The sequence below is a fragment of the Cebidichthys violaceus genome, unplaced genomic scaffold (assembly GCF_023349555.1).
Source record: "Cebidichthys violaceus isolate CVI_PGR_0920_01 unplaced genomic scaffold, fCebVio1.0.p SCAF_10, whole genome shotgun sequence".
Lineage (NCBI taxonomy): Eukaryota > Metazoa > Chordata > Actinopteri > Perciformes > Stichaeidae > Cebidichthys > Cebidichthys violaceus.
Genome location: NW_027176263.1, coordinates 14,787,265 through 14,859,353, shown reverse-complemented (window position 1 = coordinate 14,859,353; position 72,089 = coordinate 14,787,265). Strand labels below are relative to the sequence as shown.

At 40.4% G+C, this 72,089-nt stretch overlaps 3 protein-coding genes and 1 pseudogene across 7 annotated transcripts in view; 3 read left to right on the top strand and 1 right to left on the bottom strand.

Annotated features, from left to right (window-relative positions):
- Nucleotides 1–15,751: 15,751 nt before the first annotated feature.
- On the bottom strand, nt 15,752–25,660 carry LOC137884963 (zinc finger protein 271-like; annotated as a pseudogene).
- Nucleotides 25,661–32,414: 6,754 nt separating this feature from the next.
- On the top strand, nt 32,415–39,883 carry LOC137884927 (ferroptosis suppressor protein 1-like). The gene is made up of 9 exons (XM_068727026.1): nt 32,415–32,508; nt 33,398–33,574; nt 35,059–35,174; nt 35,354–35,473; nt 35,632–35,724; nt 36,526–36,634; nt 36,718–36,870; nt 37,675–37,875; nt 38,262–39,883. Exons 2-9 carry the CDS (start codon nt 33,400–33,402, stop codon nt 38,411–38,413), a joined length of 1,119 nt encoding a protein of 372 aa, XP_068583127.1. The 5' UTR covers nt 32,415–32,508; nt 33,398–33,399; the 3' UTR covers nt 38,414–39,883.
- Nucleotides 39,884–42,048: 2,165 nt separating this feature from the next.
- On the top strand, nt 42,049–52,387 carry LOC137884892 (NLR family CARD domain-containing protein 3-like). Its single transcript, XM_068726982.1, has 10 exons — nt 42,049–42,094; nt 43,360–43,860; nt 43,936–44,088; nt 45,388–45,466; nt 45,622–45,850; nt 46,953–48,756; nt 48,851–49,024; nt 49,417–49,590; nt 51,286–51,332; nt 51,472–52,387. The coding sequence occupies exons 2-10, from the start codon at nt 43,757–43,759 to the stop codon at nt 52,005–52,007; spliced, it is 3,300 nt and encodes a 1,099-aa protein (XP_068583083.1). The 5' UTR covers nt 42,049–42,094; nt 43,360–43,756; the 3' UTR covers nt 52,008–52,387.
- Nucleotides 52,388–58,636: 6,249 nt separating this feature from the next.
- The window catches only part of LOC137884857 (protein NLRC3-like), a 19,656-nt gene continuing 6,203 nt past the window's right edge, over nt 58,637–72,089 (top strand). For 3 of the 5 annotated variants that reach the window (XM_068726913.1, XM_068726940.1, XM_068726922.1), the window contains exons 1-10: nt 58,637–58,711; nt 59,973–60,054; nt 60,128–60,262; nt 60,782–60,862; nt 62,261–62,374; nt 62,872–62,950; nt 63,106–63,322; nt 63,486–65,289; nt 65,387–65,560; nt 65,928–66,101. In XM_068726913.1, coding sequence (XP_068583014.1) covers nt 59,987–60,054; nt 60,128–60,262; nt 60,782–60,862; nt 62,261–62,374; nt 62,872–62,950; nt 63,106–63,322; nt 63,486–65,289; nt 65,387–65,560; nt 65,928–66,101 — 2,846 coding nt within the window. In that variant the 5' untranslated portion in view covers nt 58,637–58,711; nt 59,973–59,986. Of the gene's footprint in view, nt 58,712–59,972; nt 60,055–60,127; nt 60,263–60,781; nt 60,863–62,260; nt 62,375–62,871; nt 62,951–63,105; nt 63,323–63,485; nt 65,290–65,386; nt 65,561–65,927; nt 66,102–66,628; nt 66,788–72,089 lie in introns of those variants that run through there. The other 2 variants (XM_068726948.1, XM_068726931.1) reach the window with 2 other exon arrangements.

Sequence of the window (72,089 nt, the reverse complement as noted above, 5' to 3'; positions counted from 1 at the left end):
ACAGTGTTGCTGAGCATCAACCTTTATTTTAGTCCAGTGCAGAGAACAGAATCTGCCTTAAAGTTATTTAAAGCTTTTATTTTGAAGAGTACTTTGGTAGAAAGTGTTCAGAAATCACAGCTCAAATGAACAGTAACTTTCTACACATCAGACAGTCTTGATGTTTCACAGATTCTAGGTGTAAAAATATATATCATTGGAACGAAGCAGCTGTCCTCAAGAGTCCAGCTCCATCAGAGACATTTTTATTATTGCTAAAATAAATCCAAACTCCATTTCTTCTGAATCTGTCTACTGGTCCAGATGTGGATGTGACTGTTAGCAGTACAGGAGAAGTCCAGTCTAGTGACTGTGTGATGTGAAGTAATCCAACATTCAGCCCTGAACTTGCTTCACTACTGAAAACTGAACACAAGAGGAAAACATGTCTCACATTATCTTGACACTAAAGCTGAACTTTTTTTTTTTTTTTTTTTTTTAACAGTTGTAGCTTTAACTTTCACAAGTTTTTCTACATTACACTTCCAAGTCACTGTTGTTATAAAACTTTAGGAAATTAAGGAACATAAAGGACTATTTGGAGAAGGTGAAAAGTTGCTTTATGTTAACAGAATTGTTAGAATCTCTTTCAGTGTAAATATCAAATGATGTTATATTTACTCTTTCTGAATTCCCTGACAAGACATGTTGGAATATTATTAATTGCAGCTTAAAACAGAAGTTATAAAATAGTTTAAATAATGGGGATATGAAACATATGACGTTTAAAAACTCCACCCCAACCATCCATTTCCCCAATATATAAATCCGACGGTAATTCTGCACTGTAGGGTAATGTGCATCTACAATTTATCATTTACAACCCGATCAGCCGATCAGGTTCAGACAGCTGGACCTTCCGAGTTAGAGAGAAACCAGCCTATAGTCTGCAGTTTGTTACCCGGGAGGAAGGAGGAGAGCACAAGAGGAGGGAGTAAGGAAGGAGGAAAGAGAGAACTAAGAGGAAGGACGGAGGAAGTAGGATGAGAGAACGGAGAACAGGAGCGCTCCGTCCTCTCTGTAAAACCTGGAGCCAGATCGTGTTAGTCCAGAAATCCTGGATCCAGATGGTGTTAGTCCAGAAGTCCTGGTTAGTTTCTGGGTTTGAGGGCAACTAATGAAGCTATGTATCACTATACACTACACTTCTGTACTTGATGGGAATTCATTTTTATTGTATTAATGACATTTCAATCAGTCAACAAAGTTCACCTTCCCTTGTTTCCCTCATTATGAACCCTATTTGGAGAAGATGCGCTCCTTCAGGTTGTCGTAGCAGACCTCCACCACCTGAGGGCGCAGCAGAACAAGACTTGTCAGGGAAGACAACCGTAGTCCTGACTGTCCCCTTTCTGATGTCTCATGCTTCTATTCTACATGGATCACAATGTGGACATATTTTCTTTATTTGAATGATAAAAGACAGAAAAAACAGACTACTTTTCTCTCCAACATTTCTGTGACACTTAACTTGAGGTGTTGATGAGGTTTAAAAAGCCCTTTAACCTTTTTTTCTGGATTCTGAACTTATTAGAATGGTAATATGTTGATAATATCTGAGCCTTTGGTTTCTTTAGTGAAGCCTGGTTCACCCACACAGCTGCTTCCACTTGTGGCCTAATTAGAGCTCTCTAATTAGAGCTCTCAAACAAAATACAATATATGTATTTTGTATTTAAAATATAGGAAATACTTTTTTCTGGATTTTCCATTTTCTCACAATTTGGTGTAGCAGAGCATTCAGGTTTGGGCTATATATATATATATATATATATATATATATATATATATATATATATATATATATATATATATACACAAAGCTCTGGTGAACCCCCCAAAAAGGCAAAAAGGAAGAACAGTCACAGAGTGTCAGTGTAACTAAGCAAAGCTATTAAAAGACAACAACTTGATTGATTATGTATATATATATATATATATATATATATATATATATATATATATATATATATATATTTATTTATTAATGGAACTTAACAGCCCATAAACTTTGGCTTTGTATCAACAAGAAAATATTCATCACATATGAATAGCATCACACATTAGGCCTATGTATATTATAAAAGCTTAATATAGAATTAAAACCAGTTGTACCCAGGTAAAGAGCCTGTATTACTGTACTGAGACATGTTGCCAACTGTAGAATGTATGAAATAATACAACTAAGAATACTTTCATAATATGCTTTTTAAATAAAATAAATTGAATATTTAATATTTGTTTTAACAAATGGACAACTACTGTCATAGCCTGGCTAACTGCATAGGTTATCAATTGAAGACACCAAAGATATTACTGTTATCCATGAGACGCTCAGTTACAATATAGCTTCCCACCACTTGGTGGCGGTAATGGGTCAGTCAGTTGTTTAACAAGCTCCAATAAGCAGAAGAAGACACTCAGTTAGCCGCTAGCCTGTAGCGAAAGTTATGGAGAAGTAATTAAAATAGGGCTGGGCAAGTTAACGCGTTATTATCGCATTAATTAAGTAACGCTTAATTAATACAATTATTTTATCGCGCATTAACGCAGTTTTTGTATTATTATTAAGCGGACATTTTTAACACAAGAGCAAGCGGTGAACAGCTGCTCGTGTGTGTTTGTGTGGCGTCTGTTGTGTGTGTTGTGTTGCAGTTTTCAAGGTGTACATTTCAAATTACATCTATTACACACATGAAAATAAAGTTGTGAACACCGGCTGAATATTATCAGAATCATTATAACTGTATTTTAACTGCTACTGTGTAAAGGAATACTGCTGTTAAAAAGAACCTGATTTGTTTTAAGTGTTTGCAAACCAAATGTTATTGCACTTTTGTTCATATAGCAGTACCTTTAAAATAAAAGTGCACAATACACTACTTTTGAATTCATTATGTTGAGAGATCGTAGAAAAAGTATGAAAGCATAAAAGTATAACCATTATAACTTGTAACCTTTTTTTATTCAAAGTGTAATCAGTATAACCTATAAATCTTTTTTAATTTTGTTTGAAGTAATTAAACCTATAACTTGTTTTACTCTTTGATAGATGTGATGAACCTTATAAACTGTATATGTGTCTTTATTAGAATAGTCACTCTAAACTGTATGCTTCCTCTTGTGAACAGGATCAAACCAGTTACATTCTGTGTTAGCTCTAAAAGAGGGGAGGACTCCTGTGTGAGTTACTCATTAGCTTGAAGGAGGTTCCAGCCTGAGAACAGCATAAAAACAGCAGGGAAGCGCAGAAAAGAGAGAGGAGGGAGAGGAAGTACAGAGAGAGGGTCTGTATTATTCCTCTTAGCAAAATCAGTGAGAACTGATAAAGAGGAGAACTCCGTATAGAAGGAGTGTTAGATTTATTACAGAAACTGTTTTATTGACTTGAAATTGTTGTATGTGATTGTTGTGCGAAAAACCTAAATAAAAATCCGGCCTTACATTTTGTAAGAGACTGAAACCAAACAAAGTATTTTGGTTCTTTAAAACAATTTAAACCTCTTTCTCTGTCCGTTAACCGTGCGATCCAGACGTGACGACAGAAGCTACCATACGGTGCTTAAGGTAAGTACCATGGGTGAAAACTGTGCAGTGTTAGTCATAAAATAGTGAGAATGTTCACAATAGGCAATAGTAAAGTACAGACGAAGTACATAACTATTACATACAGGGTGCTAGGGTTGCATCCCATTGAGAACGCCTAGGGCATTTGCCGTAAAAGAATTTCAAGAAGACAATTAATCCGAAATCCTAACGATTTAGCTACGGGGTGAGATAAAAGGCCGAAGGTATTGTTCCAACACCTCATAAAGGAACGTATATCCTTGCAGGTGGGACAGCCGACGGAGTGACCACCGTGTTAGGTGCGAACGACTTCCCCGCCTAGAAACGGGGCAGGCGCCGCTCACGCTTCATGGCGCCCAACGTGGGGCTCGAGTACACATCACGAACCTTGAGTTAAACACCAAGGACCCATTTAAAAAGTAATCACAACCTATAAAAGTCTCGTTAAAAAGGTAAGGAGTAGAAGCTTTACTTAACCGGTCCATCAAGTGAGAGTGTTAGACACGGGGTGAAACCTGACTAACTTTAGGATCAAGGTAGGAGTAAGTGAAACTATAACGCGCTAACTGTTCTATACTGTAGGCAATCATTATACGAGAAGGAAACGGAAGAGCTCCCGTTATCTGAGGAACCATTGCCGCGAGGGTTAAACATTAGCAGGGACTAAAAAGAACGACCCAGAGATTTCAAAGTGGAGACAAAACAAAACAATCCCAAAATGTTTTCCGCAACCTTCTGAGGTGAGCCGGAGTCACAAAGTGAATGCTTTACTGATAGCGAGTCAGAGGGACCTGACACTACTCCCTTTAATCTAGCTTGAATAAAACAGGCATTAGTCAATGTAACAAGCCAAAACCAAAATACCCCAGGCCACCCTTTAGAGTGGTTGCATTAAGTGCGAATCATTTACTCTTACAAGGAGATGTGAAATGTTTGACACTTGGAGCGCAGAAAGTAGTGTTCCTCAATGCAGCTAACCGGGCTATGAGACATGAGGAGGGGGTAGCAAAAGCCTTATCTGAAAGAGTAGGATCAGGCTTTCAAATACATCCAGATACGCAAGCCACAGAGCAAAACACAGCCGCAGATGGAGCTACCTTTTATTATCCGGTGAAGAGGGAAAGAGAAATAATCGGTATACTCAGTGTGTGTTACTCAGATACAGGACAACTATCTGATGTGGATTAACTCACAGATATGATGGAAAATGGCATCAGAGCAGCGCTCAGACAAGAACCCACAGCAACGCTAGGAATGACTCTTTTCGGTGATGGGGAATACGGCTATGATTCGGGGGAAGCTGATTCACGCGTACTGAATAAATACGTAAACCAAAAAACAGTGATAGTCACTAAAGGAAGCGACAAATATGAAGCTTTAGTGACCGCTATGAAAAGACCCCCGCCTACAGCTCCAGAGCCAGTGATACCGAATGCTCCTCTTAATCCCTACAGTACCAGTACAGTACAGCACCAACAGTACGCCGGCATAAATCAAACCAGAGAAGATCTGTTTAATGACTATCATGGACACAGAAAACCCGTGCAATCAGAATACCCCATGCTACCGGTACTTGAACCGGCGATCCCCTACCCACAGACCCAAAACTTAAATAGACCAAAAACCCTACCACCGCCACCTCCCAGAAGGCGATATTCTCCGCAAATGCCGCACTTATCGCAACTAAATTCTCCCCCTGACACAGACAGTTTCCCCCCTCCCCTGCCACAACAGGAGACAGACCCTGGGGGCAAATATTTCAACTTAGGAGGAATTAATTTTCACCTCTGTGCAGCAGCCCCAGATAAAATATTAGACCCAATCCCGGGTCCACTAGTGGTGTTCCGAACAGGTTCACTGACGGGAATAAATAGGGATGAGGCTGAAATGAGGAGAACGGTAGGGGCAGGAAAATACAATCAAATGTTAGGAAAGTTGAGTGACCTTAGGACATAAAGAACCAAAAGGGGGGGACATTCACCTACTCTCTGGTGTAGGGAAATTAAGTCAGAGATACACCTCCATACTGGCCGGCATCCTCGGAGAAGAGGAGACCACTCAAACCAGACAAATGGTAGGAATTGTAGAACAAGCTATTTCCCAAATGATAGATGAAGAACAAAACATAATAACCTTTAGACTACGAACTCAAAATCAGAAATTGGGGAAAACCACAAGTGATGAACTGTGCAAGAAATTGGCCACAGTTATGCCTTGGGAAAGTTGTCCTTTAGCACCCAGCATTGTGAGGGTTCTGTTAGATAAAATACAACAGGAAAACGGGTTAAAAGACCTATTAACTCAGTCATACAGAGAGTATAGAAACTCCATTACCACTCAATCTATACATCAAACGGGCTATCAAACTGACCTCTCTGAATCTGATGAGGAAGAACGATACAACCCCCTCAAAACCCCCAGAAATAGAAGACCTCAAACTCCTCACACTTCCCCCCCGTGTAAGAAATAGATCACAATCTCCTAGAAGAGGGAGGCGAGAATCCCAGCCACCAATTCAAAACCCCTTAGACCAGGCGTGGAATTCAGAGGACCCTGGTACAGATAGCACACAGTATTTGCAACTCCCCCAATCCCCGTCCTTATCTTTGGCCCCAGAGAACAGGCCCCACAGAGCCGTAACCTGGGAAGGACAGCTACCAGAATAAAATAGGATAGGCAGGCCAAAAAAACACTGAAGTATCGGCTATAATGCAGGCTTTGCCTTGGATGGACAAGAAAAAAATAAAAGAGGCCACAATAATTACACATAGTTTTTATTGCTGCAACAGTTTTAATGAAGACCTAGAAATGTGGGAACTCCGAGGCTTTGAGAACTACAAAGGCCATCAATTAGCACACTCAGATTATTGGACAATTATAGCTGAGCTCAGAAAAAAGAAACAAATTGTTATGAGACATGTAAAGAGTCACACAAATGACAAAACAGATGATGCACGTTTCAACGAAGACGTAGACAGTATGACGCAAAATCGAATCGATTATCCACACTCTGTTGATACAAATAAGACAGCAGCTGTGCAAAGCGCGTTGTATAAATCAATCTGCATTTTCCCAAAAGAATGGGAGCATAATGAAAGGATTGTAATACCTCCACATGAAACACAAAGAGTTTTGTTGAACCTCCACCAATCACTGGGTCACATAGGTTTAGAGAGAATAAGAAAATTCCTCAAAAACTGTAAGTTAACCTTTCGTAAATTAAAAGAGAACTTTAATATTATGAAAAGACAATGCGAAGATTGCGCTTAAAAAGCGGCATGCCACGCATGAAGTGTGTTATGAGACACATTAAAAATCATAAAACTGGAGAACACTACGGCTGACGTAGCGGGACCTTTAATCAAAATCATCCCTGAGTAACAAGTATTTCCTAGTTATCACAGATAATGGTGGTGGAGATACAAAAGTGTATCCTTCTCGTGCTGCCCCCGCAAGAACTGTAAAGACACATTTAAAAATAAAATAGTCACCGACCTATTAGAACAAGTAGGATGTGAAATAATTTGCTCAATACCATATAAACCTGAAATTAAAATAGAATTTATCTATGCCTAAACTAGTTGCTTATATCCTTGACAAATCTAACCATAACCCCCTCTTTTGAGACAAGAGAAAGTAAGGGTAGACAGAGGGATAAAGAAACCAGGATAGCCAATACAAACAACTTGCAAAGGCACAGACGAAGTGATTATCCAAAAAGGTAATATTGTTAATCTAAAACAAATCGGTCCTACACATCCGTATCAAGTTCGGAAGAAATAATGGCTGAGGGATTAGATTATTCAATTTACCACCCTCTCACCAGACGCACTTCCAAATGTCTTGTCACACGGAGGACAGGGGGAGAACTAAGATGAGGAGGGTGTTAGACCCTGAAAACCCCAATCACTGCCTCACCTGGACTGGATGAATACCAGACCAATATGAACAAAGAGAAAAAGAAACCCCACAAAAATGTACTCTAACCCAGGACGGTATAAAAAGAGGACAGAATATGTATCTTTTCACAAACCTCTGAACCGTCATGCAGCCCCTGCATGCTCAAAAGGGTAGATTAGAGAAGAAAAAAGGAGGGGGGATTCACCCAAATTACACTCGCAGTCTGAAGCGGACAAAGAACAAAAGAAGATTTATAGCCCTTGACCACCTAACAGAGGTAGAGTGGAGAAGGAGAAAAAAGAAAAAAACTAAACCCTGCATACAGACACGTATTGATAAAAGTGGATGTGATCAGAAAGAAATAGATTGCCTAAGAAAACTACCACTTATGGGGCTACAGAGGGCCCTGGGCATTGCAGAGTCACGATGTGTGATTTGGCTAAAATAGGATTATGGCTAATTTAGTCAGAAAGGACCATACCTACCCACCAGGGAATTGCTGCAAGGGAGGATACATGGGACTCACCACATGTGACAGACAGATCTATACCTGTCACAAAACAGATGTCTTAACTAGGACAACTTCAAACCTTACCATGATGGAACTAACTGAAATGATACGCCATCAGTGCACGAAAAAGGATGACAAGGGCAGAATCATTCTGACCTCTGTGAAACAAGATAAAGGGATAATAAAACCCTACAAAAAGAGACAATTAGGTGATTTTATTGCTGACGCCTGGCAGACTTGGAGGAATGTAGATAAGCCGTTAAAATACTATGCATGCCCTGCAACGTCACATGATTGGGCCACTGATCTTTCATGCGCAGGGGATCCCCCAGTGACTTCTCGACAATGTGAGAGAAATTTAGAAATAAAATGGCGGGGTGAAAAAAAAATATATTACAAGTTATTATAAACATGACGCTGACAGAGGCCGGCGCTTGTTGTGCTGCTAGCGTTCTAATACTCCAACTGCAACCAGGACAAGATTAAAATTCTAACAAAAGAGTGCTCTTGTGTCTCCTAAGGATCAGAGGAGGATGGGGGTCATAAAACCTATAAATGATCCTGAGAATCCACAAACCACTCCAAAAGAACCAGACCAACCAGAATTCACAGCGAATAAGAAAAAATCAAAATGGAAATGCAAATTACTTAGGATTTTAATAACACTAATGGTGCTATTAAGTATATTGGTCATAACCTCTGTCACTTGGGCCTCTTTGGGTCAAAGGACTGTGTGGAAATATGCCACCCAAACTACCACGTATAGAAAAGCACGGATGATAACATGGGAAAAATGTTACGTTGACCTACCCACTACCGGATGCTTACAAACCACAAACCCATCAGATGCTTGCCACACTAACAGAACATTATGGTTAAGAAACTTCCGAGTACTGTTTCTGCATCAACTAGATACTTCTGATTTAAATTTAATCAAACCTAATTGTACCATGCCCAACTGGATTGGTTTTCAGCCTCAGTGTAAAGTCCTGCAAAATCCCCCTCAATTGACCTCTTCTAATTGGCAATGGGTAACCTTGCTACAGAGATGGGGCCACAGTAACTCCAGAGAACATAATGGGTCATGTGTGACTCATACCTTCGGCTATGACAAAGGAAAGTTAGATCTATTGCTAAAATGCACAGACTCTGACCATGAGGAACAAACTCTTACTGGGACATAAAAGGGGAGACATAAATGTGACAGAGATAAAGAATGTGGACTATGGAATAATAGTTCAATTATGGATAACATACAGGAAATGATAATGTATTACATCCCCGTCAACGGATACTTATATCCTGTTGGACCAGGGGGAGATGATCCATGGCTAAAAAACTTGACTAGCTGTATAAAAAAGAATCAAAACAAATTAGGCACTCCATTTGAACAAAACATGGAGAAATACTGGAGCAATCAAATATTAGGACTTATTGGGGAATGGAACACGAGCAGGGAAGGAAGCATAACCCTCCCTTAATCACTGTTAGAAACAATACCAAAGAACTAATTTACCGACTACTCGTTTCAGAAACAACTTGGTGGCCCTCCACATTATGGGATAACCCAGGACAAATACCAGAACTAAAATATGGGTATTATAAAGAGGTTGATAGCCACAAACGGCCCGGTGATTTCTGGTACTCATACAACTACCTGACCAATGCAAGAAAACAGAACGTGTATTCATCTGACTGGGTAAAGGACATCATTTTAAAACGGACTCTAAATAAAACCCATATAAAAGAGAATAAAGTGCTTTTCGATCCACAGCTAGCGTATCCCCGCTATAACAATGGGACAATATGTATAAATTGTATCAGCTCATATATAAAATGTACCACTGGAATATATGCTACCCAGTGTGGTAGGAATACTATAAAACTGGAAACCAGTGCTAAAAACATAGTGAGAGACTCCACTAATTGGCCTAGCTTAGTGCCATGGGATTTAGAATGGAAAAGGGGATATACTCTATGGACAGAAGTATGTGGAGAAAATGAACTACTATGGATACAACCAAAAACAAATAATCCAAACAAGGAAGTTATCTTTAGAGAAGATACCCTAACTCTCAACAAAAGATGGGAAATTAAAATAGGTTTTGGAAATTGTATCCCTAGTCGCTTAAGTAAGAAAACATATGAAATAACCAATTGGAAGAGAATCAAGGGCATATTCTATGCTGCAGGACAAGGCCTAAAGATTGCAGGCACGGCCATTGTAGAAACAGCCCAAAACACAATTAACGGAGCACTGAATGTGGTAACCAATATAGTATTATCAATTGCAAAATATGCCGCCATCTGCCTAGGAGGTATTATAGGAATAATCTTGCTCACTAAACTTTTAATATACATAGTAAAGAAATGTTTTAAGGGGATACAACATGGGAAATACAGAAAGACACCTCCCAATGAAAAATAACCTCTGACCATAAATCAGAAACATACCCACTTAGACTGAAGGGGGAGGAGCTTTTAAATGTATATATTCAATGAGCAGAGGGAACAAAATAAACAGATGCCCTATGCCAAGCTGCTAAGATGGAAATAATTCAAGGAGAAAACTATTTTGACCTTTTACATAAAGAATTGACACATCTTCAGGACACACCAAACATGGTAGGAAAAAATCCTTTTATGTCTAGGATGAATATGATTTTTTAGGTCAAAATAGGGAACCATGTTTTAAACTTTGTAAATAACATATGTCTGTTCTAGCATCTTTTTAACTAGACTTGTGAAGATTCAGTATCTCAATTACAGTGATGTATATATGGTTGCTGTATCAAGAGAACATTATGTTTCTATAATGCTTAGAAGATAAAAACCATTATATCATTATCATCATATTATCACATTATAGATATGACCTGGTGAACCACAGCTGTCTTTAGGGTCAAATAAAGAGATGAAAAATGGAAAATATAATGTATAAATAATTATCTCTCTTAAAAAGGACGGACCGGGCACTGATTCCAGAGGAGGACAAAATGCCAGGAAAAAGAAAAAAGGCACAAAACATCCTAAACCTGTAATCACAGGCGGCGTGCACCTAATGAACACTAGATCAAAAAAGGCCCTCACTAAAACCAAGATAAGAGGTAATGAGTAAAAACCAAAGCCCCTTAAAACCCCAGTAGAATTCCCTGAAGATTGGGAGGAAGAGCTCAGAAAGGTGCTCGATTTAAATACATCTGACTTTGAATTTCACCGCGAAGCAGAGATTGTCAGAATGGTGAAAGACTTGGAAATAGCAACCGAAGAGTCTAAATTAGATCCCCAGAAAAACTCCTATTCCGAGGATGCAGTAATTAAACCCCCAGAACCTGCCCCAGTGCCTGAAGCAGTTGAACCCACAGGACCTGAACCAAAGGCCGAACCCATGGAGCAGGCCCCAGAGAGACCAACTTCCGCTGGGACCACAAACATCATGCCGGGACAGCATCAGCAGGTCGGGAACACAAGACCAGTTTCTGCAGGACCATTGCCCAGCCTCATGTCAACGAACAACAGGATGCCACCCAGAGGGCATCAGCGTCAGTTCTATACGTTGTGCAAAGGTCGTATAAACTGGCTCTACATGTCACAACCTCTTTTCTGGCCTGAAGTGAGATACATGCAACCTGGAAGGGACAACAGAGCCTATGTGGAGAGGGGATGGAGTGTGGCGACATACAGAGAGATGAAAAGGTATTCCACCTTGAGCCGAGAAAACCTGTCCGAAAGGTTTCTGCGACCTTTGACACCTCCGAGATAGGGAAAACTTTCCCTGAGACTCCGGATGTGGGATCACCGCTGTGGGCTGAAATGGTGTGAAATGTTTGTAATCAGCAGAGAAGGTAAACACCTGGAAACCATGTTCCTGGTTCAACCCAAAGACTTGATGGGCCGCAGACAGTTTTGGGGACAAAATAAAAGTGGCTATTAAAGATGTGACTCTGTGAAAACTAATACTTTGATACTTTCAGAGGAGGATGTTGAGAGATCGTAGAAAAAGTATGAAAGCATAAAAGTATAACCATTATAACTTGTAACCTTTTTTATTCAAAGTGTAATCAGTATAACCTATAAATCTTTTTTAATTTTGTTTGAAGTAATTAAACCTATAACTTGTTTTACTTTTTGATAGATGTGATGAACTTTATAAACTGTATATGTGTCTTTATTAGAATAGTCACTCTAAACTGTATGCTTCCTCTTGTGAACAGGATCAAACCAGTTACATTCTGTGTTAGCTCTAAAAGAGGGGAGGACTCGTGTGTGAGTTACTCATTAGCTTGAAGGAGGTTCCAGCCTGAGACTGAAACCAAACAAAGTATTCTGGTCCTTTAAAACAAGTTAACCCTCTTCCCCTGTCCGTTGATGGTGTGATCAGAAGTGACAACTGAAGCATGCAGAGGAGCTTAAGGTAAGTTCCCTGAGTGACTCTTGGCAGTGTTAGTCATAAAATGGTGAGAATGTTCACAATAGGCAATAGTAAAGTACAGACGAAGTACATAACTATTATATACAGGGTGCTAGGGCTGCATCCCATTGAGAACGTTTAGGGCATTTGCCGTAAAAGAATTTCAAGAAGACAATTAATCCGAAATCCTAACGATTTAGCTACGGGGTGAGATAAAAGGCCGAAGGTATTGTTCCAACACCTCATAAAGGAACGTATAACCTTGCAGGTGGGACAGCCGATGGAGTGACCACCGTGTTAGGTGCGAACGACTTCCCCGCCTAGAAACGGGGCAGGCGCCGCTCACGCTTCAATTATTGAATATTGCGCATAACAATGCAATTAATCGCATAAAATCATGCAATTAATTGCGATTAAAAATGTTAATCGTTGCCCAGCACTAATTTAACAGATGCACCCGAGGGTCCCCCATTTGGACGCAGAGTACATCAAAACTTAGAGAGTTTTGTGTTAAAAGTAACTGGCAGAGAACCCACGAAGAACGAATATAATGATGTTATAGTTCTGCAGAAACCTCAGCGTCCTGGGAACAACATGAACTAGGTCACTTCTACATGAGACAAACACATCTCCCATCAGCCAAGCAAACAAATAACAAAATATCATAAATCATACTCGATATGACTGGGACAGACCGGAGAAAACAGCTGCTACACTCCGTTAGCAACGTGCTACCTACGAACATGCAGCATGAAAAAGCATGTCCGCCTGACGGAGATTACGGACATAGTTTCCATTTCTCTCCCCGGTAAACCATCGCAGAGATATTCAGCTTCGAACACAAAAAGTCACACAGCTTTCATCGAATATTGTACTTACTTTTGGTCGAATCTCAGCGAAAAAATGGAATATCTCCGTACTTCCACTGCATGTTTGTCCAGCTGCTGGTGCTCCGTGTGAATCCGTTCGATTCGTGTCTCTCCGACACTCCTCGGATTCTTGAGAGGGTTGGAAGCTCAGCAAATCAGATTTCAGAGATGGGACGTTTTTGAGCTTTATTGTCCCTCCTTTTTTTCTGTAGTAAGATCTAATTATTAGTTGTTGTTGTGTTAAGCACAGAAAAATATAACAGAAATGTAACAAAATATAAATAAACTGTCCATGTAGAAAAGCTGTTCATGAGAGGAGCTGCTGTCAAGCTGAAGAGTTCAGCCCAAATGTGTTCATTACAGTAAACATCACTGCTTACGCTGTAAGAATGATTTATTTAGCTGGTGATGAACACAAACTGTTGTGTTGTTTAGACCGATGGAGAGTAATTGAAATTTAGGTTACCAGGTTAGTGTGTGCATGAATTCATTGTTGGGACATTTGGGGATGGTTATCGACAACACTCCAATATTATGAAGTTCACATGGTGTATTGATAATAACAGCAGCTGTAAGAGAGACACGAGCGAATGGAGAGAGGAACAACTGTGTTGTTTTTGATTGAATGACAGCTTTTAATGCAGTTGAAATGAATCACACCAGATTTTTTTCAAAGTAATAGTCACATACTGCAGGTGATGTTAATGGAAGCTTCAAAGATTCCAATCACAGCAGCTGAATGAATACGAATATGAATATAAAGCATCTCACATTTATCATACAGCATCCCAAATATGCTTTCCAGACCAGGTGAGAGTTTCTGTTTCAGGAGACGGCGAGATTCCTGTTAGTGTGAACGTTTTGTGTGAACGTTTTGTAGTGGACATTTATATCTGCAGGCTACAAGTTCTATTACAGGCAAAATTAGAGATGCATTGCACATACAATATATAGATACAATAATACAATATGATGACTGAGGTGTTTATTCAATAAAAGAAAGGACTTTAAACGTTCTACAAATATATTCACGAGGATCAGCCTTTAATTTCGCCCAGTAGAGCACAGAGTCTGCCTTAAAGGTATTTAAAGTTTTATTTTGAAGGGCACTTTGATTAAGAGGGAAAAGACAGGGAAAAGAAGCATAACAACATTTTAGATTGTTTTTGTTGATTATAACACAAGCACTTGACTGTTGATGAGTGTCTGATGGACTGTAAAAGAATGGAGTTTCTGCCACCTAGTGTCACATTTGGCTTTTGCAGCGAAGGACAAGAGAGTCAGATCCCTTAAAGAACATGGTCCAGCAGACTCAGAAGAACTCTGTAAAAAGCTCAGTTCTTAGTGAAACTCCTGAACGCTTTTGCTCATTAAACTGTCTGCTGTTTATGAGAGGAGCTGCTGGGATTGGAATCATTGAAGCTTACGTTAGCTCAACCGCAACATCAACAAAATATACCTTAAAGGTATTCAAAGTTTTATTTTGAAGGGAAATTGGTGGAATGTGCTCAGATGACAAGAAAAAGAAGCATAGAGGAAGTGGAAAATATAATGAACATTTAACAAAATATAAATAAAATGCTTTCCAATTTTATTCAAAGTATAATGCTTTGCTTTTCTGCTATTGATGTCTAGTGTTTTCCATTCACACCATCCTTTTGTTTGTGCATCAGTTCACAACATAGTAATTCTGCCTCCAGTTTTTTTCTGTTCAGATATTATTTTCTTCTTTCTGCTACAAATGAAATAATTAGCCCTCTCAAATATACTTCAGTACTTTCCCAGAGTATAGAAGGATTTACAGAACCGTTGTCATAAAATTCCAAGAACACAGAAAGCTCTTTTTTGATGTAGTTGCAGAATTCTGGGTCGGATAAAATGGCTTTATTGCTTTGCCATCTATAGGCGTCTACCGGGCTTTGCTATGTAAAATTAGACTAATTGGGGCGTGGTCTGATATGTGAATTGAGCCAATCCTACAATAGAATAAAGAGGGTTTGGTGATTAGGAAGTATAAAGGCTACATGGTTATTATTTGTCATTGTACAAAGGGTTTCACAGCAAAATTTAGATTGTAGTCCCAAACAGCACAATATCAATTTTACAGGCAGAGGGAAGAAGCTGTCTTGAAATCTGGTGGTTTGGCAGCTCATACTTTTGTATCTCTTTCCAGACAGCAGCAAAGTAAACAGTGTGATGATTAAATTATTGATATTCATAAAATTATTAACATCACTAGTATTATTAACATACATTAAGTATAACAGAGCACCACCCTGGGATCATGGATGTGTGGATAAAGTCCCACAATTGGTGTTGACTAAAAATGCCAATAGTCAAAGTACTATTCCAAATTTAGAGTGAACAGTGAAGGTTTGAATCCAAGCACTGACAATAACATCCAGCTATCATCACAACACATATGGACAAAATAATTACAGAAACTGCTTCTCAAAAGTATAACAGAGTTTATTTATCTTAACAATACTGATCAAATTCAATAATGTTGTAAACAAACAAAACATCTATCATACAGTTACAATCATACTACCTAAAAGCAACAAGCAATCATGTTGTAAGAGGAGTGTATGTGTGTGGGTTAGTTTGAAAAAAAGAAGAAAGCACTAAAACAAGGCAGATACTCACCGCAGCAGTAAAGTACAGAAGCCCGACTGGAGAACTCAGGTTTGGCAGCCATGGCACTGGACCTTTAACTAATAAAGTACAGTTTACTGACTTTACTTGTGGTGGCGGATTTAAACATTACAAAGCTCAGCGGTGTAGAAATACACTATTACAGCAGCAACAAGGACAACAGTTACGTTACACAGCACTGACCGGGACTTGGTGGGCCGTAAAATACACAATAACACGGTAAATAGTACAGTTAAACTTAAAACAAAACAAACAAGAATACAAACACACTATGACCTATCTCTGCCCAGACAAAAGCCTCTGACTTAAGATCACTTCGTAGCGGTTGGTGTGTTTCTTTGGACTTGTTCAGGAGAACTTCTCCTGCTTGGGACTGGGGACCGTGACCACGCTTTGTCAGCCCAGTGGGAAGCGGTCAGGATGAGTCAGTACCTCCGAGTCTATGGTCATGTTTCTCTGACAGATATCGGTAGATAGAGCCCTTCAAGTTGGAAGTGAGTCACTGCCCCAAGCGAGGGAGTTCAAGTATCTCAGCGTCTTGTTTGCACCTTCAGTTCTGCATTGCACACAAATTGTTTATCACAAACTGAGCAGCTGAAAGGTTTCTCTCCCGTGTGCGTTAGCATGTGTCTCTGTGAACGTCCACTCTGTGAAAAAGATTTATTACAGACTAAGCAGGTGTCTCTCCTGTGTGACATCGCATGTGTTTCTTCAGATTTCCACTTTCAGTGAAACTTTTACCACACTCTGAGCAGCTGAACGGTTTCTCTCCTGTGTGGATTCTCATGTGTTTCTGTAAACCTCCACTGCATGAAAAAAAATTATTACAGACTGAGCAGCTGAAAGGTTTCTCTCCTGTGTGAGTTAGCATGTGTCTCTGTAAACGTCCACTCTGTGAAAAACATTCATTACAGACCGAGCAACTGAACGGTTTCTCTCCTGTGTGGATTCTCATGTGTTTCTTCAGACTTCCACTTTCAGTGAAACTTTTACCACACTCTGAGCAGTTGAAAGGTTTCTCTCCTGTGTGAATTCTCATGTGTTTCTGTAAACCTCCACTGCGCGAAAAGGAGTTCTTACAGACTGAGCAGCTGAAAGGTTTTTCTCCTGTGTGACATCTCATGTGTCTCTGTAAATGTCCACTCTGTGAAAAAGATGTATTACAGACGGAGCAGTTGAAAGGTTTCTCTCCTGTGTGAAACCTCATGTGTACCTGTAAATGTCCCCTCTGTGAAAAAGATTTATTACAGACTGAGCAGCTGAAAGGTTTCTCCCCTGTGTGAAATGTCATGTGTACCTGTAGATGTCCACTCTGTGAAAAACATTCATTACAGACTGGGCAGCTGAAAGGTTTCTCTCCTTTATGGACTCTCATATGTTTCTTCAAATCTTTCTTGAGGCAAAATCTTTTCCCACATTCAGAGCAGCTTGATGGTTTCTCACCAGCCCCACATCTTGAATCACTGACAGACAATTCATCATTATTCAGAGAGTTTAAACCTGACTGAGGTTCTCTAGTCTCCTTCCAATCACCACTGTGTTCAGTCTCAGAAGAGTCTCCAATCTTCTCATCAGTATCTGGTTCTGGATGTCTATCTGGATCTGAGTTCCTGCCTAGTTCTGGTCCTCCACAATCCTCTTCAATAGCATTTGTTTCCATCTGTTCAGTTTGTCTTTGATGAAGCTGTGAGTACTGAGCTTCCTCTTCACTCTTCACAGGAGTGAATGAGAACTTGATACCGGCCTCCTCCAGCCCTTGAAGCTGTTCTCCTTCCTGACTGGTCCAGAGTTCTTCCTGTTCCTCTTTAATGTGTGGGGGCTCTGGGTCCTCCTGGTCCAGACTGGAGCTCCACTCCTGCTGCTCAGGGGGAAGCTCTTCTTTAACCACCAACAGCTGCTGGACATCTGTGGAAAGAAATTAAATACATACACACCTTTAAAAAAAAAACTATAATTTCATGTTAACTAATCCACTGATATCACTACTTTCCTATAATGTTGGGAGACATGTTGCACATTTTGTAGGACATATTTGGACCTCATTGAATGTAAAATAAACAAAAAACTGTTGTGTGTTTCACCTGGCTGTGAGACTAGGTTTCCCTTTGGGGGAATTGTTCTTGTTAAAATGTGCTTGTTGCTGCTGAAACGTAATGAAGCATAACCTAAAGGTGCGTTCACACCAAACGTGACGCAAATTATTCACGCCGCGTTAATCACGTCACTTGTGCCGCCGATCTCGCCGGGGACCATTTGTGTTCATTCGCGTGAATCGCGCCAGACGCGCCGGAGAGGGAGTGAGGCTTATCGCCCTGGAAGCCGTTCAACTGTCCGCCATCAACCATGGCAAAAAATAACCTCTATTTCTGCTTAGTAGTACGTGTTGTGGAAGTCCCAGATATCCCTGGAAACTAAACGCCGTCGTGTCTGGGTTCATAACATAGTCCGGAGGAGCTCCGTGGATTTTATCGAGCTGTATTCACTGTGTCTAGCAAGCCACACGTCGGCTGGTTTACTACAGCTGTATGAACACAAAATAAACAGATTTGGTTCTAATCTGGTTGTAATTTCATCGCGCAAACAATTTGCACCGCGTTTGGTGTGAACACGGCATAAGGGTGACCGTTGACTGAAAATAATGATGGTCATGAAAAGATAAAAAACCTGCTTCTCTGTGTCCCTGAGAGTTGGACATTGTGCAAAAATATTAAATTTGCATATCAACTGCATGGAAAATGAGAGACAGCAATTGTGATTACTGACAGTGGCAATCATGTGGCAAGCGAGCAATAATAACAAAATGAAAAAGAAATTGACTATTTGTGTGTGTTTGTCATCCTTACTGACCGCCAGAGGCAGTGCACAACACTGGATATCTTCTGTATCGCGCATGCGCAGGTCGAGTCTTTATATCTACAAAGTCACGTGTGACCTCGGATGACCCCAGCCGGGTATAAGTTCCGGTGTCATCCCTGAGATCAGTCCTGTTTCATCTTCTCGCTTACGCAAGCTAGCTACCATGGTAGCATTAGCTTAAGCAAAATGTGTCTATGAACCCTGTAGCGCCATTTGTATCATATTTGATACGTGAGTTTCAGAGACCTCTACGTAATTAACATGAGCAATACTTTCCTGAAAAAACTGTTGTATACAATCCTATACATGTCTGGTACCATCTGGTGAAGTTTCCATGCACTGCAGGCAGTAGCAGGCATTTAAATTCCATTTCCAAAATGGCAGCCGTCACAAAGTGACTTTTTCGTTTTCGGCAGGGAAATCGTTGCTAATTTTGAAACAGTTACGGTAAGAATAACATTTATAGTGTTACTAATATTTCAATATGACTATTTACTGTATTGAAGCAAACTATAATTACTTCATATTTCGTTCCTTATTTTATAGTAAAATCGTGTTGAAAACATAGGTATCAAATATGATACAGCAGGTTTATAAGGTAATAATTCACCTGTACATTTTTGTATTGTATTTCATTTTGCACTCTGGATTATGCCATATCAGAATGTCAAATACACTGTTTTGGTCATTTAATTAAAGTAATTAAAGGTAGTAAGCTAAATTGAGTGAAAATGTATGTTTTTTATGTATAAAAAAGAAAATCCTTGGCTATCATAACCTTTTTTTTATATTGTTGATTCATTAATTCATTCATTTAAAAAAAGAAATTCAGAGTTAACAATCAGATGCAAGCAATGCACAGGCAATCACTTCTCCCATGTCTACTGTGGGAAATGTAAAGTCCATCTTTGCCTGAAAAAGGACAGAAACTGTGCTTTTCCTGCCACGAGGCGAAACAAACAAGGTTGCTGTTTGGGAAAAAATAAGAACCAAACCAACTGAAATGTTCCAAATGTTCCAAAAGCAATGAAAATCATTAGTTATTGTTTCTAAAATAAACATTGTTGTGATCAATAAATTGACAAATATGCCTGATGTATCAAATGTGATACAAAAAAAATATCATATATGTAAATACAAAACAAATATTTTTTTTTTTTTTTTTTGACTAAAGGTCCAATAAACACTTCAATATCAAAAGATCTGAATTTTCTGAATATTATATGATGTGAGCTTGTCGCTTGTAGCCTTGTGACCACCGGTCAGAGTTGCGGATCTCTAGCCCTCCAAACGCCACGACAAGCTGTCCTTAGGAGGGAACGGTGTGTTTCTCCGTTCGGACCATTGAGTGCCGGACCAGCAGACGCTCCTTTCTTCGGTCGTCACAAGTGTGAACATCAATCGGTGAGATCGATTAACATTGTTTCTATAACATTAGAGTTACTGTTTGTTCATTTTCCACTGCTGGCAGATCACTCTCATACGAGCTAATTGAGTGGCATGCTAACGAGAGTGTGTGCCCTCGGTGTTGGCTGGATTGACAACGTACCATGTCAGTAAGACTGTTCTCGCTCCCCTCTCACAATACGGACTGTTTTTTTTACCTGTTTCCACAGTAGCAGAGTGCTCTCGCTCAGGCTAACTGGTGGAACGCCAATATTTACAGTGACTGTGCTAGTGAAGAGAGTGTCCTCACTCCCCTCCCACTGACTGTTCCCTGCCTGTTTTATTAGCAGTCAGCGGAGCACTCCCGCCTGGAGAAACCCTGCCCTACTAGTTGATGCGGGCTGCTGAAACTAGTAGGGCAGGGTTTCTCCAGAGCCACGGTTAAGTTTAACTCTCCCGGTTGTAAGACATGTATGGCCCCTCTTCAGCCTGAAGACGGCCATGACCGTTGCCCCTCTTGTCTTGGCCTCGAGCATCTGAGGGAGGGCCTCTTGGAGAACTCATGCATTAACTGCGGCATCATGCCTCCCGCGGTAAGGTCTACTAGGCTAGCCAAAGTGGAATACCTGATGGGTGAGTTTGACCTCCAGCTCAATCTACCCATTTCAAAGCAGCGGGAAAAAATTAACAAAGAGTCATAGCACTAGTTAAAGGTAGGCAGCTGTGTGTGTTAGTAAATCTGAAACATAACAGCAGACATGAGTAAAATAAAATGATTTTCTTGATTTTCATTAGCCAGGCTACATGAAGTATATTCATGCATAATGATCTAGTAAATGATGCAAATAATGTTGGTTTGTCTGTGTGTGTTTGAGAGTGAGAGAGACTGGCTGTACATTTGTTGAAAGCCAGCTGTGGCTCTTATGATTAGAAATATAATATAATAAAATATGATTATTATTTTAGAGCCTTCAACATCAGCAGTGCGATGTGGCCTCCATGGGTTCCAAACTCTTTCCCTCCCTCCCACCGTAAATGCTTTATATAATCTGAAAAAAAAACAAGCAATATTATAACATGATGGTGACATTAGTCATGATGGAGAGTAAACAAAAGATGGTCATGCTTTTCCTGTTATTTATACAGCCTCCCAACCTGCAGAGACCAGACCACCATCCTCGTCTGCTGGACCCACGGCATCCACCGGTAGTGTACTTAATGTTTACTTTCGTTGTATGCCAACCCATGAAAATCTGATAGTTTTATTTCATTAAAAGTATATAAATAAATATCTGTTAATAGTTCTCACTCCTGAAGAGATGGAGCCGACAGTTTGGGGTGTGGCCAGTGCAGGGAACCTGACCCTCCCGAGAGCATGGAGGGTTTGGTTTTGTGGGTCCAGTGTGACAGCTGCCACACATGGTATCACACCACGTGTGTGGGCTGGGACGAGGAGATGGATGATTAAGAAGATTATTTTAAATGTAATTTACGGTCCAGGATGTATTGACAGCATTGATGGTAATTTTGGCAACACTGGAATAAGTTAATACCCCCGAAAAACCAAACGCACCCAGTGTTTACCACGAGTATTGAAGTTGGTACGAATATATGTTATGTTATGTGGATTTTTATTGGAATGTTCGCTAAAAAAAAGCCTGTCCTGACCAGGAAACAATTCCGTTAACTCTCTTATGTGACATGAACATATTTTAGATTTCAACACGCTGCACGTTCTAATCTCATCTACTTTCTGCCATAAAGATGCTGAGTGTTTAATGAACCAACCTGCTCTGTGTAACCGAAGCTGAGGGATGAAAACAGCGTCCAGTAGTTTCTGTTGTCGCTCGTTCTCCTCCTCGTACTCGGCTATCGTTCTTTCAAACAGACCAAATATCTCTTCAGCAGCCGCAGTTAGTCGCTGGTTGACCAAAGATCTCAGCATTTGGACTTTAGACATTTTCACACAACGACAGAAACGTTTTCTCCACACAAACTCTTACTCTACATTAAACTCTGACTAGCGCTGTGATGCTAACTTCCGTCCCCGTCAGTCTGTTTCCAGCTAGCATGTTAAGCTAACGTCAATAGCTTGTATGCTACCGGGAGATGAGTCAGAGGAAAACATCCAGAAAAAAAGGCGAAGAGCTACAAGTCCATTCAGACAGGTTTATCCGGACATAGAGACTCTGATGGATCAGTACTGGTGGAGCTAACTGATACTTTATCAACACAACAAATAGACTCTGCTGTTTCTACTAACGTTAGGCGCCATATTGCTAGTGGAAGAACATCCGGTTCCGCTGATCCGTGGCATGTTACCTACAAAATAAAAGCCCTCAAACTAATAAAAAAATCGTAAATTATTCCAATCTTAAATTACCCTCCATCTTTTCCATATGTAACAGTTGTGGGTAGGGCATGGAAAGAGACGACTCAAGTGATTGTTTTCTAATATTTATTTGTTTCTTTAGAAGACAAAATATCACCAATGGTTTGCCTTCTGATCATTTTCTACACCTCTGCTCCCTCAGCGATGTAAAACGGAACTGTGTGATTTCATTACTTCCCTTCAAATACACAATCAAACAACTTGACATTATAGTATGTACTCGGCTCAGGATGCACATTACTAGTCAAGGGATACAAAAATAACCAAGGAAAACTAACCTAAATCATAACACATTTTCTCAAAACCATGAAAAACAATATAGTACTATTGTACTATAAGTACTCAACTGAGGACATTGTTCAGGACAAGCATCGGAGGACTTCGTCTCTGCTCACGGCAAAAAGGACACAGATCGTGGGCAGGAATTGGCTGACAGAGATTCTCACATCCCCCCTGCATGAGCAGGTGAAGCAGGATACTGATTTCTGTGGCTTCGTACGGAGTCAAGAGGATCGCAGAAGAAATTTCTTCATCCTGGCAGGAGGAGGCCGGTGTCATGCAAAGGCCTGGCGAGTCATCCCTTCCTACAAAGGATTAATTCTTCAAAAAGGACTGTCACCCAGCCTCGGCTCAGACTGTAATGAAATCAAAGTAAAGTAAATGTTTGAGCTGTTGCTTTGCCCCCACTAATTACCCTGCAATACATATCTAAACTGCATTTAAAGCAAGAAGTCCTGACAATTTATTAGTAAAGTAGACAAAAGTGTCTGACTTCAGATCACTTCGTAGCGGTTGGTGTGTTTCTTTGAACTTGTTCAGCGGAACTTCTCCTGACAGTGACCACGCTTTGTCAGCCCAGTGGGGAGCGGTCAGGATGAGTCAGTACCTCAGAGTCTGAGGCCAATCAAGTTGGAAGTGAGTCACTGCACCAAGCGAGGGAGTTCAAGTATCTCAGGGTCTTGTTTACAAGTGAGGGAATGGGATTAATGTCAAATTCATCAAAACTGGAAAAACCAAAGGGGCTTTTCTGCTGTGTGACTTATCATGTGCTCCTTAAGTTCTGCATTGCACACAAATCTTTCATCACAAACTGAAAAGTTGAAAAGGTTTCTCTCCTGTGTGCCTTGCCATGTGTCTCTGTAAATTTTCCCTCCGTCCAAAAGATTTCTTACAGACTGAGCAGCTGAAAAGTTTCTCTCCTGTGTGGACTCTCATGTGTCTCTGTAAATGTTCACTATGTGGAAAAGATTTAAAACAGACTGAGCAGCTGAAAGGTTTCTCTCCTGTGTGACATCTCATGTGTTTCTTCAGATTTCCACTTTCAGAGAAACCTTTACCGCACTCTGAGCAGCTGAAAGGTTTCTCTCCTGTGTGGATTCTCATGTGTTTCTTCAGATTTCCATTTTTAGTGAAACCTTTCTCACACACTGAGCAGCTGAAAGGTTTCTCTCCTGTGTGACTCATCACGTGTGACTTCAGACCTGACTTGCGCATAAAGCTTTTATGACAAAATGAGCAATTGAAAGGTTTCTGTCCCGTGTGGACTTTCCTATGTCTCTTCAAATGTCCCCTGAGGCAAAATCTTTTCCCACATTCAGAGCAGCTTGATGGTTTCTCACCAGCCCCACATCTTGAATCACTGACAGACACTTCATCATTATTCAGAGAGTTTAAACCTGACTGAGGTTCTCTGGTCTCCTTCCAATCATCACTGTGTTCAGTCTCTGAAGAGTCTCCAATCTTCTCATCAGTATCTGGTTCTGGATGTCTATCTGGATCTGAGTTCCTGCCTGGTTCTGGTCCTCCACAGTCCTCTCCATCAGCATCTATTTCCATCTGTTCAGTTTGTCTTTGATGAAGCTGTGAGTACTGAGCTTCCTCTTCACTCTTCACAGAAGTGAATGAGAACTTGATATCGGCCTCCTCCAGCCCTTGAAGCTGTTCTCCTTCCTGACTGGTCCAGAGTTCTTCCTGTTCCTCTTTAATGTGTGGGGGCTCTGGGTCCTCCTGGTCCAGACTGGAGCTCCACTCCTGCTGCTCAGGGGGAACCTCTTCTTTAACCACCAACAGCTGCTGGACATCTGTGGAAAATAATTAAATACATACACACCTTAGAAAACTGTAATTTCATGTTAACTAATCCACTGATATCACTAATTTCTTATAATGTGGGGAGACATGTTACACATTTTTTTAGGACATATTCGGACCTCATTCAAACTAAGAACTGATATGTATTTTACATATGAGAGACAAAGTTTCCCTTTTAGCATAAAGAATGGGAACCATGAACTATCAGACAATAAACATTTAGAAAATCCTCTTTTACTCATCAAAGGCAAAACTACATTTTGATTTAACTCATGTGATTATTATGTGTTTAACATGTACTTAACTCTTATGTGACATGAACAGATTTTAGATTTCAACACGCTGCACGTGCTCATCTTTGAGACAAACTTTTTCATGAGTAAGCAAACATCTGAGCTGCAAAATCTGTGCTGGTGTTATAACAAAAAGAACAAACTTGTATTTTATGTTGAAATACTTTCTGTCATAAAGATGCCGAGTGTTTAATGAACCAACCTGCTCCGTGTAACCGAAGCTGAGGGTTTAAATCACCGTCCAGTAGTTTCCGTTGTCGCTCGTTCTCCTCTTTTGAACGAGAAAGTCCCTTCTCGTACTCGGCTATCGTTCTTTCAAACAGACCAAATATCTCTTCAGCAGCCGCAGTTAGTCGCTGGTTGACAAACGATCTCAGCATTTGGACTTTAGACATTTTCACACAACGACAGAAACTTTTTCTCCACACAAACTCTTACTCTACATTAAACTCTGACTAGCGCTGTGATGCTAACTTCCGTCCCCGTCGGTCTGTTTCCAGCTAGCATTTTAAGCTAACTTCAATAGCTTTGTAGGCTACCGGGAGATGAGTCAGAGGAAAAACATGCAAACAAAAAAAGGTGAACAGCTAAAGGTCCATTCAGACAGGTTAATCCAGACATACGGAAACACTGATGGAGCTAACGGATACTTTATCAACACAACAAAGAGACTCTGCTGTTTCTACGAACGTTAGGCGCCATATTGCTAATGGAGGAACATCCGGTTCCGGTAATACGTGGTATGTTACCTACAAAATAAAAGCACTAGAATACTACATACTATAATAAAACATTGTTTATTATTATTCCAATCTTAAGTTACCCTCCATCTTTTCCATATGTAACAGTTGTGGGTAGGGCATGGAAAGAGACGACTCAAGTGATTGTTTTCTAATATGTATTTGTTTCTGTAGAAGACAAAATATCACCAATTGATTGCCTTCTGATCATTTTTTACACCTCTGCTCCCTCAGCAATGTAAAACGGAACTGTGTGATTTCTTTCCTTTTCTACAAATGCAGACAGAAACAACAACTTGACATTACAGTATGTACTCGGTTCAGGGTGCACATTACTAGTGACGGGCTACAAAAACAACCAAGGAAAACCTCTAACCTAAATAATAACACATTTTCTCAAAACCATGAAAAACAATATACAAGAAGAAAAACAGGGACACCTGGTGGTTAAAGTAAAAAGGTGTGTAAGAAATTATAACAATAGACAATAGAAATTATAAAATTGAACAAATGAAAACACATACTTGCAGAAAAGAAACAATTATATAACACACTAATTGTCTTCTGGTAGTTTTCTGCAATTTTGCTCCTAAACATGCAAAATAGCAGAATTTACACAAGGAGATGAATGCCAAAATCTATCCAGTATCTATCTAATCTATGCATCTATGGTCATATGATACAGGATGGCCTGCAGTGTTAGAAATGGCCCCTAATAATTACAAACAGTAAAAAATAACTTATAGCTTTGTTGGGATCTGGCAGGAGAGGGTTTGGTTATTAGCAAGTATAAAACTTAAATTATTGACATCAACACAATTATTAATATCAACTGGATTATGAACATATATTAATAATTACAGGGCACCACCCTGGGATAAGGGACCAATAACCAAACAGCAAAATCGGAAGTGTGAATTTGATTTGGATAGTGTTGAAATTAACACTATGCCAGTATTTATATAATTCTCACAGGTTCTGAGTTAAATTTATACTTTGGATAGTGTTGATAACTTAATTAATAGAGTTAAATATCTGACACTCACAGTGTAGTTTTATGACACATAAAAGTGTATTTTTAATGCAAAATGGTTTTGTTCACTTTTACCAGGAGTGTTCATTTCTAACATGCAGTGTTTTGTTATGATGCATGAAAGTGTATTTTAACACTGAATTGTTTATCTGTGTTCACATAAGTTTAAATGTTTTCACCCACACAACGTAACAGTGAACAACTATTAAAAAAATCATTGAAACAAACAATTTTATTTTTCTTATTATTCAGAAAAAAATCTTCCAAGCACCATGGGCACAACTTAACTGCATATGCACATTTAGAAAGAAAATAATGATACAATATATCGGCTCTCATCTCCATCATAAGCACTTTGTAAGTCAAAAGGCTTATAAATAACAAGACTGTCTGCTTTGATTACATCTTTCTTATCATTTTCACATACATGGTAGGGAAATGCTCACTGAAATGGTCAACCACAAACTTGTTGAGTCCAAAGTAGAGAACACTGTCAACTAAAACTCTTTATTCTGCAAAACCCAGGCATATCATGATCTGTCTCACTGCAAATAATTAGTCCTGTTCTCTGTTCCACTGATATTAACCCAGTTGGAAGAGAAGATGTGTTTCGGTACATCAACAGAGGATGTACTTCCTGAGGCAGCTGAAGAAGTTCAACCTGCCAAAGACAAGTCCATCCTCTGCTCCTTCATCAGCATTTGGTACGCTGCAGCCACTGCCAAGGACAAGGGCAGACTGCAGCGTATCATTCGCTCTGCTAAGAGAGTGATTGGCTGCCATATGAAGTTCTAGCGTAAGTTCAGACAGGAAGACTATACTCTTGTATGCCTAAGCCCGTAGCTTATTTCCCATACATCTGCCAATCACTCCTCACGCATGCACACTCATCATTTCCTTGCTGTTATTGTTTGGGGCTGTCAATCATTACAATACATTACTGTCATTTAGCAGACGCTTTTATCCAAAGTGACTTACAATAAGTGTATTCAGCATAGGTATTCAAGAGAACTACTCGTCACCAGAAGTCATAAGTGCATCTCCTTTTTTAAACAAGCATCTAAGAGCATAAACCAGAGCAAAAGTACAGTGCAGAAACAAACTAATATGAATACAATAAGTGCAACAAACTAATATGAATACAATAACTGCAAAGTGGAAGGCTCAGGGTAGTACTTCTTGAAGAGGTGAGTTTTCAGCCTGCGCAAAAAGATGGGCAGCGACTCTGCTGTCCTGATGTTAGTGGGGAGTTCATTCCACCACTGTGGAGCCAGGACAGAAAAAAGCTGTGACCAGGTTGATTGGCCGCAGGGACCTCTGAGGGACGGGGCAACCAATCACCCCGAGGCAGCAGAGCGAAGTGGTCGGGCGGGGGTGTAGGGCTTGACCATGGCCGAGATACGAAGGGGCTGTTCCTTTCACTGTCCTGTAGGCTAGCACCAGAGTCTTAAACTGGATGTGAGCTCTTACAGGTAGCCAGTGTAGAGAACGGAGAAGGGAAATTGTGTGGGCGAACTTGGGGCGATTAAACACCAGACGAGCTGCAGCTTTCTGGACAAGCTCCAGAGGTCTGATGGCCGACACCAGGAGTCCGGCAAGTAGTGAGTTGCAGTAGTCCAGGCGGGAGATGACAAGAGCCTGGATGAGCACCTGCGCCGTCTCGTCAGTGAGGAAGGGGTGAATCCTCCTGATGTTGTAAAGCAGGAATCTGCAGGAGCGTGTAAGGGATGAAATGTTTGCTGAGAACGACAGTTGGTCGTCCAGGGTCACACCCAGATTCCTCGCAGTTCGAGTTGGCGTCACCACGGTATCATCAATGATGATGGACAGGTCTCGGTGCGGGCAACCCTTCCCCAGGAGGAACAGTAGCTCGGTTTTGTCCAGGTTGAGCTTGAGGTGGTGTGTCGCCACCCACTTCGAGATGTCAGCCAAACACGCAGTGACGCGTGTCTCCACTTGGGTGTCACCGGGGGGAAATAACAAGACCAGCTGGGCGTCATCGGCATAACAATGGTAGGAGAAGTCATGCGAGCGAGTAACAGAACCCAGAGATGTTGTGTAGAGCGAGAAAAGAAGGGGGCCCAGAACTGAACCTTGTGGAACCCCCGTAGTCAGCATGCGTGGTTCCGACACGGCCCCCCTCCATGTCACCTGGTAGGATCGACCTGTCAGGTAGGATGCAAACAGGGAGAGTGCAGAGCCTGAGATGCCCATCCCCTCGAGGTTGGAGAGGAGGATCTGGTGGTTCACAGTAGTCCAGGAGAATCAGGACAGAGGAGAGAGAGTTCGCTCTCACGTGTGGTGGAAAAAAATCTTTTTAACCTCCCTGTGAGAAATAACCGAGATGAGAAAACTCTTAAAAATAAAAAAAATATTTAATGAACAGACAGTTTGTAATAATTCAGCTGAATGGATAGAGCTCTTTCCCCACGGATGGTTCGGAGGTCTAACAACAATGAATAGACAAAACAGAGTATATATACACATTATCTTGTCTCCTGAGTTAGGAAGTGAGATAGGATGACATTACCGCAAGCCAGAAATGCCAGAAGTGGTGACATAAGGATAACGCTACAGAAAGAAAGAAATACCTTTGACATGAGATCATTTAAATTATTCTAGTTGGCCTCGTCTGCATTTCTGCAGGTTTAAGCAAAACAAGTTAACTAAGAGAACGGCATGATCTCCAACACCAAACAGCTTATTCTGCTATTGACTCTTGTTTGGTGTTGTTTGGTAGATTGGATGATTGCAGTCTGAAGAAATAAGACATATTGGCAATTCAACAATTTATTCATTTAACAATCAGGAGCCTCAGTAGCGTGTGGAAGAACCATACACAGCCACAACAGCCTGGCACCTCCTCCTCATGCTGGTCACCAGCCTGGTCACACACTGCTGTGGGATGGCATCCCATTCTTCAAAAAGCATTTGTCACAAGTCAGCCATCTTTGTGTTGGTCACTCTGGCACGAACAGCTGATCCCACAAGTGTTCAATGGGGTTGAGGTCAGGCCATTCCATCCTCTCCACTCCCAGATTCTGGAGGTAGTCTCTGATGAACCCTGCTCCGTGGGGGCGAGCGTTGTCACCTTGGAGGATAGAGTTCGGTCCCAGACTGTGGAGATATGGGATTGTCACTGGTTGCAGAATCTCATCTCGATATCTCTCTGCATTGAGATTGCCTCCAATGATGACATGGGGTACCAGAAGCTCAAAACAAGAGTCAATAGCAACAGCAGAATAAGACGTTTGGCAGAGAAGATTTGACAAATTTTTCATGGGTGCAACCCACATACTCAGCGGTGCTGCTCATCCCACAAATATGCATGTTCCTTACAGATGTGGCACCATTTAAAAGGGAAATAATCAGGCTTTCCAACGGTACAAGATTTATGCCATTGTTACAACAAAGAAATAATCTACCAAACACAAATTTCCTTACTTTTTGTGCAATGTTTATTTATATATATATATATATATATATATAGATATACACACACATAAAATATAGTTGATTCACTTGCAGCCAACAATCATCTTTTTTAATTCATTAAATGCCCCCCCCCCAAACGGCCTCCCCTCCGTCTCCTTGACTTTGGAGAGCAGGGTCACCTTTGACCTTTGACCTCAGCTCCTCAGCAACATCGACCAATGGCAAATTTAAAAAACATGTGTTAATGTATTTTGAGCCGACTATAACTTTAATTTTCTCAACATCTGTAGAGTGAAATCAAATGTAATTTCACATGAATATAATCAGGGTCGTCCTGAACAAGAATCTTTTGAGAGGTTCAGCTCATCTCTGAAGAAAAGATTTTATGACAGGTAATATGAGGTACTTCTGGTCAAACGTTACAAAATACATCACAGGCAAGACAGTTTTTTATTAATATTAATATAATATTACAAAATGAATTCACTCCATCTCTTACTTTGGGTTAAAAAGCTGATAGTTTTATGGGTCCAACGTTTTTATAAATACGGTTTATTGGAAACAACTGTGTAATTAATGCCCAATTAATTATAGATAATAAAAAGTATATAAGAATATTTTTCCACATTCACATGTTCTTTATTTCACAAAAGCCACATTTCACATTTCAAGTATTTATTTTGGTCAAACCCAAACCAACAGTGTGAACATGTTTGAATCAACAGTGGAGGTGAAACATTTACTCGATCCACAGAAAATGAATCTACATTTATCTTTTAATAAAACAACAAACGAGACAAACGGCTTCAGTTTTAGTTCAAATATATACAACAGTTAGTTTTATTCCTCTGAGATTCAATCTGGAAAACCGTAATGAACATTTTTCAATATTTTCTGACAATAACTGACAGATAAATCAATAATTTATTTTTAGTAGTGCTGGGCAACAATTACAATTTTCAATGATTTTTTTGCGATTAATTTCATTGTTTTGCGCAAAATTCAATAATGAATTCAAAAGTAGTGTATTGTGCACTTTTATTTTAAAGGTACTGCTATATGAACAAAAGTGCAATAACATTTGGTTTGCACACTTTAAACAAATAAGGTTCTTTTTAACAGCAGTATTCCCTTTACACAGTAGCAGTTAAAATACAGTTATAATGAATCTGATCATAGATATTCAGCCAGTGTTCACAACTTTATTTTCATGTGTAATAGATGCAATTTGAAATATACACCTTGAAAACTGCAAACCTATCTGTCATGTTTTTTTATATTTGTTAAATTCTCAGTAGTGATAACTAAATGATATGCTTATTATACATATTCCAAACAAAAAACTTTAAAAACTCTAATATGTGTGGTATTCTAATAAATGTACGTTGGTACATAGAGGGTGATAATAAGCTATAATTAGAGGGACTTAGGACCCAGGGGAATGTAGGTGAAGCATGGGAACCTGGGAAATTATGCTAAGACTTGCAGTTAAGAGCAGTTTGTTCTCACGTGCTTATATGTTTATTTAAAAACAGACAACATGTATTTTCATATTGTCACGTTTGATCCTGTAACGAGACGATCGTGCGCGCTTGTGCGCGAGTGAGTGAGACAGGAGGGACCGACGGTGACGGAGTGAAGGAGGGAGAGACGCCACACAAACAGCTGTTCACCGCTCGCTGCCCGGAACTTGTGTTAAAAATGTCCACTTAATAATAAAAAGAAACTGTGTTAACGCGCGCTAAAACAATTGTCGGCGTTAATTAATTAATGCGTTAATGCGATAATAACGCGTTAACTTGCCCAGCACTAATATTTAGATTTACTCAAAGTATTTATCAACCGAATCGAATATGTGACTAACTTTTGTGACTTCATGGGGTCAAAGGTCAACTGTGATCAGTTATTAGATAACTCAGTGAACTTCAGAAAGAATAGGACACGACCAAAAGAGATGCTTCCATCTCCATACACACTCCAACACAAAGACTTCATTTAGTTCATCTGGATCAGAGCTGTCCATATTTTGAGTTGATTAAAATCAATTAAATAACATTTTATTTTATTTATATTTCATGTAAACACGTATTTTGTTTCATATTGTTTCAAACATATTGTCACTTTAGCGTGTTTGATTTGTAAATTTGTAAAGGTTTTTTTTCCTGTAGCACCTGAAGGCACCAAAAGAACCCGCCTCCGAGGAGCTGTGATTGGTGGAGAGCTGGTGTCGTCAGAAGAGCGTTCAGAGGAGCAGGAAATAAGAAGCAGAGAACCAGGAGGACAAATAAACCAGCAGAGATTCAATCATCAAACATTTCTACCTGCTACAGGTGAGGTCACTTTCTGCTGCAGGTGAGGAAGTGTCCTGTTTGTGTTTTGAGACACGTGACTGACAGAGAGACAACAGCTGATTGACGCTGTGAGTGTGAAGCAACAGCAACACGATGAGGCAACGACAACTCTTTACTTCAGGAAACTACAGTACACTGCAGTACGAGGAAAAGTACTACAGTGTACTGTAGTACGAGGAAAAGTGCTACAGTATACTGCAGTGCGAGGAACAGTACTGCATGTTCACATACAAGAATACAGAAGTATTATCAGGTAGTGTGATATATACAGTATATATCTGTGTGTGTGTGTGTGTGTGTGTGTGTGTGTGTGTGTGTGTGTGTGTGTGTGTGTGTGTGTGTGTGTGTGTCCGCGCGCGCATGTGCACGCGTGATTTACATGTATCACACTGAAAGGAATGAGTAAATATATCATACATACTTTTACCTCAGGTAGTACATTTTGCTCATACTTATGCACTTAAAGTCTTAAACAACACGTTTACTTCAAACTTAGGCTGATAGTACTCATACATATATATATATATATATATGTGTATATATATATATATATATATATATATATATATTTATATATGTAGAAATATATATATATATATATATATATATATATGTATATACAAATGTATGTGTATATATATATATATATATATCTCATATTTATATAAATATATATATATATATACAATTGCTTTACACCATTATTTTTTACTCTCATTATTATGAAGGAAACATTAGATGGAGTGAAGTGTGGAAGGAGACACTTTCACTAACAGGTCGATTAATGTGATTGATGGAGCTCGTGATATTGACATTATTTTAATAATTCACTTTATTATTGAATGACTGTGTGTGCGTGCGCACACAGAGATGGGGGGTCAGGCCTCGTCAGTGGAGGGCGTCCATGTTGTGGTTGTTGGCGGTGGATTCGGGGGCATCGCGGCGTCTCAGCATCTGAAATCTGGAGGACTAAACTTCACTCTGATCGACATGAGAGACGCTTTTCATCACAACGTGGCAGCGCTCAGAGCGTCTGTACAACCAGGTACAGTTCCACTTATTTTATCAACATGTTTTTGTTTGTTTGTTGTTTTTTCAAATCTTTGATAGTTAAGTTTTGTTTTTATTTAATGAGTTTTACTTTTATTTCTATGATAATTCCAATTTACTTAAATGTTTGTTTTACTTTGGTGGCCATGATCAATTTAGTTAATTTTTAGTTTATTTAATTTATTAGACTTTTACTTTGATGTCTACGATAATTTAATATATATTTATATATATTTTTTTATGATCACTTTATTTTGTGTTTTACTTTTTATTTTATAATAATTCTGTTTTATTTTATTTAGTTGTTAGTGGTTTTATGTTATATTTTAGTTTATTGTGCTCATAAATTGAATTTAAAATGAACATTTACTGTATTTGTTTTGTTTCATTTATAATTGTTTTTAGAGGTTTTTAAAATTTTTGTTTTGCAATTTTTCAAAAAATATGTTTAGGATTTTGTTGCATTTTCTTTTCATTTAAACATTTTACATATTCTTCCAAAATAGATCTATAATTAGTATTTTTCTTATTATGATTATCACTATAATTATTGTTTTTATTGTTACTATAAAAGTTATTTATTTTGCACCTTTCATACCTTTCATGCACGTATGGGTCTGGCCCCAACATATATAGAGGATATATTGACCCCCTATGAGCCAGCTGGCAGCCTTAGATCCTCTGGTGGGGCCCTTCTGGCTGTTCCAAAGTCGAGGCTGAAAACTAAAGGTGACCGTGTCTTTTCCATCAGGGCCCCTCGGCTTTGGAACGAGCTGCCTGAGGAGAAAAGGCTCTCAGAATCAGTAATCTCTTTAAATCACTTCTTAAAACACATGTTTACAGACTGGCTTTTATGTGATGTCGTCGCTTTCCTGTTCTAATTCTGTTTTCTTTTCATTTGTTGATTTTACTAAATTATTTTAATAAATGCAGTTGTACTCGATTGTTCAGCCCCTATTTTGCGGGTTGGGTTTGTTGGCGGGATTCGGAGGCTTTCGGCTGTTTTTGGTGAACGGCTCGGGCGGGAGCAGTTTGAGTGGCTCGGCTGGTGTTGCGGGTGGTTTCTGCGGGTTCAGTGCCGCTTTCGGTGACTGCTGCGGTCTCTGAGTTGTTCGGTCCCTTCATGGCGGGTGTCTTTGGTGCTTGGTGGAGCGCCCTTTTGCTGTTGTGGCCTGGTGCGGGCGTGGGTCGTGGCGGGGCACTGGGTTCTAGCGGCGTTCCTGGGGGGATCTTAGCCCATTAGTCCCGGGGTGGGTTTATTTTTAACGTATCCAACGGTCTCACTGAGCTTTCTGTTGTTATTGCCTTGTTTTTGCTGCTTTGACTGTCAAAGCACTTTGTGAACTCTATTTTTAAAGGTGCTATATAAATAAAGTTATTATTATTATTATGATACACATTAATATAAAATATATTAACAGTGCACTCTGACATCATCAGAGTGTGACCTTTGACCTTTGACCTTGTGTCGCCCTGTAGGCTTCGCCCAGAGGACCTTCATCCCGTACGCCGAGACCTTTGGAGACAGTTTTGTTCAGGGACGAGTTCAGAGAGTCGACACAGACAGACAGACGGTCTTCCTGGAGGAAGGGAGGGTGAGGATGTATATATAAATATATATACAGTATATATGTACGTGTGAACACAAGCAGGAGGTTTTTTTTTACATCATACTTAGACAAACAACAATTCGTATGATATTTCAACATACTGCAGCAGACCCTCCTCATATCCTGGATTCACTACAGTCCAGTTTGTCCCCTGTGTGCTGCAGGAGATCCAGTACTCCCACCTCATCCTGTGTACTGGGACTGATGGAGCTTTCCCCGGGAAGTTCAACAACATGGCGTCGTACCAGACCGCCGTCCAGATGTACGAGGACTTCGTCAAGCAGGTAGTAACTCTGAGAGGTCTGCAGAGACAGAGGAGCTCCTCACCACCCACTGTGTGTGTGTGTGTGTGTGTGTGTGTGTGTGTGTGTGTGTGTGTGTGTGTGTGTGTGTGTGTGTGTGTGTGTGTGTGTGTGTGTGTGTGTGTGTGTTGTGTGTTCAGGTCCAGGCTGCCGACTCAGTGTTGGTGGTTGGAGGAGGGTCGACCGGTGTGGAGATGGCTGCAGAGATCAAGACAGAGTATCCAGACAAGAAGGTAGCGACAAACGAAGTATATAAATGTAGTTAAAGTAAAAGTAAAGAAACACTTCATCCTTCAGTTTATCACAAACATTCAACACATTAAGGAACACTTCATCCTTCAGTTTATCACAAACATTCAACATCAACACATTTAGGAACACTTCATCCTTCAGTTTATCACAAACATTCAACATCAACACATAAAGAAACACTTCATCCTTCAGTTTATCACAAACATTCAACATCAACACATAAAGGAACACTTCATCCTTCAGTTTATCACAAACATTCAACACATTAAGGAACACTTCATCCTTCAGTTTATCACAAACATTCAACACATTAAGGAACACTTCATCCTTCAGTTTATCACAAACATTCAACATCAACACATAAAGAAACACTTCATCCTTCAGTTTATCACAAACATTCAACATCAACACATAAAGGAACACTTCATCCTTCAGTTTATCACAAACATTCAACATCAACACATAAAGGAACACTTCATCCTTCAGTTTATCACAAACATTCAACATCAACACATTAAGGAACACTTCATCCTTCAGTTTATCACAAACATTCAACACATAAAGGAACACTTCATCCTTCAGTTTATCACAAACATTCAACATCAACACATTAAGGAAACACTTCATCCTGCAGTAAAAAGTACAATAAATGTGTTATGCCACAACTAGTATGACATGTACTACGACTTTTTCCAGTCATTGTACTTGTACCTTTACTGCTTCCTGTGTACACAGTGTGTACTCTTGTAGAGAAGAGTTTTTAAGAGCACTCTCTTGTTCAGGTGGTTCTGATCCACTCCAGGATCACGCTGGCTGACCCGGAGCTGCTGCCCAGCGTCAGACAGCAGGCCAAGGAGATTCTTCTGGAGAAAGGAGTGGAGCTGCTGCTGGGTACTGGACCTGATGCAGACCTGCAGACCAGGTGTTCGGATCGGGTTCTGTCAAGGGTTCTGAACCTGCTGTGTGTGTTTCAGGTGAGAAAGTGTCCAACCTGTCAGAGCTGCAGCTCAATGTGACCCAGAGGAACTCAGTGGTGACCACAGAGAGAGGAACAAATCTGACCTCAGATCTGATCATCTGCTGCACCGGACTCAAGGTCAACTCTGCCGCCTACGGCTCCAGCTTCCGTGAGCACACACACACACACACACACACACACACACACACACACACACACACACACACACACACACACATACGCACACACACACACACACACACACACACACATACGCACACACACACACACATACGCATCATTGGTTACCAGTAGTGGAGGAAGTATTCAGAACCTTTACTGCTGTAAAGTAAAAAAAAATACTCTGTTCCAGTAAAAGTACTTATACTATATTGTAAAAATACTATGTTACAGCAAAAGTACTAATACTACATAGTAAAAATACTCTGTTACAGTAAAAGTACTAATATCACACTGTGATTAACATGAACATTATTATCATTTGTACATCTGTAACCAGCAAATGTTTTTACAAGAAAAATTTGTTTAACCATCAACAAATCTGTTGATACATTTATTGATTGAGGAACTACTTTATTATTTTTATTAAAGGACTCATGGTTCCAGCTGTACTTGTTTAAACTGTTGGGAAGTTTAATTTAGAACTAAACATCATACTTCTAATAATAATAACATTCCGTAAAAGTAATTGGCATAAAAAGAAAAGACGAGAGTGAAGTACAAGTACCTTGAATGTGTACTTAAGTACAGTACTTGAGTGTTCGAGTCTCATATTTGTCTGTGGAGTGCAGTTTGATGTCGAGGCCACTAGAGGGCAGTGTGTGTTCATGTTTCCATCAATACGGATCAGAGTGATCCGTAAAAGCAGCTCTTGGGATTATTGTACTTCAGCCTCCAATCACAGTCAGTTAATCGATCGGTATGTTGATCAGTGGTCTGTTCCCGTCGACAGCCGGCTGTCTGGCCGATAACGGAGCTCTGAAGGTGAACGATCACCTGCAGGTTCAAGGTTTCTCCAACGTCTTCGCTGTCGGCGACTGCGCCGACGTCAACGAGCCCAAGATGGCGTACCACGCGGGGCTGCACGCCGCCGTCGCCGTGGGCAACATCGCCAACAGTTTGAGCGGGAAGAAGCTGACCTCATATCACACAGGTACACACTCACCTGTCTGTGTTTAGTTGCTCGTCAGTTAGTTACATTGCTTTTCTGTGATTTTATTGCATGTCCACTGTTTTAGTTTCTCGTCTGCGGTTTTAGTTGCATGCCTGTAGTTGTAGTTGCCTGTTTGTGTTTTTAGTTGCTCGTCTGTGGTTTTAGTTGCCCATTTGTGTTTTTAGTTGCCTGTTTGTGTTTTTAGTTGCCCATCTATGGTTTTAGTTGCCCATTTGTGTTTTTAGTTGCCCATTTGTGTTTATAGTTGCCTGTTTGTGTTTTTAGTTGCTTGTTTGTGTTTTTAGTTGCCTCTCTGTGGTTTTAGTTGCCTGTTTGGTTGTTGTTGTTTGTGTTGCTGGTCGACTGATGGTGTTGCTGGTTGCTAGGTAACGTCACCATGTTGCTGGCGATGGGTCGTGACGACGGCGTGGGTCAGTTTAACGGGTTGAAGTTGCCTCGTTGCCTCGTTGCCCTGGGGAAGAGTCGAGATCTGCTGCTGTGGAAGAGCTGGAGGGAGATGCAACAGCAGCAACCCTGACACACACACACACACACACACACACACACACACACACACACACACACACACACACACACACACACTCACTCTTCTTGGTGCTCCTATACTTGTGAGGACCTTCAGTCAGTTTACATACAAAACAAAGTGTCTTTAAAGTTTCAATGACTCAACTAAATGTTTCAGATGCTTTTTAATAATCTATTTTATACAAACATGTTTTATAATGTTTCTCTGAGCTGATGCTAAGCTACTTCAAAATGCTAAATAAATGTAGATTATTTAAACATGGACCAACAGGATATGAAGAATCTAAATGTTCATTATTTACACGTTTCAGCTGGAAAAAATATTAAAAGAAAACATGAAGCACATATTTATAAACAGCTTCTTTATTACAGTAGGAGCTGGCTCAAATTGTGGCAGCGGCAGCTAGTAAAGGCACTTCCTGTGGCAAGCTCAGCAGCTGCCACGATTTGGGAGAGGTGCCGCGGCAGTTTAGCCTTTATTTTTTGTAATTTGACAATATGTGACAATACATTAAGGTCCTTGAAGGTAGGACTGTTGGCAGTTGTAATCGGTTAAGTAAAAAAATGCCGATTTGTAATAGTATGGCGACTTGGTTTTATTAAACTAAGCTAATATAGGCTAACGTCAGTTGGTACTTGTTGCCCATGGCAACGATAAACACTTTGATGCAGCGGATTGAATGAATGCAAATATATATATATCTATATATATATATATCTGTATATATACAGTATGTATGTATGTATATATTTATATGTATGTATATATTTATACAATTTTTATATAACTTTGTTTCTCTTTGTCCTGTCTGTCTCAACAGGACAGTAGTTTGGGGGAGGCAGTAAGAATAACCTGATCACATGAAGCTTGATCTACATCATTCCAGTTATTGTAAACCACAGATGACCAATCACAGATAGACCCCAAACATATATAGACTAGTTTAGATGACCTACCAATGACCTACTACTGCCAATCCCCTGCCAGTGACCGCTGCCACAAACAGATCAGTGGCAGGTATTTGTGGCCACTGTCACTGAATGGCCACCGTTTGTGGCAGCTGTCATCGCTGCAGAGGAGATTCAGAAGATGTTTCGGCAACTGCCACTATTTGTGGCATCTAGTGAGATGCCGAGGTGCATAGTTTAAGGATATTAGCAGTCGTCAATGTTGTACTCCCTGGAAGTAGCATTTCCATCATGTGATTTTTGCAATAATTTGCAAGGTTTCCTTGATTATTCTTGATGTCACACACACACACACACACACACACACACACAGTTGATGCTTTGTGCATTTGTATTTATCGCCACAGATCATTACAAAAGAACAAAAGACCCAGTACTGCCTGCTGCCTCTTTATTACAACAATGCCCGAACACGACGCAGATTCACCATCAACAGGCGAAATACACCAGCTACATTATGTTGCCAAGCTGAGAAAATAAATATTTTACTTAAGTTTAAGTTGATGTCTTTTTTTTTTATTAATTAAAAATGCCACGGTATGTCAGTTTGAATGTCTGTATTTTGCTGTGTTCTTATTCACAATCTGTGAAATTGTTCATGTTTGTTGTTTATTGTTCAATAAAAAAATAAACCATTGCCCAAACAGACGTGGCACCTTTCCCAAAACAGTGGCAAGTCGTGGCAGCTGAGCTTGCTACAGGAACTAGCGTTAAACTAAACACTAAACTAGTCTATATATATATGTTTGGGGTCTATCTGTGATTGGTCATCTGTGGTTTACAATAACTGGAATGATGTAGATCAAGCTTCATGTGATCAGGTTATTCTTACTGCCTCCCCCAAACTACTGTCCTGTTGAGACAGACAGGACAAAGAGAAACAAAGTTATATACAAATTGTATATATATATATAGATATATACATGTATATATATATATACATACTGTATATATATGAATATATATGTGTGTGTATATACATATATATATATAGATATATATATCTCTCTCTTTCTATATATATATACATATATATATATATATATGTATATATATATATACATATATATATCTCTATATATATTTGCATTTCTTCAGTCCGCTGACTGAAAGTGTTTATCGTTGCCATGGACAACAAGTATCAACTGACGTTAGCCTATATTAGCTTAGTTTAATAAAATCGAGTAGCGATACTATTACAATTCGGCATTTTTGTATTAAACCAATTACAACTACCAGTCCACAGTGATTTACAATCAGAGCAGTCAAACTGAACCAGAACTTCAGGTACATGTCATGAAAACATGAAAGTACATCCTTCTCAAATAAACAACTGAGAATGTGTTAGAGAGCTACGTTTTAATATGTTAAATAAATGAGATGTACGTCAGGTGTGTGACTGTGTTGTGTGACAGATGGCTCTCAGATTGTGGTGGAAGATGTTCAGTGACTCTGCTGTCCTGACTTCAGTAGTTCATTCCACCACTGTGGGACCAGAACAGAAAAGAAGTTTAACCATGACTCGTAAGTAGGAAGGACCAGTTCCCTTCACTTCCCCGTAGACCAGCACCAGAGTCTGGAGCTGATGTGAGCTGAGGCTGGGAGACAGTTTAAAGAACAGAGTAGAGAAGTGATGTTCAAGAACTTGGGGAGGTTTTACATCAGACAGGAAAAAGCTTTCTGGACATAACCCAAACTCTAGCTACAGGGGTCTGGGGACTAGAATGACTAGGAGGAGGAGGTCTTCCCAAGTGTGCTGTAGACTAAACTAAATACAATAAGTGATGTGACAGGTCTACAGTCTTAAGACATGACTAACAACACACTGGTTAAAAAACAAAAAGTTTCACCAAATACAACAAGTATCCCATCAGATGTGATTCTAGTTGTTTTAGTCATTGTATCCCATATGCCTTGGTTGAATAAACATTATAATCAAGACATAACTTTTACTGTCCAACAAAGCCAGTGAAAGCTGAAGAAGAAATCTTCAGTCAGTGTTTCTATCAGTTCACAGCAGCAGAGAAAAGTCTCCTGTACCCAGCTGTGTGTCCATGAAGAGTGATTGGTCTAAAGGTTTTCCGATTAACTTCTTGTGTCTTTGGGAAGGGTCAGAGGAAGTGTCTTTGACATTTGGACTCCTAAAGGAAAACTAATAAACCTAATTTACAACAAAGAAAAGTGTGGGCCTGTTTCCCCAGAGGTCAAAAGGTCTAAAGCATTTATTTTCCAAAGGTTCAGGTCTGAAGTGGACCCTGGTACCTTCTGGAAGGTGACAGACCAACATGTCCTGTGACAGTTTTTCACAATGATCATACTGAGCCCTCCTTTGTTTGCTTCATCAACCATTTCTAATAGTTCTTCTCATCACATCAAACATGTTCATTAGTCAAACACAGAAAGATTTGTGGGGAAATATCTGTCCCCAGAATAAATCTGTAAATATAAAGTCTCTGTTGTTTTTTCTGCTCCTTGATGCCTTGTGATTCACATTGTTTATTTCTATATTTCTTCACATCATTTCATATTTAGCCCCTTATTGCATGATCACTGAGGTGGATATTGTTTGATATGAATTTCAATACACAGCAACATGTCAAACTGGTTCCGGTGTCCTCGTGACGGCCCCTCGCTTCCTGTTTCCACATTAGTTTTACTTTGGGAGCTCGTGGTGTCGCAGCTTTCTTCTTCTCTGCTTCTCAAGGTTAGTAAGCGACTCTTTTCACTGAGGGACTCTTGGTGGATTGTATGTTCTGTTTTATAAATTAGAACCCTGAACAGTAATTTAAGAGCCTATTATTTGAACTATTTGTACTATTTAGAGTACAATCAAATATAATATGAAGTACTTTTACTGTGTACTTCCTTTGTAATCTAATGTCAAAGTTCTTTCCAGAGACCAAGATTCAGCCTTTTTGTCTAAATTTTATGTGAAATAAAAACCCTTTCTTCCATGAATAGTTTATGAACTTTTTATTTTGGGATATATGACTTTATAGACTACATGCACCAATAATATGAGGTACTTTTAGTGTGTACTTCTTGTGTAATCTAATGTCAAAGTCTCTTCCAGAGGGAACAACAACAGGAAGGAGTCACATCATGAGACTTGAATGTTTCTGTTCCCTTTTTTGTTTCCTTCTTTATTCCTCAATCTCTTACTGCCAAAAAGCCACTGATGGATTGTAACTAAGTACATTCATTCAACTTCTGTACTAAAGTACATTTTTGTGGTACTTTGGCTTATAATTTCTATTTTTTTGGTATTGCTTGGAGGGATGTGCGGTAACTTTAGAGTGGACGATGATGTAATACTGTACATACAAAACATTCCAAAAACATCAAGTATTTCTGTAACTTCTTCTTGTGAGACTGAATTCAAAAGTCACTTTGGTTCCTTCCATCAGCTCCCACATCTGTCCACTGCTTTACCGTAAACGTGAGATTAATCACACACTCTGAACACAGGGGAGGCTGGTTTGACCGCAGTGGTGGACTGAAATAAGGAAGCAAGGAAAAGAAGCAAGTGAAGTGTGTTTCTTCATGTGAGCTTCATACGTCATGTCCAACGTTACTGAGGTCGGTTATCAGCCTCACCTGTTATATACAGCGTTCTGTTTGATATCCATTGGCCCTGATGATATCACAGAGACATGCCCCGCCCCCACCCATAGCTGGTCCAATAGCACTCTGCTACCTAGGCAGGTGGGTCAAACATTTGGGTATTTGGTGGCCATGATTATTTAAATAGTTAAATTAATGGAAACGGTGAAATGAGTGGGTTCAATGTTACAGTTTCCCTTTGAGCCACCAGAGGGCGACACTTCTACTAACAGTCTCATTGAGAGGAGACATAGGCGGTGACTCCATCAGAGAGAATCAGGACGTTGATGTCATGGATGAATGAGTGCTGATGTGCTGATCAATGATTAGAATGATGCTTTCAGCTCTGCTCTGTTTCCTCTACAGATGAAGGTACAAAGTATCTGGGAGCTGATGTGGATGTGAATTCAGCAGCAGCTAACAAGGTCACATGATTGATTTTGGATTATTGGACTAGCTGCCACTGCATGCTCTGACTGGATGTAGTAGACTTGGAAACAGAGGAACATTTCAAATGTTGAGGAGCTTTTCAAAGTCAGTCAAATAGAAGTGAAAAGTGATGTCATCCCCAAAGAAAGGCAAATAAAACATGAAGTGTCTTCCTCTAGTCTTCAAACAAGCCAAAGACTAAAGAGTATTGTGAACGTCATTTCTTAGAGATGACTCTGCAGCTCAAAGTGACAACAACATGAGTCCTGTCCTATGAGTGTCTTCAGTATTGAGATGAATGAGCTCTGTGTGTTTGTCATGATGAAGATAAATAATGTTGTTGTGTTTGTGTGAAGGTGTGGACTCTGCTATGAATCAGTGTGAGGACAGAGAGGAGGGAGTCCCTCCCTCTACAACCAGCCACACCAAAGCTCAGAGGTGAGATGACCATCTCTAACTGTCCATGACTCAAAGTCTTTGATTCACTGACTCTGTTTCTACACATGTGATCAGGATCCATCAGGGACCACACTGTCCTGGACCTGAACATGGACCTGGACCTGGACCTGGACCTGGACCTGAACCCAGCTGTGTGTCCATGAAGAGTGACCGGTCTATGGATGTTTCTGTAGTCTTCAAAGATGGACGCCACTCTGTTGATCAAAGGTGAGGATTTCAAACTGATGATGAAAACAAAGTGATGATGATGATGTGGTTCTATCAGACTCTCTGTTGTGAGATCTCCAAGTTTAAAACCTTTACTGACTCAGATGAAGTTCTCTGAGCACCAAAACTCTTCTTCATTGAAACACATTCACACTGGGAGCTGCCCAGTACAACCAGTCTGACACTGAGACGCTCCACTGGAGCAGCTGGGGGTTCTGGGTGCCTTGATCCAGGGCACTTCAGCAGTGTACGGTGAGGGAGGGAGAGCTACATGGAGTCCTTGGTGAGAGCTGTTGGGACTAAACCAAACTGACTGGTGAAGAAAACAGTGAGCTGAAAGACTGAGCTGTTGATTCTCAGTGGGATCAGCAGGACTAGTAAACCTTTACCACTACAGGGACTCATCTGATCCACATCCAGATATCACTTCATGGACCTTTACCTTGTGTTGGTCTCTGTGTGGACAAACACATTGTGAGCTGATTCTTCATGATTGAATGACGATGATGATGTAATGTCAGTGTTTCTATCAGTTCACAGCAGCAGAGAGAAAAGTCTCCTGTACCCAGCTGTGAGTCCATGAAGAGTGATTGGTCTAAACTTTGTCTGATTAACTTCAAAGATGGACGCCGTTCTTATGACCTTAACTGTTACACAGATTCAACTTTGGTCGTCCATCATTTATAGTCTTTGAACTGTCAGTATGATCTCATTTCTCATTATGATCATGACATGACACAATATCTTGAACTAATTGTTGTAGGTTTTACATCAGACAGGAAGTAGCATTCTGGATATAATCCTAACTCTAGTTGCAGAGGTCTGGAGACAAGAAAGACTAGGAGGAGGAAGTCTCCCCAATGGTGCTGTGGCCAAAACCAAATACAGACCCTTTGTTTCAATGATGTGGCAGATCAACAGTATTAAGTATTGGTACATCTGACTAACAACACAATGGTAGAATAGAAACTACACCAAATATGAAAAAGTATCACATCAGATGTAATTATAGTTGTTTCTAGTTGTAGTTGTATCTAGTGGTGGAAGGTATAGAAGGTATATAAAGTAAACAGTTATGAATTTGACAATATGATTTTTGACTATACCGTGCTGCCAATAAAATAACTTTTACTGTCTAATAAAAGCATTAAAAGCATAGATAAGAATCTGTTTTAAATCTGGTTTTCATTGTGATCAATCATGACAGAACACAACATCTTTAACTAATTAACTAACTAGTTGTATTTGTGTTAATGGTACAAACACAATGTGAGCTGATTCTTCATGATTCCTCCACAGAGAGGGCCAGGAGAGCTCAGAGGTTCCCAGAGGTCAGTCTGCCCAGCAGCATCAAACACACCTGGACTCCATATTTATGGTCTGTACATGTACAACTACTTTTACATCTATTCTGCTCACAATCATCTCCATGCTGCACTTTTTAGACCAGTGGATTGTCAGTCTGTCCAACATGGATCTGATGTTTGGTTCCATGGTTTTAGTTTGTGTCATTCATAGAATATTCTGTTCCAGCTGCTGGAGGAGAACATCGTCACTTTTGTGAAGAACGAGCTGAAGAAGATCCAGAAGGGACTGAGTTCAGATTACCCAGAATGCTTAGAGAGTCAGAGGGAGGATGAAGAGGTGTTGGATGGTAAGGATGAAGAGGAGAGGAGGAGCAGCAGAGAGGCATTCGTGAAGATCACACTGCACTTCCTGAGGAGAATGAAGCAGGAGGAGCTGGCTGAGAGTCTGCAGAGCAGTAAGAGGATTTCTCTAAAGATTTAACATGCTGGATAAATGGGACGTTTACTCATGTCTCAAGAGATGGACCATAATATATTCATAGACCAGGGACGTGCGGTCAGGGAATCATGAAAAGTAAAAAACAAATAATGCTAAAATAAAATAAATATTAATATTTCTCTACAGATCTGTGTTATAAATGTCATTTCTGTATGATTCCAATCATTTTAAGCATTTTCATAATCAAAATTGCTGAATGAGCGCATGTCCTGTTCAAACAGAGGAGACACGTGAGGTGAGGCAGTGACGAGCTGTGCCTCACCTCAGATTGCGCAATCCCTCACTAACTGTGTTGAGCGCGTGCCTTTTGCTTTCTCATTGTTTGTCACCACTGTAATATTTGTAGACACTTTATTATATGTCCTTTCTTTACATAGAATAGGTAATGTATTTCACGTCTGTGTAGAACATATTTAGTGTTGCTGATCTGACAGAAACCGCTGTGAAAAAGCACAGAGGGGAGGCAAACAGTACCTCAGCCTCAAAGAAGGGGGCGTGAGAGAGCCCACAGATCGGGGTTATGCTTGTTCTGTTGTTGCTCTTCTTCTACGCTTCTCTTCTTCTTCTTATATTTTGCTTTGACCACAAAAATGTAAGATTCTATATCCAAGCTTACCTTTAACCTTTTATGTGTTTGTTATTTTTTTTATACATCCATGGTTGTTACACAGATTATCGCGGAATGTCACGATTTTCGCGGGTGGTGCCCGCGAGCGCTCCGCTTCTGAAACGCTCCCGGTGGGGCAGGTCGGTGGGAGCAGATTGCGGCGCACACGCTCCCAGTGGAATCAAATATGTACCTTACCTATGTGTGTAAAGAATGCTGATATGAAATATGAAAAACAACCAATAGTCAATGTGCAGGCTGCCAATTGAATGGTGATTTAAGCTACTCTATTGGGTTCATATATTTGTAAATCTGAATTATGTAGTGTCAGTGCCTCACCAGCCATGAACCTCACTGCACGTCACTGTCATAGACTCATTCTTTGAGGAAATGACATGTTCAAATCTATTATTTGACTCATTGAGATCTTCTTTGTTGTGTGTTCATTCAGGACTTCTTGCTCCAGTTTGTCAGCGTGAACTCAAATCTAACCTGAAGAAGAAGTTCCAGTGTGTGTTTGAGGGGATCGCTAAAGAAGGAAACCCAACCCTTCTGAATCAGATCTACACAGAGCTCTACATCACAGAGGGAGGGACTGCAGAGGTCAATGATGAACATGAGGTCAGACAGATTGAAACAGCATCCAGGAAACAAGACAAACCAGAAACAACCATCAGACAAGAAGACATCTTTAAACCCTTACCTGGAAGAGAGGAACCAATCAGAACAGTGATGACAAAGGGAGTGGCTGGTATTGGGAAAACAGTCTTAACACAGAAGTTCACTCTGGACTGGGCTGAAGACATAGCCAACCAGGACATACAGTTCACATTTCCATTCACTTTCAGAGAGCTGAATGTGCTGAAAGAGAAGAAGTACAGCTTGGTGGAACTTGTTCATCACTTCTTCAGTGAAACCAAAGAAGCAGGAATCTGCAGATTTGAAGAGTTCCTGGTTCTGTTCATCTTTGACGGTTTGGATGAGTGTCGACTTCCTCTGGACTTCCACAACAATGAGGTCCTGACTGATGTTACAGAGTCCACCTCAGTGGATGTGCTGTTGACAAACCTCTTCAGCGGGAAACTGCTTCCCTCCGCTCGCCTCTGGATAACCACACGACCTGCAGCAGCCAATCAGATCCCTCCTGAGTGTGTTGGCATGGTGACAGAGGTCCGTGGGTTCACTGACCCCCAGAAGGAGGAGTACTTCAGGAAGAGATTCAGAGATGAGGATCCGGCCAGCATGATCATCTCCCACATCAAGACCTCACGAAGCCTCCACATCATGTGCCACATCCCAGTCTTCTGCTGGATCACTGCTACAGTTCTGGAGGATGTGTTGAAGACCAGAGAGAGAAGAACGCTGCCCAAGACCCTGACTGAGATGTACATCCACTTCCTGGTGGTTCAGTCCAAACTGAAGAAGGTCAAGTATGATGGAGGAGCTGAGACAGATCCACACTGGAGTCCAGAGAGCAGGAAGATGACTGAGTCTCTGGGAAAACTGGCTTTTGATCAGCTGCAGAAAGGCAACCTGATCTTCTATGAATCCGACCTGACAGAGTGTGGCATTGATATCAGAGCAGCCTCAGTGTACTCTGGAGTGTTCACACAGATTTTTAGAGAGGAGAGAGGACTGTACCAGGACAAGGTGTTCTGCTTCGTCCATCTGAGTGTTCAGGAGTTTCTGGCTGCTCTTCATGTCCATCTGACCTTCATCAACTTTGGTGTCAATCTGCTGTCAGAAGAACAAACAACCTCCCGGTTGTCTAAAGTCTTTAGAGACAAACCTAAACCAAAACGTCTCTACCAGAGTGCTGTGGACAAGGCCTTACAGAGTCCAAATGGACACCTGGACTTGTTCCTGCGCTTCCTCCTGGGTCTTTCACTGCAGACCAATCAGACTCTCCTACGAGGTCTGCTGACACAGACAGGAATTAGCTCACAGACCAATAAGAAAACCGTCCAGTACATCAAGAAGAAGATCAGTGAGAATGTGACCCCAGAGAAAAGCATCAATCTGTTCCACTGTCTCAATGAACTGAATGATCGTTCTCTAGTGGAGGAGATCCAACAGTCCCTGAGTTCAGGATGTCTCTCCACAGATAAACTGTCTCCTGCCCAGTGGTCAGCTCTTGTCTTCATCTTACTGTCATTAGAAGAAGATCTGGACGTGTTTGACCTGAAGAAATACTCTGCTTCAGAGGCGGCTCTTCTGAGGCTGCTGCCAGTGGTGAAAGCCTCCAAAAAAGCTCTGTAAGTACAGAGAGAGTTAGATTAATGTATCATAACTTAAATACTTTATCTTTTCTACTTATTGTATATTTTTTCTTCATCATTGTCTCTTCAGACTGAGTGACTGTAACCTCTCAGAGAGAAGCTGTGAAGCTCTGTCCTCAATTCTCAGCTCCCAGTCCTCTAGTCTGACAGAGTTGGACCTGAGCAACAACAACTTGCATGATTCAGGAGTGAAGCTGCTGTCTGCTGGACTGGAGAGTCCACACTGTGAACTGGAAACTCTCAGGTCAGGATTAATTTTCCACAGTTGATCACCTTAATTGTGATTGTGACATTAATGGATAAACTCTTATTCTGCATAAGATTGTGTCTGTGCTTGCATGGTTTTGAACCAAATGCGTTTATTTTGTTCTCATTATTTTAAAAATATCAATTAAACATCTTTTATAGTCTTTTTTCTCTCTATTGTTTCAACTTGAAATATCAGAGAGTTAGCAGTAATGTTGTCAGATTGTTGATGGACATTATTAGTGGGTGTTTGGTTGTCACTAGAAAACAATCAATAATAATGTTAATGTAACCCCACAGTAGCCGGAATTTTCTCAGTTGTGTAGTAACCTTCAGCCCTTACAGTTCCCTCAGATTATGTGACATGTGTGTTGTTTTGTGTGTTTGCAGGCTGTCAGGCTGTCTGATCACAGAGGAAGGCTGTGCTTCTCTGGCCTCAGCTCTGAGCTCCAACCCCTCCCATCTGAGAGAGCTGGACCTGAGCTACAATCATCCAGGAGACTCAAGAGTGAAGCTGCTGGCTGCTGGACTGGAGGATCCACACTGGAGACTGGAAACTCTCAGGTATGAAGAGGCCTGCTGCAGCCACAGACAATCAGTCTGATAGAGGTAGAGCTGGAAACCTTTTCTCTGTCACACTGTCAGCCTATATGACTCTGACAAACTAAGCTTACCTCAAACTACCAGAGACTCATCAAACTGTTTGTGTCCCACATCAGACCATCAATACAGACAGAAGTAGTCAGGGAACAGTAGCCAGGATGAGCCAAAACAGGGAGGGAAGGTGATGAAACTGTTGTTTTTCTGGAGCGTTGTCTTGTTTCAACATTAGAGAATAGGATAGCGGTGTATCCTGACACGTTGACGGCATCATGGTGGGTCATGGAAAAAAATCAGAAAAAGTATGTCTTGGGTAGCCCGTACTCTTCCTGAAGTTGGTTGAAGGATTTCATCATACCACCTTTGTAGAGATTATTTATTACCTTAATTCCCTATGTGATCCACTCTTTAAAGCCAGGGTCAACACAAAAAGGAATAAAATTGTTTACAATCGGTGTAGAACAAAAGTTGATGGAAAATGCCTTCTTTACCTTTATCCATGGGCTTAGAATGATACTTACAATAAAATTGTCCCTAGTGCCTGATGCTTGTTTAACATTATTTAAGAATGGTAGACTTGATAATGAGAACGAGTTACATCCTTGTGATTCAAAGTCTAACCATATTGATTTAGGGTCTTGTGCCACCCATTCTGATACATTTTTCAATTGTATAGACCAATAATGGTGTTTAAAGTTTGGTACTGCTAGACCCCCATTTACCACTGATAGTTAGGTTTTCCAGTCACATTTTAGGACTATTTTTCCAGATAAACTTAGATATGCTCCGATTCAGATCTTTAAAAAAGCTACTTGGGATGTCATTAGGTATCATTTGCAAAGGATACAAAATTCTTGGGAGTATATTAATTTTAATAACAGATATCCGTCCCAGCCAAGGTATTGGAAGTGGCAGCCATCTAAGTGAATCCAATTTAACCTGTTTAAGGATAGGAGACTGATTCATCTTCACCAGATCTTCCAGTTGGTAGGAGATATGGATTCCCAGATATTTAAAGTCATTGTAAGACAAATTAAATGGAGACATACCATTATCTGGGTCTCTACTGCCTCCAGATTTACCCACATTGATCTTTAAGCCAGAGAGACTACTAAATTAATTGATTGTTTCTAGCACAGAGGGAATTGATTGTTTAGGGTTGCAGAGAAATAGCAGTATATCGTCCACATACAACGACATAATATGCTTAATTTTCCCACTGTTAATACCATTAATATGTGGGCATGTTCTATTAGCCTCGGCCAGAGGTTCAATGGCAGTGGAAAACAGAAGTGGGGACAGTGAACAACCTTGACGAGTGCCACGCCCGAGAGTGAACCATGGTGAAGTGAAACAGTTAGCCATAACCATTGTGTAGTGACCCCGTTGCTTATCAAAAATGTCACCACTGTTGCTGATTGTTTGTTCTGACGCGTGCCATAAATAACGAAGTTCAGTTTCCAATATAGGCATTTTATTTCTCACATAAACAGAGGCCAACCACTTTCTCTGTCGTTATCTATTTCCTCCAGTGAAGTAAAAGAATATGAGCTGATTAATAATAAGTGCTCCATGTGAACATGAAGAACAAAGCTCTGTGTATGAGAGTGATGTAATGTCCATGTTTCCATGCTGCTCTGACCCCCCTCCTCCTTTCAGGGTGGGGCCTGCTGGAGTCCGATGGTTCAGACCAGGTCTGAGGAAGTGTAAGTGTGCTTTGAATTTGATTTATGAAAACAAAGCATCTTCAAACTGTGACATCACTCATTCACATCTCTGATGTCATCATCAAACAGATGATAGATTAATAACTGCAGCTGTATTGTGTCTTGTTCTCTCCATCAGATTCCTGTGAACTCACACTCGACACAAACACAGTAAACAGAAAACTCAAACTGTCTGACAACAACAGGAAGGTGACAGGTGTGGAGGAGGATCAGTCATATCCTGATCATCCAGACAGGTTTGACTACTGGCCTCAGCTGCTGTGTAGAACTGGTCTGACTGGTCGCTGTTACTGGGAGGTCGAGTGGAGAGGAGAAGTTTCTATATCAGTGAGTTACAGAGGAATCAGGAGAGGAGACAGTAGAGACTGTTTGTTTGGAAGGAATGATCAGTCCTGGAGTCTGTTCTGCTCTGATAGTGGTCACTATGTCTGTCATAATAACACAAGAACATACATCTCCTCCTCCTCCTCCTCCTCCTCCTGTAGAGTAGCAGTGTATGTGGACTGTCCTGCTGGCTCTCTGTCCTTCTACAGAGTCTCCTCTGACACACTGATCCACCTCCACACCTTCAACACCACATTCACTGAACCTCTTTATCCTGGGTTTGGGTTCTGGTCTGGTTCTGGTTCCTCAGTGTCTCTGTGTTCTCTGTAGGAGGGAGAGTCTCCTCCTGCTAGAGAAACTTTCTCTCTGCTGACCAGATAGTTCAGTGTGTACAGGATCACACACAGCTGATGTTAGTTAGCAGAATGTGGGTAGGAGTTTATCCTAAGGGTGTTTGTAGTGTTGTCTTTCCAGTCTGGCTAGAGGTTGATGTAACAATACTCTAAACAGAGTGATGTAACTTCAACAACGTTACTCTCATTCTAGAAGGTCGTACATCTTATGTGTCCAAACAGAACATCATCTGTTCCTTGTTCCCGGAGAGAGCAAGTCTCACTATATTACAACCCTCTCTTATCTCAACATGAACATAGATGTGTTATTAGCAATACTATATATGAAGTGAAATAAAAAATTCTCCTTATTTTAAACTCAGTGTCCATGAGTCTTTTCTTCTTTTACTAACAATGTGCTACTTTGCAGTGATATTTGATCAACAATCTCTTGATTTCTCCAGAAGTCACAAAGTACCTGTGCTGAACAGGTGCATCCAGATCAATGTTCTTCTCTTGGTGATGAAGACCTTCATCATCTGGAGGGTCTGGAGTTTGTGAATGCTCAGATAATGTGGTATGTTGAAATATTAATCAGACACGTTTTAATATTTATTACATATGATATAAATCAGGACATAAAAATATGAGAATTACCATAATTGATAAATTACTCAATCATTAGATTAAACGATAAAAAAATAATCATTGGGTGTTTATTCTGTTTATTATTGCAGAGGATTCTAAAAAATGTGTGTGTGTGTGTGTGCTGAATTAGCATTCACGCTTATAATAAGAAAAATAATGGTTTGTTTTAAGAATTGTTTTTAATGACAAAAATGATGAAGTCGTGAATGTGTTATAATGTATTTTGAGCCGACTTTAATTTTCTCAAAATCTTTAGAGTGAAATTAAATGTAATTTCACATAAATATAATCAGTGTCGTCCTGAACAAGAAGCAAACTCCCAGAACCCCTCCAGTAGTCTTGCAAGGGTAAAGAGCTGGTCCACTGTTCCACGGCCGGGACGGATCCGCACTACTCCTCTTGAATCCGAAGTTCCACAAACGGTCGGAGCCTCCTTTCCAGCACCCTGGCATAGGCCTTCCCTGGGAGGCTGAGCAGTGTGATACCCAGATAGTTCGAGCACACTCTCCGGTCCCCCTTTTTGAAAATGGGGGACTGGAGAGTGTCTTGACTTCTAGTCAATCATTACAAAATAAGACATCACAGGCAGGACAGTCCTGGTGTAAAATCACAGTTTTTTATTAATTTTAATATAATATTAAAAAATGAATTCACTCCATCTCTTACCTTGGGTTAAAAAGCTGATAGTTTTATGAATCCAACGTTTTTATAAATACGATTTATTGGAAACAACTGTGTAATTAATGACCAATTAATTATAGATAATAAAAAAGTATATACGAATATTTTTCCACATTCACATTTTCTTTATTTCACAAAATAAGTCACATTTCAAGTATTTATTTTGTTCAAACCCAAACCAACAGTGTGAACATGTTTGAATCAACAGTGGAGGTGAAACATTTAGTCGATCCACAGAAAAATAATCTGCATTTATCTTTTAATAAAACAACAAACGAGACAAACAGCTTCAATTTTAGTTCAAATATATAAAAGTTAGTTTTAATCCACTGAGATAACAAACTGAATATATTTGACTTTTGGACGATTGGCTGCACAAAACAAGATATTTAAATAAATCAAGTTGCAATCTGGAAAACCGTAATGAACCTTTTTCAATATTTTCTGACAATAACTGACAGATAAATCAATAATTCATTTTTAGATTTACTCAAAGTATTTTTCAATCGAATTGAATATGTGACTTACTTTTGTGACTTCATGGGGTCAAAGGTGAACTGTGATCAGTTATTAGATAAATAAGGTGAACTTAGTAAAGCCTCATTTCATCACAAAGAATAGAACACGACCAAAAGAGATGCTTCCATCTCCATACCAACACAAAGACTTAATTTAGTTCATCTTGTTCATCTGGATCACAGCTGTCCATATTTTGATTGACAGCAGACCAATCGCTCACTTAAAGTGAAACATAAAGTCATATTTATAGTTGTAACTAAATGATAGACTCATTCAAAGACAGCCCCCTTTAATTCATCATATAACAGTTTTATAACAGTGATGATGTGACATGAAATTATCAGCTGAGTGGAGACACTCACACTTTATTATTTAGTAATACACTATTTAAAAAAAGACAGATTTTCTTTCAACAGAGAAAAACAATAAAAACACAAACTTCATGACACTTTTAATGTGTTGATGTTGTTTAAAGAGCTTTTTTATTATTATAGAAACACATGTATTTGAGAAAACCAAATTCAAATTGAAAATAACTTTTAAGTGTTACGAGTAGATATAATGTTAAAATAGATAAATGTGATATTTTACTTCATCACATCTAAATAAATCTTTAATCAAAGTCCTTTAAATTAACTTTACGAGAGCTTTCAACCACATCTCATGAGCTTCTTCACTGGAAAGAGTTTATTTTAAAATGGTTTGAAGTAGTTTACATTTAAATTATTAAAAATAAATATTATTTAAATTAATAATTATTAATATATGTTTTTGTACATGTGTTGTCTTACAGTTCACATGTGAATATATGAGTGACCTTTCACATGTGACATGTTTTAAATTTGATGCTTTTAAAAGAAAAGAACAAAAATAAAAAAGTAGTTCACAACAAGAAGATAAAAATATAAAAGATCAGTGTTCAGATTACAGAAAAATAGATTATAGACTTAAAACACATAAAAGTGATGTATGTAATCAATAACAGAGTTAATTCAGATTTTAACATCTCATGCAACTTGATTTTTTGTTATTCTATTGATATTTCATGAAAAAAAATATTTTGTTTCATAATGTTTCAAACATATTGACACTTTAGTGTGTTTAATTTGTAAATTTGTAAAGGGGATTTTTATATTCCACAAAAAAAAACATAATGTGAGGTCACTTCCTGCTGCAGGTGAGGTCACTTCCTGTTTGTGTTGAGAAACACGTGACTGACAGAGAGACAACAGCTGATTGACTGATTGTGAGTGTGAAGCAACAGCAACACGATGAGGCAACGACAACTCTTTACTTCAGGAGTACTACAGCAGTACGAGGAAAAGTACTACAGTGTACTGCATTACGAGAGAAAGTACTACAGTGTACTGCATTAAGAGGAAAAGTACTACAGTGTACTGCAGTATGAGGAAAAGTACAACAATGTACTGCAGTAAGTGGAAAAGTACAGCAGTGTACTGCAGTACGAGGAAAAGTACAACAGTGTACTGCAGTACGAGGAAAAGTACAACAGTGTACTGCAGTATGAGGAAAAGTACAACAGTGTGCTGCAGTATGAGAGAAAAGTACTACAGTGTGCTGCAGTATGAGAGAAAAGTACTACAGTGTACTGCAGTGTGAGGAAAAGTATATTATATATATATATATATATATATATATATATATTAAAGGAACACTTCATCCTCCAGGCCACTGAGACTCTTCGGTTAGAGCGTTCTCCTCATTTCAGAGGAAATGATCATCTTTGTAAGATAAAGTTAAATAATGTCAAAGAACTGCAGAACACAGTGTTAATAGTTATTAATAATCTTCTAAAACTCTGCATAAATCACCAAGTATGATCTTAGTTTTCATATAGTTTTTGTGAGTAAAGTCGTTGCAGTGAACACAACTTTATGAATTCATTGATGGTTTATTACATAGTGACAGATTCAGCATACTGTACACAGACTAAATAAAGCTCTCTGATGAACTATCAGAGCTCACTGGAGTCACCACTGTGACTGTCACACACTCCAGTCACCTCACCTTCATCTTCATCACCTGCACATAAGGATTGTGTAAGTTAACAAAGTGTGGACATGAAGCCAGTAACAGTCTCCATATCCTCATTATGAGTCATAATCATAATGCAGGACAAGTTCACCATGAGAGAACTTAAATAAAGTAATACATAGTGTTCACCTCTCATACTTCCTTTGTTCAATGATATCCAGGCTGGTGGATCCACTGATTGTCTCCATCATTGTGGAAGCATCAGTGTGATTCCTGTAAACATATAAATACTACAGTGACACTCGTTATGTGTGATGCTGCACGATGGAAGCTCTGGAACTGTTAGGACCACATGAGTAGAAGAAAGGAGGGAACTAGTGTTCAGGGACCACCTCACCCACAAGAAGCTTCATTTAAAACTCCTTTTCTTGGTCTTCCTCATTCATTGATCAGCAGCTCATTTCTATGCATCAACATTCATAAGGTGCTTTGCTTTCACCATTTATGGTTGAATGTGGGCGTGTAGAGGGAGGGATGTGACGCTGAACCAGCTGCTCACATTTACAGCTGGAGTTGAGATTTAAAACAGGAAGTAGTTCACTAACAGGAGAACACAAGGTTTTATGAATCACAATATGTTTCATGTGCGTTTCCTCATTTCAACATAAACAAACATTGAGTGTGGATCCTACACTCTGGTTCATAAATGAGACCTCTGGTCTTCCCCAACCGTCTCCTCACCTGCAGCTCATCCTCTCATTAGTCCCTCAGTATTGTTACAAGTCTACTTTCACTCGGTCCTTGTCACATTCACTTGTATGTTTCTGTCAAACTCTCCAGTGTTTCCTAGTCCGTGTTCTCTGATCTGCCTGTTCTGACCCTGCTTGTCTGCTTCTTGGACTTTGGATTTTCTACCTGAACCTTTTCACATTTGGTATCCTGAGTAACTGATCTCCTGGTTTGGATCTCGCCCATCCTGATAAGAAAACTGAACTTTCCTTCAACTGTTTTATTGTCGGGCTTTTTGATTCAAGTCTGCCTGAACCAGTGAAAGTTACAAAAAACAACTACAAAGAGATTCAAAATGACTACAAAGAGACTCAAACTGGCCTGGGAGCGCCTCGAGATCCCCCAGTCAGAGCTGGCTGATGTGGCCCGGGAAAGGGAAGTTTGGGGTCCCCTGCTGGCGCTGTTGCCCCCGCGACCCGATCCCAGATAAGCGGACGAAGATGAATGAATGAGATGAAAAGAGACTCAAAACAACTACAAAGAGGCTCAAAACGACTACAAAGAGGCTCAAAACAACTACAAAGAGATAAAACAACACAAAGAGACTCAACAACTATACAGTGTGAGTCTTGCTCCTAGGAAGGAGAGCTGGTGAGGTGTTTTAGGGGCTGATTGTCTCATAATCCACCATATTGTAAAAAGAAGCTCCTCCTATATTATGTGTAAAGTTAGTTTTGTTCACTCTGACTGATTTCACAGCTGATGGACAATATGTAGTGACAAATGAAGAATGTGTGAATCTAATGGGGCCAAGTTTGTTGAAATCTTCTGAATGATTTTGTGAGGAAAGACCTCTGCTGCCCTCTAGTGACCAAAGCTGAGAAGATTGTTGTGAGTTGTGATTGTTGTGAGTCTAGATTGTGTGAAACCTTTCTAACTGACACGTTACCAACGCAGCATGTTTGAGCTGATGACTGGTTTTATAAAGCAGAGTGTCTGTCTCCTTAGAAACACTTTGATGTCACGTTCATTAGTACTACTATTACTACTACTATTTACTGCAGTATCTCCATGTTGTACTACCTGGTACTTATACTCCAGTACATCCCAGAGGTACATGTTGTACTTTTTACTGCACTACGTGTATCTGACAGCTGCATATGACAGCAGTAATACATATGATGCATTACTGCTGATTCAACCAGCAAACCGTATAAGAAGTTAGCGTTAGCTCCATCTGCAGCAGCTACAGGTCCAGCAGAAACCAGTTCAAGTAGACTTCAGAGGACCAGTGAAGAAGAACAGAGCAACACGTCACAAGGTCTTCAGTGCGCGTGTCGCTCCTTCTCTCCTCGTGAAGGAACCAAAGTCACGTGTGAGTTCAGTCTCGCGAGAAGAAGTAACAGAAATACTTGATGTTTTTCATTCGTCAGCTGAACACAAATGGATTTAAAGTGAAGTTTAGTGGGTACAGTATGACGTCAAAGCTACCGCACATCACTCCAAGGAGTACTTCCGGTCAGGATTTCAAAGTAAAGGATCGCGTGAGTTATTTGGGAGGAACAGAAGAATAATTTAAGATCCTGTTATTTATTATTATTAAGACTACAGTCAGATATAATATGAAGTATTTTACTGTGTACTCTTTGAATAATTTGATATCAAAGTTCAGCTCCATCTGCAGCAGCTACAGCATTAACATGATATATATATATATATATATATATATATATATATATATACATATATATATATATACATACATATATATATATATATATATATACATACATATATATATATATATACATATATATATATATACATACATATATATATATATATACATATATATATATATACATACATATATATATATATATATATACATATATATATTTATATATATACATATATACATATATATATATATATATATATATATATATATATATATATATATATATCATATTACTACAGGATTGATAAGGTGGATATTGTTTGATATGAAAAGCAACATGTGAACTGTTTCCGGTGTCCTCGTGACGGCCCCTCCCTTCCTGTTTCTCTTTAGTTTCTCTTCTGGAGCTCGTGGTGTCGCAGCTTCTTCGTCTTCTTCTTCTTCTTCAGGTTAGTGAGCGACTCTTTCCACTGAGGGACTCTTTGAGGACTCTTTGTTCTGCAGCGAACACAATGTTTTATGAATCTGAATATTATTTGAGTTTTGTGTATTTCCTCATTTGAACGTATTGAAACATGTAGTGTGTATTTTATGCTCCGTTTTATAAATGAGACCCATGCACAGTAATTTAAGAGCCTATTATTTGAACTCTACTGGTAGTATTTAAACTACAATCAAGTATAATAAGAAGTACTTTTACTGTGTACTTCTTGTGTGATCTAAAGTCAAAGTTCCTTCCAGAGAACAAGTTTCAGCCATTTTGTCTTAACTTTGATGAGAGATAAAAAACTTAGTAGTTCATAAAGTAGTTGATGAACTTTTTATTTTTGGATAAAGGAGCGGACGATGACGTGCATTTCATACCTGGGCCTTCACTGCTGTCCTGCAGCTGAATCACAGCTACGGTTATTTGTTTCGTGTAAAAATGAAGCTCAGCTATAAATACACGAGCTGCAGAGCGCAGATACACGAATACTGCGAGAGCGCGTCTGCTGTGACGGCAGGTGGGACTGCTGCGTGAGGCTGCTGCTCGAGTGACCGCCTGTGAGTTGCTCTGGAGCGGCGGAGGGGCTCACGGCAGCTCCCGCTGCTGGTTCACGACAGTGCAGAACGTGCTGACGTCACGTCAGAGTCAAACGCCAGACAAGTTTCACACAACACCAGAAGAAGTCGCTAGATGTGTCACCCTCGCCACGAGGGTTTGGAAAGTCGCCAGATTCAGCGAGAAAGTCGCCAAATTGGCAACACTGGCACCGGCTAAATATGTCCCCAGCGCAACATTTGGATAGTTCCTATCACATATAAAACCAAACAAAAATCTTCATAAAAACAAGTTGTACAAATAATAATATATAAACAAGCATATTAAAGACGTCTCTTGGAAACAGAAGAACATTTCAAACGTTGAAGAGCTTTTCAAAGTCAGTCCAATAGAAGTGAACAGTGACGTCATCCCAAAGAAAGGCCAATAAAAAGCCACATGAAGTGTCTTCCTCTAGTCTTCAAACAAGACTAAAGACTAGAGAGCATTGAGAACGTCACTTCTTAGAGATGACTCTGCAGCTCAAAGTGACAACAACATGGAAACTGTCCCATGAGTGTGTTCAGTGTTGAGGTGAATGAGCCCTGTGTGTTTGTCGTGATGAAGAGACATAATGTTGTTGTGTTTGTCGTGATGAAGAGACATAATGTTGTTGTGTTTGTGTGAAGGTGTGGAGTCTGCTATGAATCAGTGTGAGGACAGAGAAGAGGGAGTCCCTCCCTCTACAACCAGACACACCAAAGCTCAGAGGTGAGATGACCATCTCCAACTGTCCATGACTCAAAGTCCTTCATCCACTGACTCTGTTTCTACATGTGACCAGGACCCATCAGGGACCAGACGGACCTGGACCTGAACCTGCACCTGAACCTGAACCCAGCTGTGTGTCCATGAAGAGTGACCGGTCTATGAATCTTCCTATAGTCTTCAAAGATGGACGCCACTCTGTTGATCAAAGGTGAGGATTTCAAACTGATGATGAAGATGATGAAGATGTGTTTCTATCGGACTCTCTGTTGTCAGTTCTCCAGGTTTTAAACCTTTACTGACTCAGATGAAGTTCTCTGAGCATCAACACTCTTCTTCATTGAAACACATTCACACTGGGAGCTGCCCAGTACAACCAGTCTGACACTGAGACGCTCCACTGGAGCAGCTGGAGGTTCTGGGTGCCTTGCTCCAGGGCACTTCAGCAGTGTCCAGTGATGGAGGGAGAGCTCCATGGAGGGCTTGGTGAGACCCGTTGGGACTAAAGCAAACTGACTGGTGAAGAAGACAGTGAGCTGAAAGACTGAGCTGTTGATTCTCAGTGGGATCAGCAGGACTAGTAAACCTTTATCACTACAGGGACTCATCTGATCCACATCCAGATATCACTTCATGGACCTTTACCTTGTGTTGGTCTCTGAGTGGACAGACACAATGTGAGCTGGTTCTTCAGCATTGAATGATGATGTAATGTCAGTGTTTCTTTCAGTTCACAGCAGCAGAGAGAAAAGTCTCGCTCTAAAGACGATGGGATTGACTTCAAAGATGGATGCCGTTCTTATGACGCAGAGTAAGTTAAAATCTCAGTTATTAAAACCTTATGAGACAATGAGCTAGCTGTTCTGATCCTCAGTTATGATACAGAACTGGTCGTGCATCAAGTACAGTGTTTTCATTGTAATCAATCACGACAAAACACAATGTCTTTAACTAGCTGCAGAGTTCAGTGACTAGCAGCAGAGGTCTGGTGTCAGAAAGCACTTTGATGAAGTCAGTAGTCAGTAGTTCAAAGAGTTGCCTGTTGGAAGGCCGTCCTTATATATCCTAGCCTTTGTTGAGACTCTTGCTGTGTTGAGCTGAGATAAAGACTCATTTATTAGAGGTTTCAAAGCACTGAATGTTTAAGACGCTGTGGGGAACTGCAAATCGTCCTGTGCTTTGTTTTTTGTTGTCTGCTAGTGCTTATGAAATATCTGGTTGTTTGAGATTGGTAATCAAAGGGTCATGTACTGAAGACATGGGTCCTTAATAGAGTTGACTGGTACCTAACTATGAAAACATTGTCTGTGTCTGGTACCCACGCTCCAAGTCAAACCGCTACAAGATGTGACTGTAGTAGTTTGAGTTAATCACTACGTTTACATCCAACAACAAATTCTGTCTTTTGCCCTTACTTTGAAAAAGATAATATTCCTAACAGGTTGTTTCATTGCTACTGAAAATGAATATTCCACTAATGTTCTCATTTACATGCAGCCGTGCATTGGATTGACGTAAAGCTCATCCTCATCACTGAGGCCAGTGAATCACACGTCGGCTGTGTTTGACGGGTCGATGCTCACACACGTAGTTTATCACATCACAATATGGAAAAGTGGAACGGCAGAAGACTCTTGTTTTTTTCAAAGTGTTCCACTGGTGGCAGACTTGTTGGACTCGTTGGGTATGCGTTTGTACTCCAGCTTTGCATACTGTTGGTTAGTTGGTTTGTGTTCCACGCACATAGCTGGTCATGAACAGGAAAGAGACTATGTGTTGCAAAGTGATGTAAAAACCATATTGATGACCATATTCATAATGAGCTGTCTACATGTCCAAAGAATGCTCATAAAACCCTGAATATCAACATATCCCACATGTCTTCACTGGAAAATGCTCCATACAGAATAAGGACTTATTTAGAATATCAAAACCGATGATGATGTTTACATTAACCACGTCAAATTTGAAATATTGTCATATTCTGAATAATAGTGGACTATGAGTGTGCATGTAAACAGTCATTGTGTCTCATTGTGATGCCTCTTTGTTTGAATAAGCAAACAAGTCACCATAAAAAAAATCAGTGTCTTCTTCATCATTGAAGACACATTTTATTGTCAGTAAAATAACTTTTACCGTCTAATAAAACCAGTTAAAGCAGAGACATGAAGTTTGTATGTTCAGTAAATGTCAGTGTTTCTATCAGTTCACAGCAGCACAGAGAAAAGTCTCCTGAACCCAGCTGTGTGTCCATGAAGAGTGATTGGTCTAATGGTCGTCTGATGGACTTCAAAGATGGACGCCGTTCTTATGACCCAGAGTAAGTTCTTAAAACAGATGAAACAGATGACTAGCTGATACACAGATATAAATTTGGTCTTCTATCATTTATAGTCTTTGATCTGTCATTATGATCATGACACAATATCTTGAACTACTTGTTGTAGGTTTTACATCAGACAGGAAGTAGCATTCTGGATATAATCCTAACTCTAGTTGCAGAGGTCTGGAGACTAGAAAGACTCGGAGGAGGAAGTCTCCCCAATGGTGCTGTGGCCAAAACCAAATACAGACCCTTTGTTTCAGTGATGTGACAGATCAACAGTATGAAGTCTTGGTACATCTGACTAACAACACAATGGTAGAATAGAAACTACACCAAATATGAACAAGTATACCATCAGATGTGTTTCTAGTTGTTTCTAGTTGTAGTGGTATCAAGAGGTGGAAGGTATAGAAGGTATCTTTAACTGCTTGTTGTATTTGTGTTAATGGTACAAACACAATGTGAGCTGATTCTTCATGATTCCTCCACAGAGAGGACCAGGAGAGCTCAGAGGTCCCCAGAGGTCAGTCTGCCCAGCAGCATCAAACACACCTGGACTCCATATTCATGGTCTGTACATGTACAACTACTGTTACATCTATTCTGTTCACAATCATCTCCGTGCTGCACTTTGTAGACCAGTGGATCGTCAGTCTGTCCAACATGGATCTGGTGTTTGGTTCCATGGTCTTAGTTTGTGTCAGTCATAGAATATTCTGTTCCAGTTGCTGGAGGAGAACATCGTCACTTTTGTGAAGAACGAGCTGAAGAAGATCCAGAAGGGACTGAGTTCAGATTACCCAGAATGCTTAGAGAGTCAGGTGGTGGACGGTGAGGATGAAGAGCAGAGGAGGAGCAGCAGCAGAGAGGCATTTGTGAAGATCACACTGCACTTCCTGAGGAGAATGAAGCAGGAGGAGCTGGCTGACTGTCTGCAGAGCAGTAAGAGGATTTCTCTAAAGATGTAACATGCTGGATAAATGTGACGTTTACTGAAGTCTCAAGAGATGGACCAACATATATTCATAGACTCATTCTTTGAGGACATGACATGTTGAAATCTATTCTTTGACTCATTGATCTTCTTTGTTGTGTGTTCATTCAGGACTTCTTGCTCCAGTTTGTCAGCGTGAACTCAAATCTAACCTGAAGAAGAAGTTCCAGTGTGTGTTTGAGGGGATCGCTAAAGCAGGAAACCCAACCCTTCTGAATCAGATCTACACAGAGCTCTACATCACAGAGGGAGGGACTGCAGAGATCAATCATGAACATGAGGTCAGACACATTGAAACAGCATCCAGGAAACCACACAGTCCAGAAACAACCATCAGACAAGAAGACCTCTTTAAAGCCTCACCTGGAAGAGAGGAACCAATCAGAACAGTGATGACAAAGGGAGTGGCTGGCATTGGGAAAACAGTCTTAACACAGAAGTTCACTCTGGACTGGGCTGAAGAGAAAGACCACCAGGACATACAGTTCACATTTCCATTCACTTTCAGAGAGCTGAATGTGCTGAAAGAGAAGAAGTACAGCTTGGTGGAACTTGTTCATCACTTCTTCAGTGAAACCAAAGAAGCAGGAATCTGCAGGTTTGAAGAGTTCCTGGTTCTGTTCATCTTTGACGGTCTGGATGAGTGTCGACTTCCTCTGGACTTCCACAACACTGAGATCCTGACTGATGTTACAGAGTCCACCTCAGTGGATGTGCTGCTGACAAACCTCTTCAGGGGGAAACTGCTTCCCTCCGCTCGCCTCTGGATAACCACACGACCTGCAGCAGCCAATCAGATCCCTCCTGAGTGTGTTGGCATGATGACAGAGGTCAGAGGGTTCACTGACCCACAGAAGGAGGAGTACTTCAGGAAGAGATTCAGAGATGAGGAGCAGGCCAGCAGGATCATCTCCCACATCAAGACTTCACAAAGCCTCCACATCATGTGCCACATCCCAGTCTTCTGCTGGATCACTGCTACAGTTCTGGAGGATGTGTTGAAGACCAGAGAGGGAGGACAGCTGCCCAAGACACTGACTGAGATGTACATCCACTTCCTGGTGGTTCAATCCAAACTGAAGAAGGTCAAGTATGATGGAGGAGCTGAGACAGATCCACACTGGAGTCCAGAGAGCAGGAAGATGACTGAGTCTCTGGGAAAACTGGCTTTTGATCAGCTGCAGAAAGGCAACTTGATCTTCTATGAATCCGACCTGACAGAGTGTGGCATCGATATCAGAGCAGCCTCAGTGTACTCTGGAGTGTTCACACAGATCTTTAGAGAGGAGAGAGGACTGTACCAGGTCAAGGTCTTCTGCTTTGTCCATCTGAGTGTTCAGGAGTTTCTGGCTGCTCTTCATGTCCATCTGACCTTCTTCAACTCTGGTGTCAATCTGCTGTCAGAAGAACAAACAACCTCCCGGTTGTCTAAAGTCTTGAGAGATAAACCTGAACCAAAACGTCTCTGCCAGAGTGCTGTGGACAAGGCCTTACAGAGTCCAAATGGACACCTGGACTTGTTCCTCCGCTTCCTCCTGGGTCTTTCACTGCAGACCAATCAGACTCTCCTACGAGGTCTGCTGACACAGACAGGAATTAGCTCACAGACCAATCAGAGAACAGTCCAGTACATCAAGGAGAAGATCAGTGAGAATTTGTCTCCAGAGAAAAGCATCAATCTGTTCCACTGTCTGAATGAAGTGAATGATTGTTCTCTAGTGGAGGAGATCCAACAGTCCCTGAGTTCAGGACATCTCTCCACAGATAAACTGTCTCCTGCTCAGTGGTCAGCTCTGGTCTTCATCTTACTGTCATCAGAAAAAGACCTGGATGTGTTTGACCTGAAGAAATACTCTGCTTCAGAGGCGGCACTTCTGAGGCTGCTGCCAGTGGTCAAAGCCTCCAACAAAGCTCTGTAAGTACAGAGAGAGTTAGATTCATATATCATAACTTAAATATGCTGTTATCTTTTCTACTTATTGCACATTTTTTCTTCATCCTTGTCTCTTCAGACTGAGTGACTGTAACCTCTCAGAGAGAAGCTGTGAAGCTCTGTCCTCAGTTCTCAGCTCCCAGTCCTCTAGTCTGAGAGAGCTGGACCTGAGTAAAAACAACCTGCATGATTCAGGAGTGAAGCTGCTGTCTGTTGGACTGGAGAGTCCACACTGTGAACTGGAAACTCTGAGGTCAGGATTCAATTAATCTCCTTATTTATATTAATGGGTAAACTTAAACATAAAATTCTCTCTGCTTTCATGATTTCAATTAAGTATTTAATTTCAATATATTTCTATAAACGTATCTAAAACGTATTTTTTCTCACTCTGCTTTTATAACTTGAAATTTCAGAGAGAAATGAGAGAGTTATCAATAATGTTCAGAGTCAGATTGTTGATGGACATTAGTGGGTGTTTGGTTGTGACTAGAAAACAATCAGTAACAATGTTAATGTAACCCCACAGTAGTCGACAGTATCTCAGTACTGCAGTAACCTTCCAGCCCTCACAGTTCCCTCAGATTATGTGACTTCTGTGTTGTTTTGTGTGTTTGGAGTCTGTCAAGCTGTCTGATCACAGAGGAAGGCTGTGCTTCTCTGGCCTCAGCTCTGAGCTCCAACCCCTCCCATCTGAGAGAGCTGGACCTGAGCTACAATCATCCAGGAGACTCAGGAGTGAAGCTGCTGTCTGCTGGACTGGAGGATCCACACTGGAGACTGGAAACTCTCAGGTATGAAGAGGCCTGCTGCAGCCACAGACAATCAGTCTGATAGAGGGGGTAGAGCTGGAAACTTGTTCTCTGTCACACTGTCAGCCTGGTTAATATGACCCTAACCCACCAAGCTGACCTCAAACTACCAGAGACTCATCAAAATGTTTGTGTCCCACATCAGACCATCAATACAGACAGATGTAGTCAGGAAACAGTAGCCAGGATGAGCCCAAACAGGGAGGGAAGGTAATGAAAGTGTTATTTTTCTGGAGCGTTGTCTTGTTTCAATATTAGAAAGTAGGACAGTGGTGTATCCTGACACGTTGACGGCATCATGGTGGGTTGACATGCGTCAACGTCGTCACGCTGCAGGTTTGTGGACTCATATCAAACAATAGATTGATGTTTTGATGCTTGTCATCTGCCACCAGTGTGTGTTGCCCTTTAGTCCAGACATTATTGTGAAAAGACAAACAGACAAAGAAACAATCAGTTAAACCATCTTGATAAATCCTCACAATAGGATTTTTTTTTTTCTTTTAAAGGAGTTCAGCTTTACCTGGTTCTGGTTTGTTTTGCACTGAGAGACAGTTCCCTGGCTGATAAGAGTCGACTTGTTGAAACTACAGGTGACAGTCGGCCACAGACGCTCAGTGAAGAACCAACAGCTGATTGTGGACATGGTGTGTGAGATACCAAAGAGGATTATTTAGGACTGGACCAAAGTTCTAGGGGGACACAGGCAGTGCTCTGTGGCTGCAGACGGACTTGAACTGTAATATCTTCACCCCCAGATTACAGATAATAAAAACCAGTGTTGACTGTTGCTAGGAGACGGGATTTGAACAGCTTTGTACATCCAACCATCCCCCCCGACCTCCTCCATCAGAGGGTTTGTGGCGCTGTAGTGATTTCAGGATACTTTCTCCTTTACTTCTGAGAGACAACAGTCATTATTACACAAACACAAGAGGTCGCTTGTCAGGACCAAAACATCCAACAATCAATACTTCTATATTGACAACGGATCAGCTGACTCTGTGTGATGGTGAAGAGTCGTGTGGTGCTGAAGAACCCACAGAGAACCGTCTCCATCTCTGCAGCTCTACAGAGCTTTTGATCCTCTTTTAGTTCCTAGTTTTGGTTCTGCAGCACATTCCCTGTTTGGTTCAGTCTCAGTGTTTCCAGCAGCAGCTGTTTTCATCCAACAAGCTGTGATGAAGCCTCTGTTCACTACCTGCTCAGCAGCAAACAGCAGACAGACTCAGTCAGAGACTAGCTGGTGAACATAGTGGAGCATTCAGCAGCTAAAGAGACAGATGTTTCCCTCAGGAGGTGGTTGAGACCAAAAACAGAGCTAGAAGAGAGAGAACATTGGACTTCATTCATCAGGTGACACAAACACAAAGACTCCTGATGAGTCATCATGTTGATGTGTAACTGCTGGATGTGGAAGCAGCTGGTTCATATCATGTTAGACACAACTACTGTCTTTTAATCCTTTTATTTTCAGTTTATATAGTTTACACACCACACGTTACCCCCAAAAAGAACAGCACATAACATAACATACCAGCTAGCTATACAAACAATCAGACTCGGACACAAAACAATTATAATACTGAGACACAAGAAATGAAAACAAACATAAATCATCACCCTCCATATTGACCCTGCAATAACAATTCAATATTAATGAACATTGTGAGAGGCTAACTATACAGACAGTCAGACTCAGCAACAAAAGATGTAAAAGATTAGATAAAGATAAAGAGGTTTTTATTGTCATTGTAGTGATACAACGAAATTTCGTTTGGTAGCTCTCAGCAGCAAACAGTAGCAATAACAACAATATACAACATACAAGATTATATACAAAAGGAAATACAAAATATAAAAGGAATAAGAACATTAGTAATACAATTTAAGTAATACAATCTGTGCAAACAGTGCAGTGTAAACATGTAAAAGAAAAAAAGGTATTATTTAAAGATTTTTTTTTATCTGACAAAACAGCACAGTTGTAGATTATCATCTTCCATATTATACCTGTCACAACAATTAAATAATATTAAATATTGTGGACTTTTCCCTTCACTGGGTCACTTGGATCCCAAGGTTGCAAAACCTATAAATATGGTTTCGGCATAGTCCTCTCCAATAAAATCCACAACAGAACCCATGTATGTGAGCCTCTCTAATGGGAGTAGTTGTAGAACATTATAAAGCCAACTTGAAACAGATGGTTTTGGGTCGTCTAGCCAATGCTGTAAGATTGATAACCGTGCACAGTACCATAGAAGACTAAAACTTCTCTTATACCCGTTTAATACAGGTGAGGCAGCGTCTAGGCCTAGAATGCATTGTAGAGGGTTGAGCTCAATAGGACTCTGTATTATGGAGGATACTTGGTTGCCAATTTCGACCCAAAATGTACGAATTTCCGGACAGAACCACATTAAATGCACATAGGTGCCTGTAAGAGCCATAAGAGACTTAGTAAGATGTGTTAAGTGATTTAAAAATATGTAAAAATAATTTTGAAATGCTCCTTTAGTCGCGCTACTGACTACGTCACAGCCAACATCCCTCAGTTGAGGTTAATCAGTCTGCGGAGCAAGACAGTTTTTTGACCGTTGTGCCAACGTTGTGCTAATGTTGTTGCCAAACACAGACTGTAACAGTAGTAGTAATGTGGATCATCGGACGGAGGGAAGATTGTGTTCTCAAGCCAAGAAGAGGGAAGAGAGAGATGAGGCTAGGCCAACTTTGAATACTGCTGTAGGAAGACAAGCAACACATGTTCCAAGCATAGCGGTGCAGTCCGCACAAGACACACAACGCGTCCAATCTCATGATAACAGTCACTGTCAGTCTGGAAACAATGAAAATGGGCTGTATCAAGTCATGCAGAGACAAAATGTGATCACTGAAATACTTGTGAAGCAGCAGACTATGTCTTACCTTCCTTACAGGGACATTCCAGTGTTTAAAGGTGACCCTCTCACTTACAAATCTTTCATTAGGGCCTTTGAACATGCTGTGGATAGCAAAACTGACAGTTATCAGGACAAGCTTTACTACTTGGAGCAGTATACCAGTGGGGAACCACAAGAGCTTGTTCGCAGTTGTGAGCATATGTCATCAGAAAGAGGCTACTCAGAGGCCAGAAAGTTACTCCAAAAGCATTATGGAGATGAGCTGAAGATAGCCAACGCTTACATGGATAAGGCTTTGAAATGGCCTCAGATCAAACCAGAGGATGGTAAAGCATTAAGCGCCTACCCTCTTTTCCTGATTGGCTGTAGGAACACTATGGACGATATAGAATTTATGGAAGAAATGGATAATCCTACTAACATGCGAGTTGTCATTTCAAAGCTTCCTTAAAAATGAGAGAAAGGTGGAGAACAACCGCATTTGAGATCCATGAGAGAGGAAGAGGACGAGCAAGGTTTTCTAACCTAGTTGACTTTATTGACCGGCAGGCAAAGGTAGCACTAGATCCTCTTTTCGGAGATGTTGTTTACACCTTAGTAAAAAATATATTTTTTTTTTTCTGCAAAAAGAGAATGAAGTGTCAGACCTGTTCTCAGTGGCATCCAGACATACTCCATGTCATTAAAGATGATAATGCTGCACCAGAAAGAGTTGAAGAGAGCAATACTGAGAACAACGCTATCTCAAGTGCCTATGTGTCACTGGGTCAAGAGTCATGTGGAAGCACTGGGGCTGGAGAAGGAGAAAGTGTTCTAGCTGTGGTATCAGTAAAGCTGAAATCCAGAAAGAGTGAAAGGTATGTAGAAACATATGCCTTCATAGATCCTGGGAGTACTGCAACCTTTTGCACTGAAGAGCTACAGAAAACACTAAACCTTAAAGGAAAGCGCACCCAGTTTCTTCTCGACACAATGGGTCAAGACAATTGTAATAGTCACAAATTGATGAAGAGTTGTGTTCTTTCAGACCTAGAAGTTTGTGGAATTGAAGAAAACACATACATTGAACTGCCAATGGTGTTTACACACAGCCACATCCCTGTAAAGAAAGAAAACATCCCACAACAGGAAGATATTGCGCAATGGCTTTACCTGAAAGACGTGCATCTCCCGCGCATTGAAGCAGAGGTTGGTCTGCTCATAGGTGCCAACATCCCAAAAGCCATTGAGCCATGGCGGGTTATAAATAGTGAAGGTGATGGGCCATATGCTGTCAAAACAGCCCTGGGGTGGTTGATCAATGGACCTCTCAGAAAGGGAGAGGACCATAAGACAGCCAGCGGTAAACTGCAGAGCTACACCGCTAATCGCATCTCAGTGGTGGAAATAGAAGAATTGCTAGTGAAGCATTACAATACAGATTTCCCAGAAAAAAGCTGTGAAGAGAAGGAAGAAATGTCTCAAGAGGATCGCCAATTCATGCACCTAGTTACAAGGTCAGCAAAGGTGGTTGATGGACATTACTGCATGAGTTTGCCACTAAGAAATGAAAACATCAGAGTGCCAAATAATCGTTGCATTGCTCAGCAGCGAGTTGATACTCTCAAGAGAAAATTCAAAAGAAACCCAGGCTTCCATGAAGATTACAAGACCTTCATGAGAAGCATAATTGAAAAAGGTTACGCTGAGAAAATACCCACTGAGCAGCTCAGTCGCAGTGACGGCAGAGTGTGGTACATTCCTTTCCACGGGGTGTACCACCCTAAGAAAAAGAAGATAAGAGTAGTCTTTGACTGCACTGCTACATATCAGGGAATGTCACTGAATGAGCAGTTACTCCAAGGACCCGACCTCACCAACACGCTAATTGGTGTCTTGTTAAGATTCAGAGAGCATCCAGTGGCAACAAAGGATCTGGCAATCAGCCTAGTACAATACCTCCAAGACGTGTGCTCAAGAGGAGGTTTCCATCTGACCAAGTGGGTGAGCAACAGCAAGACAGTCTTGTTGTCTATCCCTGACAAAGAAAGAGTTCCTGGAGTCAAAGACCTGGACTTAGGTCACAACACACTTCCCATGGAACGTGCGCTTGGGGTTCAGTGGTGCACAGAGACCGACAACTTCAGGTTCCAAATAAATGTGCAAGACAAGCCTGTTACTAGAAGTGGGATCCTGTCCACTGTTAGTTCTATTTACGACCCTCTTGGGTTTTTGGCGCCACTCATGTTGCCAGCGAAGATCATCTTGCGAGACCTGTGCAAAAGGAAGCATGGCTGGGATGAAGAAATAGAAAATGGACAGACAGAGGTGGCGGACATTACAGAGGAACCTTGTGCCAGGATATATCATTTTGATAATGGATGAAACTGCTCCTCGCAACTACTGGATCATTGGTTATGTAGTAAAGACATTACCAGACTCCAGTGGAACAGTCAGACGAGTTGGTGTGAAAACCAAAACCAACATACTGGACAGACCTGTAAACAAACTCTGCCTGCTGAAGCAAGCAGGGTAAACAAGTAGACCCAAAAACGTGAATGAAAGACTCTGTATACAGTTTATTTACCCTTTGCATATGATGTGAACATGATTATGGATGCATGTTGAATGTTTATGGCTCATTTTGTAGTTAATATTTGGTAATTGTTTTGCAGCCAGCATAAGCAATTAGGGGCTGGAAATGTAAGAGCCATAAGAGACTTGGTAAGATGTGTTATGATTTGTGTAAAAATAATTTTGAAATGCTCCTTTAGTCACGCTACTGACTACGTCACAGCCAACAGCCCTCAGTTGAGGTTAATCAGTCTGCGGAGCAAGGCAGTTTTTTGACCGTTGTGCCAACGTTGTGCTAATGTTGTTGCCAAACACAGACTGTAACAGTAGTGGTAATGTGGATCATCGGACGGAGGGAAGATTGCCGCTACAGTGCCTACATGCTGCTTACACCTTACACATGTTCCGGAGTAGTCGTTGTCATATTTGCTCCTACAATATAGGGTAGTTTGTAATTTATGTATTATCTTAAACTGAGCTTCCTGGGATTTGTAATTACTACATATTCTTTTGC

Bases quoted from the DNA above. Each gene is read 5' to 3' on its own strand.
- LOC137884927 (XM_068727026.1), top strand. From the start codon at position 33,400: ATGGGGGGTCAGGCCTCGTCAGTGGAGGGCGTCCATGTTGTGGTTGTT. The intron at 33,575-35,058 runs GTACAGTTCCAC...GTCGCCCTGTAG, and splicing joins CAGAGCGTCTGTACAACCAG to GCTTCGCCCAGAGGACCTTC. The intron at 35,175-35,353 runs GTGAGGATGTAT...TGTGTGCTGCAG, and splicing joins TCTTCCTGGAGGAAGGGAGG to GAGATCCAGTACTCCCACCT.
- LOC137884892 (XM_068726982.1), top strand. From the start codon at position 43,757: ATGTTGTTGTGTTTGTGTGAAGGTGTGGACTCTGCTATGAATCAGTGT. The intron at 43,861-43,935 runs GTGAGATGACCA...ACATGTGATCAG, and splicing joins AGCCACACCAAAGCTCAGAG to GATCCATCAGGGACCACACT. The intron at 49,025-49,416 runs GTCAGGATTAAT...GTGTGTTTGCAG, and splicing joins TGTGAACTGGAAACTCTCAG to GCTGTCAGGCTGTCTGATCA.